General features: G+C 45.1%; 1 protein-coding gene across 1 annotated transcript; it reads right to left on the reverse strand.

Annotated features, from left to right (window-relative positions):
- Window positions 1–12,893: 12,893 nt before the first annotated feature.
- On the reverse strand, window positions 12,894–53,525 carry BMP7 (bone morphogenetic protein 7). The gene is made up of 7 exons (XM_054274577.1): window positions 53,012–53,525; window positions 28,072–28,264; window positions 17,840–17,988; window positions 16,532–16,729; window positions 15,210–15,286; window positions 14,469–14,579; window positions 12,894–13,968 (listed from the first exon to the last, which is right to left on the reverse strand). The coding sequence occupies exons 1-7, from the start codon at window positions 53,523–53,525 to the stop codon at window positions 13,819–13,821; spliced, it is 1,392 nt and encodes a 463-aa protein (XP_054130552.1). The 3' UTR covers window positions 12,894–13,818.
- Window positions 53,526–71,689: the final 18,164 nt, after the last annotated feature.

Below are 71,689 nucleotides of genomic sequence, written 5' to 3' on the forward strand. Positions count from 1 at the left end.
AAAGATCTGAAATGCAGCATATACTTCAAGCAGAAAAGAGATTGAAAAAATTCCAAGAAATCTCTGTGAAGAGCCAAAGAGAAGTGTTGCACTGTGAGACAATGCCTCTGGACAATTACAGCCTGTTAGTTTTAATGCAGCCCCAATTGCTTCCGTCTGCAGCTAATCTGACCACTGGAAACAGGCACTTTTGCAATGCCCTTTAATTTTTCTGATTTGTGTGTGGGCAGTATCTGTTGGTATTAATATGACTCTTTTCCGGATTGAATTAGGGAAAACAAGATGAGCTTTCAAAGGAGCCTCAACTTTCTTTGAGAAACGTGAGCTGCAGAGCAGAGGATCCACGTGGATGGGTTGGGTCTGCCCAAGTGCCTGGTGTGCAAACTCAGAAGGAGGGACAGAGAAGTCCCATGGGTCCCCAGGTGTCCCCAGCAGCACCCCACAACCTCTTTAGCCATCCTTTAGCCATCCTATTTCTGCCAGGTACTCCAGCTCCATCCTCAGGGCTGTGCCAGCAGGGATCCCCACAATTCCCAACTTTCTGGGCCATGCAGATCCACTATTTTCTGTGGATGAATTAAACAGCTCATGACCTAAAAATCTTCTTCCATCCCTACAGTCAGACAAATACACATTTTGTTTTTAAACTAGTTTGCCAGATCCAGCTCCCTCCCCTTGTAGGGGTTGTCTTGTGCCTACACTTAAACCTGGCTTATGGAAACCACAGCCCCAGAGAAGCTCAAATTTGCTCTTTTTATGAGGAACAGGCTGAAAAATGGCAAACATAAAGTTCTAATAAAAATGGATGTATTTTTAAAAAATTCTTCACACATCCTTCCTTCAAACTGTGCTGCAAGTTTAAACCTAAAATAATTCTCCCCCATGTCTGACATCTGTACGTTATTTATACAACACCTTTTTTCATAGAGGTTTTTAAATTATTATTCCAGAGGTGTTTCTCAGTGGAGAAAAAGGAAATTATTGATGAAACTGTAAATTTGAAATACATTTCAATTAAGACCCTTAGTCATTTCCACTTTTTGTTTTCCAAGCCTTACTCAACAAAACCTCTTAATTATTTCTCCATGGCGATGGGATCAGCTCACTCTGCTGCTCTCCCTGCGGGGCCCACAAAACCCTCAGCTGGCAGATCTGTGTGTGCAGCAGCCTGAGAGATGTGACACATCACAAATATCTGCAGAGGATAAATTTTTCATTGGACAAAGCATCAGAGAGGCTCCTGCACTGCCTGCATGAGGACAGGTGGATGGGGGCCAAACTCTTCCCGATTTTTTTGGCTTGGTGTGAGAATTCCCAGCTTTGGAGGTGACCCATTCCAGGCTGTCTGGCTGCCCTCATTCCTGTCTGCTCACTGTGCTCACTCCAGACTCCTCACCACAACCTCTGCCCCCTGCATGCAGTGCTTTCTGTCCTTCACAGCCCACCGCATCATAGCCATGCCTTCCAAAATCCTGCAAAATTCAAATTTTACAGGCGGGGAAACTGTGGCAATGATGGGCGAGGCCTCCTGCACAGAGCTATGCAGTGGATGATGTGAAACAGAAATCAAGACTCCAGGTCCAGCTCATTCCAGTCATACTGAGTTATGTCTTGTTAAAATGAGAGTGGAAATTATCAATATTCAATATAGGAACTTTTGCCAGAGTAGGCTCTGAAATTCTCTGATGTGTAAATCATTTAATTTGTAGTAAGGGCTGTGTTAGTACAGGGTGTGTTTTGCTGCAATCCTTAGACTCACAGCCCCCTGTTAAACACCCCCTGTGCAGGTGTGGGATGTGCTGCCCATCCATCTGAACTGGAGGAAATCTCTCTGCAGAGATGGGGCACTGGTAAACAACCAGTTAAGTGACTGTGGCACTGTCACCCAATCCCTGCTGCACTGCCAAGGGCTGGATTCCTAAATGTGGGACCCAGATGCAGAGGGAACAAAGACCACATGAAAGGGGTGCTGATCACCCGAGCTGCGCGGCTCTGAGCAAGATGCAGCAGTGCTTGGGAGGCTGACACAGGGCTGGGGACAGCCAGCACAGCCAGAAATGGCTTTGGCAAGGCACATGTCAGGGGGAAAAGGTGTCTGTGCCTCCCCCAAACCTCCTCGTGTGCAGCCTTAGGCATTGAGACCATGCCTGCACACCCACACACGTGGCAGGGCTCCCAACCCCTCTGCAGATGTGGGGCCCCCCAAGGATTGTTTTGGGAGCAATCCTTGCTAAAATGGGCCATGGGATGGGAAAAATCTACCTTTGTTACCCCAGGCTTTCCATGGAAGCAGTGGTTTCACTGGGAGCTCCCTCCCCACTGCCCAGCTGGACTCATAAACCAGCCCAGAACCTTCTTGGACCCCCTGATTCTGTGGGCAGGGAGAGGGAGGCAGGGCAGGGGCAGGTTCTGCCCAGTCCCCACAGTGATGGAGGGTGGAAAGTCCCCTTGCAGAGGGGCCAGGTGTGTGGGTGGCTTCTGGTGACCAGACAGGCTGTGTGAGACCATAACCCACGAGGTGAAGGTGATCAGCAACATGGTGATTGCTAATTAGTGAGGTCCTTAGGGTTAGAGCCTGGGAAAGGGGCAGAGAGAGGCTGCTCCATGCTTGAGCCATAGCACATGGGGGAGAGACAACCTAATTGTGCCTCCTAATTGAAAAACTGATTGGGTAAATTATCACCAAATGAGGTGAAAATCAAAAGTTCCCAGAAAGGACTGAGGTGTAGGGTTTTGAACCAGTTATTGAGAATCTGAGCTGATTTTAAACCAGTCACTGAGGCTGAGCTGGGAGCTTGGTTCTGGGGCTTGGTTAGAGGGGCCAGAGTTTGCCCTAAGGAAGGGAAAGGTCTTGTGGCCTTTGGTGTTTTGGTGACTGCAGAAAGGAGCAAGTTCTCTTTTCCCTGGAAGGACAAAGTGCTGGTGCTACCTTGATGTCACAGCCTGCTTCTCTTGAGAAGAGTGCATGGCGTAAAGGACAAAGGTGACCTCTGGTACTGGAGAGGTAAGAGTTATCTTCTGTTGTCCTAAACAAAATGATGCAGTGGTTTGCAGTGTCAGAGAAACAGGTGTTTGGGTTGATCACTGAGCAGGCTGCAGCTTGAAATAGAGTGTGAATTGTGGTAGAGGAGATTCTCTGTATTGTTTTTAGAGCAATGCTATTTTAATTATTATTCCAACTATTTATTTGCTCCGGCTTTGCCTTCTTTTTGGTCCTGACCAGGACTGGGGCTGGTTGTGACAGAAGCAATTCAGGCAGTGGCCTCACTTGTTGGAGCTGGCAGGATTTGCCTGCAGGCCCTGTGAGTTGGGCAGGATTTGCCTGCAGGCCCTGTGAGTTGGGCAGGATTTGCCTGCAGGCCCTGTGTGCTGGGCAGGATTTGTCTGCAGGCTCTCTGTGTGCTGGGCAGGATTTGTCTGCAGGCTCTCTGTGTGCTGTGCAGGATTTGTCTGCAGGCTTTCTGTGTGCTGTGCAGGATTTGTCTGCAGGCTCTCTGTGTGCTGTGCAGGATTTGTCTGCAGGCTTTCTGTGTGCTGTGCAGGATTTGCCTGAAGGCTCTCTGTGTGCTGTGCAGGATTTGTCTGCAGGCTCTCTGTGTGCTGGGCAGGATTTGTCTGCAGGCTCTCTGTGTGCTGTGCAGGATTTGTCTGCAGGCTTTCTGTGTGCTGTGCAGGATTTGCCTGAAGGCTCTCTGTGTGCTGTGCAGGATTTGTCTGCAGGCCCTGTGTGCTGTGCAGGATTTGCCTGAAGGCTCTCTGTGTGCTGGGCAGGATTTGTCTGCAGGCCCTGTGTGTTGTGCAGGATTTGCCTGCAGGGTCTCTGTGTGCTGTGCAGGATTTGTCTGCAGGTTCTGTGTGTTGTGCCCTATTCTGTGCTGCCCACCCTGCTCCACTCACTGACAGGGGTGAGCTCTTGAAATTGTGAATTTTGCTGCTGTGGCTTGATCTGCAGGGAGGAGTGGATGTTGCTCTATCTGTGTAGGGGACCAAAAGTGTTGCTTGGAACCAGGACTGCAGAAACAGAGAATGAGGAGATGCTCTGCCTTTGGAAGCTGGTTTGCTCTTGTCCTGAGGCCAGCAGGGCTCAGCTGCAGCTCTGGCTGGGGGGACTCTGAGCTCCATCCCAGAGCAGGCTGATCCCAGCTTCCTGAGGGTTGGAATGGTTGGAATAAGCTCTGCTTTGATCTGGCAGACAGGAGCCACAGCAGCTGCTGAGCAGGGGATGAGGGCAGGCACTGCAGGCTGATGGTGCTGGAGATTATCCCCAGCATGTTGTGCAACAGGAGCTCTCCCACCTGCAGCTGGGACAGGGGAACCTGTCTGCTGTGCACAGGGCTCAGGTGTGATGTAAACAGAGGAGTTTCTGCTTTGTCCTTCTCTGCTGTGCCCCGCACCTCCTTCCTTGGGCAGAGGCTGGGACAAAAGCTGCTCTTGCAGTAAAATGTGTGAGCTGACTCTGGAAGCTGCTGTAAAGATTTTTTTGGTTGGTTGGTTTTTCCCCTTCTTTTGCTTGGTTACAAACTCCTCTCTCACAGTTTTGTAGCAATAAGTTCCTGACATTTATTATTCTAAATAGACTCACTGTAATGCTTTTTTGACTCGAATGTTGATTTGATCTTGCTGGAGAGGGTGATGTGGCTGGTGTGGCCCTTTGGCCTTTGTGTGTGACACAAAGGTGACTCACAAAGATGTGTCACACCTTTTGGACACCTGGGGATGCTGTGAGCTGACAGCTCAGTCCCCAATCAGTGATTCCAGCTCTCTGTGAGCATCAGCCCTCAGACCTGGGGCTGCCAAGGTGTGGGTGAGGCTGGAAATAACCTCTGCCTGCAGTCAAAGGTGCTCAGGAGTGGTGCTGGACGTGACTTCACCGTGCCCGCTGCTCGGCATGAGTAACCAGTTCCATGATTTCCATGCCAACCATTAATTTCCAGATGCAATGACTAGCACGGCATTTTCCATTTCCAGATCGTGTTTGTACTGGCACGATTTAAAATACTTTGTAATTACAGTGGTTCCTATAGACAAACTTCCAGAGCAATGCAGGGTGCTTAGAAGTTCTTCTCCAACCAGCAATTTTGGTAATGACAGTAATTCACATAATCTATCTTTGTGGCCTTGTGGCTTTCAGAAGTATAGGCTTTTTTTCTTAATTTTTCAGAGATGTAGCCCTATCTCTATATATAGCTCAGTAGATATCTGGTATTCTGGATGTGTTAAGACAAACTCCACCTAGGAATTCCAGTCCCATCACCACAAACTTTCTGATGTTGCTGCTGCTGTTAATGCAATTGAGTAAATGGCAGAAGAAAATGGAGTGGGGAGGGGGGATATGGGAGTTTCCTCTCAAAGATGAGGAGGCCTCAACAAAAACAACTTCAGGCAGTAGTGGAGCTTCATTTTGGCTGACAACTCACAGCACAATAAGCAGTTTTGGCAGCCAAATGTGACAACATCCTACTGAACAGGGAAAATCCTTTAGTTTGGGGGAGATGGCTGCATCCCAAAGCTGCTCTCATTTACTGGTTTAGAGTAACAGAGACACTTGTGAATGACTCGAGGGAGAGGCTGCTCAGACAGATCAGAGGCAGACATCTCCCTCCGTGTGCAATCAGATGTGCTGCCTCCTTTGAGAGGGGGCCAAGGCAAATGGGGAGCAGCAATTAAGGCAGACACCAGCAATGAGGACCTGAAGTACAGGGCACAGTGTTTATCAGCTGTCACTGCACAGGAAAGGCCTTTAATTTGACTGAGGAGGGAGGGAAGAGCTGCAGCTCAATATTTTTGTGAATTGATTAACTGTTATTTTTCCCAGAAGATTCTCATATGTGCCGGGTGGGAGGGACAGATGTTGATTAAATGTAAACTTCCCTGCAAATGCATGTGTGACCTCTGGCATGTTGTTCATTCACACTCCCTTCAGAGGCAGGGAACAGAGCTGGGGAGGGTTTTCCATTCCTCTGTCCAATTCACCTGTGTGCTTTCAACCAGAGGCTGACAAAACTGGGGCATCCTGGGCCTAGAAAAGCTCTTGAGGTCCCTATTTTCATACTGGCAGTAAATCACCCCAGATAATTTAGTTTTTAAGCTGTAGGAGCAGTAAATGCAGTCTGGTGTGCCAGGGTGTGCCCTAGATGGTGACAATCCTTGGGATCTGTCCCACCTCTCCATTTGCTCAGAGCATTTCAGGAGGAGGCAGGGGAAGGACAGACCTGAGGCATCCCTGGTCTGCCACCTCTGATAAAGGGAAGGAGGACACTTGAGGGGACACCAGGGTGTGTCTGACACATGGTCTGGAAAGGAAGCTAAAGCCACTCCATATCCTGCAGTGCCAGCAGAGATGTTTTCCTTTTCATTTTCTGAGAGGTGCTGCAGCAGAAAGCCAGATCTGCTTCCTCAAAGACTGTCACTCCCATCTGGAGAACATAATATTTGACCCGTGGGCTTTATTTGCTGTCAATCTCCCACAGCTCCCAGGAAGGAGCCTCCATCTCCTTTTAACTTGAGGCTCTTGCCCAAAAAGCAGGTTTCTCAAGGCTTGTTCTCGAGCCAGATGAGAAACATGAAATAACTGAATGCAGAACACAAGCATCTTCCTTTTGGACTGCCATCAATAAAAGCTCTTTGAAGAGGGGATGCTGAGCAAGTGTTAATTAATAGGACTGCCACTGTGACTGCACATTGCCACTGCAAAGTGCACTGAGTCACTGGAGACACACAGGAGGCTCTTTCTGGCTGTGATTTTTTCTTTTATTGAGCATCTTGTTCTCAGCTGCTACTAGAAGCAGGAAATCTCTCAAAGCTGTGAGGAGCTGATGCAGTTTGTGCCTTGAATTGGTTATGCTTTCCCACTTACTCCCATGAAGAAGTGCCTCCAGCAGCTCTCTGAGGGGGCTGGAGGAAGGAAATTTCTTCCTGGCCAAGGGAGAAATTTCAGGGCTTTGGGACCCCCTGTCTCTATCAAGCACATCCCCACTGATGTAGACTATGAGGAACTTTGTTTTTTCCTACAAACCAAAAATACCAATATTTTTTGGTTTTTTTAATATCTGGAAATAAACAGTTACATGATCCACTGAAATTCATAACAAAGAACAAATTGAATCCTTCATGCTGTGTAACAGCCATAAATAAAGGCTTTATGGCTGAGAAGTTGTAGGCAGAGCTCCAGCAAAATCAGATTTATTCCCTCCCCACCCCCTGCACTATAAGTCTCTGGAAATGGGGGTTCCAAGGGCTGTTCTGACACAACATTAACTGCAGCTTCTTAAAGCAGACTCCCTGCCAGTATTTACAGTTCACATTCTGCGCATGGTATGTGTCTGTGTAACTGCACCAGCTTTTACAGTTGATTTCTCAGTAGTCATGTGAAACCAAAACAACTCATGGGCTGAACTTGGAATCACTTGTGCATTTTTCTGATTTAGAATAAAAAAAAAGAGTCTGCCTTGGTGTTAGGGAAAAAGATCTCCTGGTTAAAGTGGCTCCAAGCTGATGGTGGCTCAATCTCTGTGAGTGTTGTGTTCCTTCTCTCCAGAACCACTGGCTGGGTTTCCAGGGAGCCCTGCAAGGTGGATTTCAGAACTTGGTTGTACAATTTAAAATGCAGTATCTGCATTCTTTCTTCTCACAAAGGCCTGGCCCTACCTCTACTTGCTGTCTTCTCTAAAACTTACCCCTGAGGTGTCACAAAATCCATTTTGGAGTAATTAACCTTGGACTAATCAACTCCTACAACTGCAGTTCAGCCAGGTCATTCCCTGTTAAGGAAGAACAACTCATTTCAGTGGATTTAAGAGCTGGTTTCTCACTTCAGGAGCCAAATCCAGGTCAGCAGTGGCAGTAGATCACTGTGAGAAATGGATAAACTAATTGGAAGCAGAGCTCCTCCCATGTCAGTTTTGGATCAGCTGATATTTTGGTTTGTTCTCCTTTCTTGTGTGCTTATATGTAGCCTAAGATAGAAGCTAAAATGAGGAACTTGTTCTCATTAAGCAGCTGCCCAAATATCTCTTTTTAAAGAGTCTGAGGCAGAAGATGTAGAGGCACTGACTGCTCTGCTCTTGTCTACAGCTTGTGTCAAACACTGAGCAAAGTGACTTAAATTGTTGGGACCTGAGAAAGGATCTCTTTGAGCTCTGACCCCTCATAACTGAATCCAGACACTCAATGTCTCTGCTTCCACCTATTTGATATGAGGCACCTGACACAGCAGCAGCAAATAGGGATAAATGGGGGTAAATCCAGCGGCCTGCAACATTCTCCTTCATTAGCCAAGCCAGAGGTCAGCTGGTTGGTGTCACCATCAGGGTCTGGCCACTCCTGGGGCTGCTGTCCACTCTGGATTTAGTGGAGAGATCATGCAATGGAAGGGAAGGTGGGGAGCCAGGCCAAAAGAGCCTCTGTAGCCCTTTGTGCACTGCACAACCACAGTGACAAACCTGCAATGCTGCTCTGGAAACGGAGCACAGCCCCAGCACGCTGGGCCGGAGCCCCAGGTGCTGACACACTAAAGCACAACAGGTCCACGGAGCTCCTGGCATCCCCTCCTTGCTTCTTAAGAGCTTCTTAAAATAAGCCCATTAGGCCCAAGTTATCAGCAGCTCACTCAGGAGCCACCTCAGCTCTGAGAGTGGTTTTAATTACAGGCCTGGGTACAGCACTCACCCCAGACACGACTGCTCCACTCCCCAAACCACTGCTGCCTGCCCTGGGATTGGGGTTATTGCAGACAAGCAAGGCAATCCTTTGAGGGTGAGGTTAATTCAAGCAGCCCCATGTAGAGCTTTAGCCTGCAAATGGTTAAATGCTTCACCATGCCTGCAAAAGCTGGTCGAGTGCAAAGCTGGCTTCCTAAGGGTTTGTGGGTCCCCTTTTTTCCCCCAACATCCCCCAGTACCTTTCACTAAGGAAAAAAAAGTCTGAAGCTGATGAATCTGTCTATGGCTTGTCCCGTTTTCCTGTTAAATGCAAAGCCAAACTTAAACTGTTTAAAGATTGTGCTGTCTTCATTTATGGAATTAATTCATACACAAGGATTCTGTTGGAGAAAGCAGCAGATTTATCCCAAAGTAGTAAACCTCACAATACCAAGAAACAACTTTCCAAATTTTAAAATTACAAAGTCTGTTCCCATTGCCTGGCAAATGGACCCTTGGAAAACCAGCTAGGAAACGAATCAGTGTGTTAAACCTGCTATCCTAAACTTCTGGTCTTTCTCAGTTGCTGAGTTAGGAATACAAATTCCACAGCATTAAGCAGAAAAAGGGAATAGATATTTTTATTTAAAACAGAGCAACTCGAAGTGGCCATAATAACCCATTTCTGTTGCTTTTGTACTTGGGTAATGAGTGACTGCATTATAAAGCGCTCATAGTTTTTGCCTCGAGGTCTTGTCAATCATTACCTGATAAATAAAAACTTCAAACTGGTTCCTTTTAGCTTAATTGGGCAGAATTTCTCTCTGAAGGAAGGTTGGATACTGAGAATAATGTGTTTGTGGCAGCAGTGCAAGTCAGCAAGCAGGGTGTTTGGATGGAAGCAGGCAGAGGATGTGAACTCTGAACTGAAAAGATGAATCTGAGGGGATTTTTATCCAGCAGTGTCCGTTCCCATTGCTGAGGGACTGAATCCAGCAGCAGAGGGAATCCTGCAGCCCCTGGCCATGGGCTTGTGCAAGCCCTGCTGGCCCTCTCTGGTTTTGGGCTTTACAGCTGACACTTCCATAACAATCAGGAATTTAAACTTGCACTAAGGCTTATTTAAATCATTATTTTTTATTACACGAACACTGGCAGCAGCAGAGGCAGTTTCCTGCGTAGGGACAAAAGGATTTTTTTGTCAGTACTGGAACAGATCTGAAACAGCTCAATTAAGCAAACACAACATCCTCAAAGCTTGGCCTGAAAGGAAGCTAGAATAACTGTTCTATAAAATGTTTTAAATGTGCTTTAAAATGTCATTACTCAGATAAATCTAGCTGTTTGGAAGCTCATCCACCAGGGTTTTATGGCCCTGCCAGTTTATGGCAGTGGATGCATTCATGTCAAGAATTCCTCTTCCAGAACAGTAGATGAGGAGACAAAGCCACAGGAGTGCTGCAGACCAAGGGGAGGCTGCAACCAGCTTGGGAATGGAGCTTTGGCTCCTGGGCTGGGAAAGCTGCTCCAAAGCACATCCAGCAAGTTGTGTGTATTTGTGGCAGAGCTGGAAACCAGCAGATATTTCATGGCTGGATGTGTTGAACTCAGTGGTGAAGCTGCTGTTGGCCTCAGGACTGACCCTGCAAAGCAAAAATATTTATTTTATTCTTGTTCTCCTTGCTGGCACCACCCCTGCCTTACACCTAAATGAAGAGAATTGGGACCATAATGAGAAATACCAGAGGATCCTCCTTCTAAATTTAGCCCAGGCCTACAAAAGCTGAGTAGGTCTCATTTTACATCAACAAAGGTCTTTCCACTGATGCTTTACTGGACTCTCAGAGCAGTGCACAAGGCAAATTTACTTATGAATTTGTACTTGCTTGTGGAAGATGGCAGATTAACTCCCAAATGCTGATGATTGAATCCTCTGGCCCAGCAAATACATGTATGTAAGTTGGCACAACTCTGCTCACAGTTCAAAGAAAACAAGAACCCCAAAATTGCTGTTGTGCCCTGAAGATATAATGCTCAGTTAATAGAGGGATTTAGAGAATTATTTTTTTCAGCTGCCTCCATAGAAATGCAGTGTGGTATCCACAGTAGGAAACCTCATGCCAGCAGCATCTCTCAAATATGCTAAAACAATCTAAATTAGAAAATGTCAGCTTCTTGGCTGATGTTTCTTTGGAGTTTCTTTCTTCCTTTCTTGTGCCTCTATAATTTTATTGGGATGACTAAATCTCTGAACTATGTTAGCAGTAAACAGAACTAATTTACCCCCTGCTTCTTTGAAACAGCTGCTGACAGCTGCACTATAATTCAATCATGGATCTTTGCAGCACAGACTGCAAAACACATCCATATTTTTGCTATTCTTCCCTCCCTGTTGTATTTGGACCAAAGGAGCTGCCCCAAATAATGACATGTGACAGTTTTGCCCATACATAGAGACTGAGCTGCATGAAAACAGAGGCCCAAGATGAAATATTATCCAGCCAGAAAGGTTCTTTGAATAAAGGGAGAATAACCACACAGATACACATAGTCGGGATATCTTTTGTAAAGTTGCAATGATTTATTTTACTAGTTTGTACAAAAAGGCTTCTGACAACTGCTCTATGAAAAGAACCAGAAATGTGTATGCATTTTTGCCAACTGTTAATAAATATCTTCTTAAATAAGGAAACAAATGTGTTTAGGAACCCAGAATCATTTTTCCTGCATGTGATTGAAAAGGAATTCAGAGATGGAAATAAATAATTCTTCTTCCGCTTGTGACAACTATTTACACAAAAATGTACAAACAGTGAAGCTGATGTTGAGCCTAGCAACAGAAATCCTGTTATTATGCTTAAAAACAACAACAAAAAACCAAAACAGAAACAATTCCCACATAATATTTAATATATGAGTCCCATACAGCAAGACACCGTGGTCCAAGTTAAAAACACAATATACCAATGCAGTGACCACCAACACTGAAACACCCAAGAGAAAACTAATCCTTGACTACTCAATAGTGGAAGCTCAGGCATGATTAGCTTTTAACTTTCTAGGCAGCACCTTCACTTCCTTTAGGAGGTTTACAGAAGCACTGGTGTGTGTATATGTATGCAATGTCAAAAGATGCTTCCTCTCTGTGTGATTTTGATTCCTCACCCTCACCAGGGATGCACTGAGGGCAGGTTTGGCTGGTTGTGATGGATGGTGCTGTCTGCAGGCTCCATGAGAGGTGGACTTTTGGCTTCAGCTGTTGTCCTGCCATGTTTCTGGCTGTGTTTGCCCATGGGGAGGTTTGCTGCAGTCCTCCCTGCTATAGCCAGGCTGCTCCTGCAGATGTTGGGGAGGTCTAGGGGGATGCCAGGCACATCTGGCAAGGTGGCAGCTGCTCACCAAGGACCCCATCCAAAACCTACCAGCATTGTAGGTTTTTCCTCTTTCCCATCAGCTTAATTCTGCTACTGAGAAAACTGCTGGGAAAACACCAATTGACTGAAATGAGATGAGAATTAGGCCATCAGAAACAAGTTTCCAATTTATTTCATAGACAGTAGGGGTTTTTTTCTTCCTTTGCTTATTCTTTTTTAAGTGAGGCATCTGGTCTGGATTTGATCTGCGACTTAAAGGGAGAAGAGCAGTGAGTGAAGTCCAGAATTTCATTTATCTTCTTTCTCTAACTCTCCTCTAAGGCAGGACATGGAGCCAAGTCCCTACTGTGGCTGCGTGGCCCCATCTGCTCGCTGAGCAGAGACCCATCTCCAGGGATTTGTGCTGTCCTGGACCCCTGGATCTGTGGGAGCTTTAGCTTTCTGAAGTTTGGAGATTTAGAGCTGGGTGTGCTGGGCATGGTGTTTTATTGGGCATTATTTTCTTTTTATCTCCCTGGTGAAATTTATACCAATCCTACTTTGGTGCGTGCCAAAGTGGGGAATTGGTTTGTGATTGGTTACTGCAACCCTTTATTCTTCTTTGCAGCAACTTTAATTGAGCCTTAATTACTTAAGTGTGGTGTTTGTGTAACCTGTGACTTTAAAAGAAGGAAAAAGAAAAGCCTTGAGGGGACATTTTCTTGCTTCTAGTTCCAGCTTCTTGGTGGCCCTTGAAGTGGATTGTTGTGGGGTTTTTTGAGGTGAAGCCAGGAGAGCAGGGGGTTTATCAGAGGCACTGTCCCCTGGAAGGTTTCCCAGCTTGCTCCCAGTCTGTGTGGGGCTGGGTGTGCATCCCAACTGACACACCTTCTGATTGAGTCTCCAAGTTCTTGGAAAAGGGAACAACTTGTTCCCTCTGGGAGGTCAATGGACATTTTCCACACAGCAGCAGGATCTTTAGTTACAGCTCCTACAGTGACTGCTTAGGGCACCCCAGCTACACGTCAGGATTAATCCCTGCTTCTCAGCATTTTGCTGCTTTCCTGTTTCAAGTTCATAGCAAATTGAAATACCTTCTGGCTGCTAGAGGAAATCTCCTTCCTTGTTGACAGAAAAAAGTACACCCCAAAATTCTCACTCTTTGAAGTACTTTTCTTCAGCTCTTTTGCTTGCCAGTTGATTTGTTTTTCCTTAGACTAATCTGTCCTTTGAATTTGTGTCAATCCACATCCAGCTTTTGTTACTGTAGTTTAAAACTGGAACTTGCATGTAATTCATCCTTGGTTTTGCCTATGAAATTGAAGCAAAGGGATGGAAGCAATAATTCTCTAACAAAATACCTGTTCACTCCAGGTATATTTTGTTCACTTATTTTATTGCAAACCGTGTTACAGGAACTACACACACTTATTAGTCACAGCACAGTCTCACCTTGGATAGATTATTACTGTTTTACTCACAATCAACACTGGTGAGTTTGCAATCTCCAGAAAGACTCATTTGCAAAAGTATGTACTGTAGGAGCCAATTTTGTAAGCAGATTTGGTTTTAAACGGTTTCTCTGGCTTGTTTCAGTTTACAAGCTCATTGTCTGTAATAAACTAAAACAAAATGTGTTCAAATGCCTCTTCAGATCCAGAAACTGTTCCATTGTCTGAACTTTCAGAGGCCTGGTCCTAAAATGGTTTGGGACTTTTTTAAACCCATGGCTGGAGCACCAACCTTTCCCCCAACCCCACACAGCCACACAAACCCACTCTTTACAAATAACTTCTTTTTCCTTTTTCGTCCTCTGTCCTACAAACCTAGTGGCAGCCACATGCTCGTACTACCATGTTCCTGTATTTTTTTAAGATAACATTGGAGCTGTCATCAAAATAGAGCACTGAGATGGCGTTGAGTTGTGTAGGGGCACAGCAGGGCTTCGGCACAGTCTCTGGGTTTATAAAGTGAACCTGGGGAGTGAAAATAGAGCAATGTTAAGATTCACTTCTCCCCTCTCCTCCCCCCACATCCTTCTTTCCTGGGCAACCTTCTGCTTGTCCTATATCCTCACTCAGCCACTGAGCTGTGTAACTTTGGGATTCACTGTTTCTCACTTTTGGTGGCAGCACGTTGTGGATCCTTACAGAGCTTCCCCAAGTGGTTTCCCCTATGGGTCTGGTGTTTTGCTCCCTTCTTCCCATGCAGTGGGACCAAACCCCCATTAGTGTCTATCACAGGGCCCTTTCAAACCAGAAAGAGCCTGCCACTGCCTGCAGCAAAAACAGGGTAATTTCTGGCCAGGTTCTAATCCAGGCCAGACATGTGGTACAGGCACCTTGAGAGCTGAGGCAGACCCTCCTGCCCCTGTTAGCTCAGAGACCCTGCTGTGTATGAATTTATTTCTGAGTATGATTCTATAAATTTATTTCTGTCAGGTGTAAGGCTGTGCTAGGAGACAGGGGGCACCTACCAGTGTCTGTACAATGGCATGGTTTGTAGCATTCATGTAGGAATTCAGGGGGAAAGCACATTCTCCTTCACAGTAATAGGCAGCGTAGCCCTCCGGAGCAATGATCCAGTCCTTGAGTCAATGGAAGCCATTGGATTGTGAGGAAGGACAGAAACGCAGTGAAACAAAGAGCCAACCAGTTAAACATATAAACTTAACATATAAATCTAAACATTCATACACACAGTTACAGTGGCCTGCAAAACAAAAATCTGCCCCCCTGGCCTTTCTGAAGCTCTCTTAGAGGCCTCTGAAGTGCCTGCCCTTCCTGCAGGGACACACCCCACATTGCAAATGTGCCCACAGAGCAGCTGCACATCTGGGTTCAGTTGTTTATCCATTCAGCAGTGCCCTGCCTGTCCATGAGGATCACTTCACTCAGCAGCACAATGCAGACACAAGCTTTCAGAAAGGAAAATAGCTTTAACCAGGTCTAAAAAAACATGCAGATGAAGATGGAGAGCCTTCAGCACTGCCAGAGGACCTGCAGGCCCACAGCCCCTCAAAAGGACCTGACTGTGCTGAGCTTCCAGCCAGCCTCACACTAAATATTTGTACACCCAACTTAGCAGAAGCTCTTAAGCACGCTAAAGGCTGTAAACAATATTTTTCCCCTTCAGGATTTAAAATAAAAAATCTGTTGGTGGCTGTATCCCAGTGCTGCAGTTGATAAATGATGTGCCAGGGCACCCCAGGCCTTACCTGCCACCCCAGGTCCCTGAAGCTGACGTAGAGCTCGTGTTTCTTGCAGGCCTGTCGCTGGTCACTGCTGCTGTTCTCTGTGAGGGGACAATGGTGGCCATGAGCTCGGGCTGCCCCAGCTCCCTCAGAAGGGAGTGAGGCATTGTTGCTCATCTGGTGCACTTACAGCTGGGTTTTTAGGTGTTTTAGTCATATAATAATGGCTGGGTTCAATATATATGAAATGCACTTCTGGCTTTTTAGTGCAAAGCCAAAAAAGGCCTGGGAAAGTAAGGTTTTTAACTTAATTTTTTTCCCCAGGACTTCCTCTGACTTCCTAATAGCAACACACTCTGATTATTGCCTATAGATAAAAGGAGAATCAGTGCAGTTTTAAAGTTTTGTCCATCGTGGACACATAACCTGAGCTGAAGGCCAGGTAGAAAGAATGGCTCAGGAAGAATTTAATCTCTGACAGGGTGGCCAGGTACTGGAAGGAGCTGCCAGGAATGCAGTGGAGTCCCCATCTCTGGAGGTGTTCAAGGGACTGGACATGGCACTCAGTGCTCTGGGCTTGTTGACAAGGTGGGACTTACTCACAGGTTGGACTTGATAATCTTTGAGGTCCTTTGCAACCTTAATGATTCTATAAAAATGTGACTGGAAGTTCTGTTTTGCTTTTCCTTCTGCTCCTCACAAGCTCTCCTTGCACTGAGTGAGGCACTCCCACAAGCAGCTGGAATTTGCTGCTGCCTCAGCAGAGCCAGCCCTGAGCTGTGGCTCCTGCTGGGACCCTCATCAAGGGCCCGTTCCTCTGAGGTATCACATAATTAAGCCACATTTCTATTTCAAATGCCTGATGGAGTTTTCTTCCAAATTAGGAAGCACAGCTCCCCCCAGAATAGCCGTGGTTATCCTGAGAATGAATTGGTTTTCCTCTTCTATGCAAGACTTTTGGGACTACTGTGCTTTTTAGGGGCTAAACTTAAAATCATGAGCTCTGGAAAATGAACAGCATTTGGATTCAGATACACTGATCACTTATCACTGATTGTTTTAACGTAATTATCTTTCATTTCAAAATGAGAATTTATTTCATATGGGAGAAAAGGAGTTTTTCTGGTTAGGTGCTTGGGGTATTTTTTAAATTTGGATTAAGCAATACTTCAATCTAACATAGGGAAAAGAATGTTTGTTTGAAGCTGCCATTTTTGGAACGACCCTAACCCCACACCATTTCAAACCAGCGGTGGACCAAAGGGACAACAAACAGATAACGTGGGAGAAACCATTCCCACACCATCCCAGAGCCAGAACCGTGCTCCCACGCAGCTGCGCTGTACCTGCAATGTTGGAGACCCGGAATGCCTCCTGGTTCTTTGGTGTTTTGGATCTGTTCTGGCTCCTCTGCTTGCCGCCCGTGGAGCGGATGCTGCGCAGGTGCACCTCGGTGGCCTTGAAGAAGGCCACGGTGAAGGGCTGCTTGTTCTGGGGGCCCTGCCTCCCTATGAGCCCCGCCAGCTTGGGGTTGATGCTTTGTCCTGAAAGCACAACAGACTGGTGAGGGTTTTGTCCTGATTTCATCCTGGCAGCCGCCAGGATAACTCCTGTGAATGCCATCCACCCTCCAAAGACCTTAACGGGCAAAGCTGCTTCTGACACGAGCAGCTCAGCACAGCTAACTTCATGTGTGTAAAAGTTACATTAACTAGTCCTACATATAATTGTTTTAGCCCAAATCTGCTCAGCATTAGCTTTTCCTGCATTCTTTAGAGGGGTTTCTTCAAGTTCACCAACCTATAATTTGAAGTGATCCTATAAAAGGAGCCGTAAAACTCAGCACATAGGAACACTAAATTCCCACTGGAAGGTTATTAGCTTAAAATAAAAATGCCTTGCATGAAATGCTGACAGAGTTCCAGATATAGCTCAGCTGAGAGAAACAAATGTTTAGAGGCATTTTGCTTATTGCTGCATATTGCCACCACCATACCTGATAACTTTGTACAAAACTGATTATCATCCATGATAATCATCATGATTTCATCATCATCCTTCATCTTGGGCTCTAGAATAATTTGATTTTTGGTAAAAGACAATGAGTAGGTTTCTCTGTAGAAGTAGGCAAGGAGAGTGTGGCAGTGGAAAATTTCATGTTTCTCCTTGTTGCTGTTGAGGGATGTCTGGGTGCTGCTGTGCAATGCAGAGCTGATATCCAGGATTATTCTGTCCCAAGCTACTGAGTGCTGCTGCTAAATACAAGTTATGGTTTTGTGATCCTTTTGCTAAGGCCTTGTCAGGCACAAATCAAACATACCAAAGGACAGCTGACACTTTCCTGGAGAAGCCCTGCAAGGCAGCCTGACCAGAGAGAGGGGGGAAAAGGGCTCTCAGTTCATTTAGTTTGTGTGATTATTTTTTTAATAGACTGTATTTGCTTCATGATTACAGATCATGTAACAGCAGATACAATGAAAGGATGGAGGTTGATTTACTTTGATATTTTACTTCACTTAAAGCCTTGAGGATTGCCGGAGCATAAAGTGTTGCATCAAAATCCTGCTGTATTTACAGCCTATGACATTTAGTGCCTCCCCTGTCTGTGAATCATGGAACAGAGTCCCTGGTTTCTGCTGGGGTGTGACACTCACCATCAATGCCCTCCACGGAGAGCTGCAGGCCCAGGTTGTGCTGGGGATTCACCACCCAGTGGTTGCTGGTGGCGGTGATGTCGAACACCAGCCACCCTTCCTCTGCAGCCCAGATCGTCCTGGAGTCCAGCAGGAACAGATCTGAATCCCTGAAACAAAGAGCAGAATTCCCTGTTAGCCAGGATTTCCACTGGAGTCCCCACAAACATCCTTTAGGCAGCACATGGGGTTGGGATTTCAGCGATACCTGGGCTGGTTTGTGTTCCCCTCCCATCACCCTCAGGTGAAACTTCTCCTCTATTCTCTTCAAAAAAGGGAGGATGGGTTGAAGCAGAGCTGAGCTGGTTTGGGGTTACTTTGCTGTTAACCTTGAGCTCCTGATGCAACTTCAAAAAAACTTTTGCCAGGCCCAGATCTGCAGAATTACTGTTTGCATATGCAAATCCAGTAATTGGGCAGACAATGCTGCTCATTAGCCTTTCCACACATAATTTCCTGACTTTTATGCATAACTGTAGTGTTGGTGCAAGCCAGCTGGAACAATGGTGTGCATATATTATCATATGTAATGGGTTTTTTTTAAATTGGCTCATCTGAGGTTACAGATAACTGATTGAGGCAATAACCCTCTGCACTGCTGTGGGTCACAATCTTTCTTCAATTCATTGCTTGGGTGTTTTTTATAAAGGCCACTGCTGACTTACTCTAGCTGAAGAAATAATATCAGAAAATGGAAAAGATCCTAAATAGAGAGATTCCGTTCTTTTGAAAAAGGTGGAATTATTTCAGATTTACAAGACGTTTCCTGGTAAATTTCTGAAAGACTAAAATTTGAGAAAATAGAGGTTCTGTAAAGGAAGGAGTTTTATCAGAAAAGGAGATAAAACTCAGATTTTAAAATGGATGCTGTTGCAGTTCTTTTATAAAAAAATTACTTTAAAAGAAGAACAAAGACACCTGGTGGAAGTGTCTAGACAAGTCCTGTAAGAGCTGCTTTTGTGCCTGCAGTGAACAAACATGATAACTTGTTCAAGTGTAATTATATCCTTTTGAATGAAGAACTATCCTTGAAAAACCCTTTAATCACATCCTCAAAGCTTTAAAAGCCCTTATGAATTCGGTCACTATAGATTTGTCAGTGCAAATATGTATATTCAGCTTGCTTTACACAGTGCCTCTTGTTTGCATGAAACATCAAGTGATCAGAAATGAATCTGAGGAGAGCTGTTGGCATAAGGGCTTTTGACTCACAGCTTTTAGTGATTCTTTCCCCTTTGGCATACCAAGAAATTAGAAGCTTTTGTCCCACACAGAACAGGAATGGAAGGGTTTTTGCAATGCTTTTATTGTTTATCTTTCCTTTCAACCTTAGTGGGCCAGAATGTGTAAGAGGTGATGCTTTCTTCTGTGAGCTAAGGGGTGTCACCACCCACCTCTGACTGTGCTGGCTTGCATGAAATTAAATTTCTGAAGTGAGTTCCTGCATGAAGAGCACATGGGCACAAGGCTCAGGGTGTGCAGGAAGAGGATTCTGTGTTTCCTCCCTAAAGCAGGAGAGATTTGGGTACCCCATGGCTGAATATGCAGCCAGTGCTGCTGAGGGTGCAATCAGTGCTTGGTTTTAAGCAAAGCTCTGGTTTGTGGAAGAAGCCCTACACCAGGGTTGGGTGCAATCAGTGCTTGCTTTCAAGCAAAGCTCTGGTTTGTGGAAGAAGCCCTACACCAGAGCTGGCCTTGCTGCACCACCTCCTTGCCAAGGCAGAGGGGATCCTGTGGAAGTGTCCAGGGGATGTTTGGGGCCAAAGTGGGTGGCTCAGGAGGGGCTGTGGGGCAGCAGTGCTCGAGGCAGGTGTTGGGAGCTCGGTCAGCTCTGCTCCCAGGAAATCTGCAGTTAAACAGGATGGGTTTAACTCACATTAGTTACAGCAGTGCAAGAAGCTTGAACTCCAACCAGGGGACAATTCTCCTGGGGTTCCATCCCCACCCAGGAGCGGTGGCCCCGTTCCCACAGCGCAGGACACCTCCCACCCTGCCCTGTTTACACCACACTGACCCAAACACATCTCACAGGAGCCAGGGACCAGGCTGTTGCATGGATGGGCCCATCCCAGTGGCTGAGGCCAAGTTTCCAGGAGTAAAGGGTGTTTTATTCACATAGTCCATTATTTCAGCATGGCCCCTGACTGGAACTCATGATTCACACAAGGTTTGGTTAACAGGCATTTGGCTCGCTTGGTTTTCTCCCCTTGTAGTTTGCAGGTTGATGATAGTAGCAATCATAATAATTTTTTTTTGTTTTTAGCTACTGCTCAACTGCAGTATTATTACTCAGAAAAAACAGCTTTTAAGCTTCCCATGCTGACATGATGCAATCAGGGGTAAGCAGACTACAAGAGGCATCAAGTACCAGGGTGAGTCAGTCTGGGAAATTGTATAATACATTTGTTTTCCTGTAGTTACAGCAATGTGCAAACAATAGGCCTGGAGGGGAAGCCCGAAGTGAGAGAGATCAAAGGGAGCCACTGAAGGGAAATGTCCTTCCCACACACACTTGGAACATTTGGACCCCAAAAAGCCCCATGTTGGATGCCCTTTGGAGGAGTTCAAGCACTCCTGGTTAGTGTTTTCTGGGTGGGATGCAGAACCTCGCTGGTGCTGCAAACAGAGGCTCCTGAGATGTGGCTCCTGTTCAGATGAAAAGAAACCTCTCGTTCTTTTCAAAAAGAAAACCTCCTTTAAGTGGAATGTCCTGCTCTCCAAAGACAGGCAAACAGCATTAAATCACCAGCTAATAGGCAGCCAGCCCTCGAGATATCCTTGTTGGACAAGACACAGTAAACAGAGCAGAGAAATGTTGTTCTGCTAAGAATTAAACATAATTTATTCTGAGGGCTCCCATCTAATGGCTTGTCACAGAAGGCAGTGCTGGTTCAGTCTAACTAATGTGGCTGCTTTGGGTTTTAGCTGAGAGATAGAGATCTGAGCCCAAAGAGAAAAGGTTTCTATGCACATCTCACTGCTGTACCTCAATTTCACACTGTGTACTCACAGATCATATTCCTGGAGCAGTGTGAGTGATGGGTCCGTAGCAAGGAGGCAAAAAACCCCTTTGGTTCCTTGGCCCTGCATTCAGCTCCTTCATTTTAGAATTTCAGTGCATGCAAGAAACTGTACTTGCTCTTTTTCCACAGCAAGAGATAGGAAAGGCACATGATCCTCCTTTTACAGAAAAATTAGGCTGGGACATGGAAATGTTAATGTCTAGATTAGAGTTACATAAATTACAAAGTCTGGGTCCAGACCACAAGTATGTTCTGTTGAGACCACATCAAAATGGCTCAGCCTTCAAAGAACTGACATCAGCGGGAGTGTCAGAGCTTTGAGCAATGATAAAATTTGGGGCTTTCTGCTCGCCTGTCTCCAGCACCAGGCTCTCAGTGGAGCCTGAGATGAAGACAGGAGGTTGGCATTTGCCTGCTGATGTCTTTGGTAGTGTCTCACACTGGATGCCAGACAGGAGAGTCACCTCCTGTTAGAAAGCACTCCCAAAAAAATTTGTCTACAGGTCATGTAAGTGCTGTGTGGTCTGTGAAACTTCCTGAGTGAACTTGTTTTCTGGGCTAGGGCTGAGTAACCAGCGCTGCAGCGTGAGGGTGGCTGGGCAGGATGCATGTGAGGTCGTGTCTGGGAAGCAGCTGCAGCTATGGAGGTGGAAGGGCTGACCTGCCAAAGGGCTGACGGTGGTGAGGAGAGGGATCACAAATATTTAGTGAAGAGAAAAGGGCTGGAAGAAGCGAGGATTGTGGGGGTGAGCACAGAAATAAGAGAAAAAAAATACAAATAAAGCAAAGAAGGGAAGGTGTGGTATAAAGGGAATTGTTGCAACATCGCAATTCTGAAATAAGAGAAAGGATTAACAACCATGAAGCTTTGTGAAAATAGTATTTATGGCTTCTTTGCTTTTTGCTGGGGTACTTTTTCAGTCCCTGGGATGCAGCTTGGTTTGAAGCCATAAACACTAGAAATATATGCAAAAATGATATTGCCTTGGTGAGTTGGGGGACAAGGAGAACATGGATGAAAACATGAGAGACAGAAATTCTGCATTGGCAAGGGAACAGGAGATAAAACTCTGCCTTTATAGACTATAATGCTGTAAGGTCTACACTATTTTAGGCCAGCCCTGCCAAACAGTCCCTGCTTTTACCTCTGTTTTCTTCACTCACTGTCCCCATCCTGCTCGTCAGCCCTGTCATTTCAAGCTGCTGCTTACAAGTGGCAGTAAACACTGATGAGCACTTCCAAGAGGGATAAAAATAAATGGGAAAAAGGACAGGCAGCAGCAGTGAAGGTGACTCTTGGCAATTTCCATTACACTGTAAGACAAGGTGATTCCTGTGACCAGGCTGTGCTGGCAGCAGCCCCCAGGCTCCCCTGGCTCTGTCCTGGCAGAATCAAGGACAAGGAATCCCTCAGCCCAAAGAGCACCCCTGGCAGCTGGGCTGCCCTGATCCCCCCTCTACCTGCAGGAATTCCAATATCAGTGCTTTAAACAGAAACCATTCAGAGGCACCTTGCAACAGCCTTTGGATGGCTTTACAAATGTGGCTTAACCCTCCTGCTTCTGCTTTAAAGTAGGAAACACCTGAGGCATGGATATGTTGAGTTCTCCTTGATTCAGCATGTAAACCACAGTATCTAAGGCAGGAGCACAATCCTCTCCTCTCAATTCATATTCTGACCCTAGAGGGGCTGCTTGGGTCACAGGCACAGGGCAAGGACAGAGCTGGCACGGGGGAAGGGGTTATTCATGTCCAGGTTTTAGCAGGTGGAGGGAGGAGAAGGCAAAAAAGGCGTCCTGGCAGGGTGAGAGGAGATGTGGGGCTAGAAGACATCTGTTTGGATTAAAAACCTGCCCTATCCAGATTCCAGCTTGCTTGGTGTCATTGCTTAAAGTCAGCTGCAGCTGTCCAAAGACAAGCTTAGGAAAATATTTTTCAGACTTTCCTACTTTGAGAGGGCCCCAGGATCTCCCCGGGCCTCTCCCTGGCACGTTTGCAACACCCTCTGTACACAGACCTGATGCAGCCCTCCTCCCACACCTTCCCTGCCCTGGGCCTGGGATCCCCTGCTTATCCTCCCCTCTCCCTCCCCACTGATAACAGCTCTCCCCACTGATAACAGCTCTCCCCACTGATGATAACAGCTCTCCCCATGCCCCCAGGCAGGAGCCACCAGCCAAGCACAGCCCAGGGGCTCTGCCAGGTGAAGGGATGTCCACAGCAGGAATTCAGTTTGCTGGAGGTGTTTTCCAAGGGCTGGCCTGAAAACTGGCTGTACTGGTAGTGAAACAGATCTGTGTAAATTCTGCTGAATCTGGGGGAAAATTAAATTCACTTTAAAATTGCGGCAGATTCTTAATTCTGCTTTCTGTGATTCAAGTAGCTGTGTTGCCTTTCTTAGACAGTGTTGGTGAAGGGTAAGATCTCGATCTCAGAGGCTGATTAAAAGTGGCAATGGAAGTTTGTTACTGAGATGCAACACCTTTCCTAAACATGAAGCCTGTTGTAAAAACAGTGCTGGGAGAAATGAGGTTTTACACATATCCCTGACACTTTCTGTACAGCTGTTTCTGCTCAGCATTGAGGGGCTGTTCATCAGTGCATCACTTCCCCAGCAAGGACCCACTGGGATATGCAGAATGCCTCCTGCAGCTCCTCAGGTGCCTGTGAAGAGTTGTGCCTTGCTAAGTTCAAGATTTTTCAAAGGTTTTGCAGGCTGCAGTGGCTTTTAGGACTGGTTTGAAGGAGAAAACCAGATACAGTCTGTTCTTGGAGAGCTGCAGGATCTATGTGCTCACATTCCCTTGCTGCTTGCTGAGAGATAAATGACTGAGTTGCAGATAAGTCACCAAAAATTATAATCAAATTAATTGTTGGTATTTGTAGATACTGTCATGGTGCTGGGGCACATCATTAAATCCAACTGTGCTGTGCTGCACCATCCTCAGAATGCTCACACTGGCACTTAAAAAAGTGGGAAAAAGGACAGGCATCACACTGGCACTTAAAAAAGCCCCAAAACGAAGGCACATCTGCTTTATGGGCTGGGTGGGCCCAAGCCTTTCTTAGGTACTAGAATTACATGTTTCAACCCACAACAAGGAACCAGACTCCAGGGAATGGCAGAAAGGGGTCTGGAGAGGGGCTCAGGTTTGATCTGCTGCAGCAGTGCTGTAGTTTGAAGCTCGGGCTAAAGGGTTCCAGCTGCAAGTCAAACCCAGGAATGCATCCTGCAAGATCTGATTTTTCTGTAGGGCTGGTAACATGAGCATTCAAATCACTGCCTTTGAAGCCCTGGAATCCATAATGGCCACAAAGTGAACATGTAACAACTACATTTCAATTACCAAAGGCTGGTCAAGTACCTGGTTTTATTCTCTCCAGTAACAAAACTCCCATGGACTTCAAAGGGGCTGGGATTCACTCTGCAGTGCAAGAGCTGGGTCCAACGAAATAGGAGATGTAACTCTGGGATGAGGTATTTCAGCTTCAAAAGGTGCAGACAGAAAAGCAGGATGGAGCTCTGAGCTTTAGGGCATCTCTACAGTCTGCATTTTTTCTGCAGGGTAATTAACTGAGGGGGATGCCCTGACTGAGCACTGGGATCTGCTTTGCTCTCCCTCCTTTTCTGGGGGAGGAGATTTGAGCAGCCCCAGGCTCCCCATGGCCACCTTCCCACTGAGGAGTTTGTCACCTCAAACCTGGACTGCATGTCCTGCTGCTCTCAAGTCAGGCACTGGCTTTGTCCAACACTTTCCCAGGCTTTTGGGTGAGTGAGCCATGACGTCCAAACACAAGTTGGACATGACTCACTGGACTTTGAGCTATGCACTTGAGAGCTTTGAGGCATGTTATACCAGTTAAAACATCATCAGTGTTTGTGATATTTGGGACATTTTTGTTCATGAATGTACTTGTTTGCCTAAAGTGAATAGCTGATGCTGTGTGCCTAAAGAATGCTGTGCACGCCTTTCCATCGAGGAGATGCTGCCAGTTTGAAGAGCTTGCCTCGCAAGGAAAGATTTGGAAAAGTGAGAAGGAATATTTGATCACTTAGCCTGATTTCCTACAAACACCTGTAATAATATCTTCAGTCTGACAGAGATGTAATTCCTGGCAGTCCAAAGTCATGAACGGCATCTCATCTGCTGCAAGGGAAGGGCTGGGCCCTCATTTTTGCTGCCAGGGTTGTTAGGCTGAGCAGGTGGATGGGGGAGAGCTTCTACCCTGCAAACACTGAGCTGCTGAGGGGCAGGATTTCAGGAACAGCCTGCTGGGGGTGCAGCTGTTGCTCTGGAAACACCTAAGCCTGTATTTTTCACTGACAATGAAGTGCACGCAGGAGATGTTGCTGGTGAGATCCCTCCAACCTGTCTGAACTCGTGAAGCCGTTAACAGCTGAGCTGCTCATACCTCTGCTTTCCGTGAGCTGAGGGCACCATCACACCCTCCAAACTGGAGGCTTTTGTGTGGTTTAACTGAAAACCCTGCCTGCAGCTCATCCCACAGAGGAAAATCTCTCCAGTCCCCCTCAGCCTCAGCTTTCCCTGTGCTCTGGGAGCTGTTCTGCTCTCTGCTCTGTCTGAGAGGATGCTGAGCTGTCCCTGGCAGGATCTGCCGTGCCTCGGGCACTGCACAGCCTGCAGAATTGCAGGGTCAGCTCTCAAAAGGCAATTCTCTGTGTCAGGAGAGCCCTGCAGGAGGGAACCCGAAGGCAGCAGAGGTTTCCCTGCCTGCGTGGGGCGGAGGGCTTGGCTTTGTTTTGCTCTTGTTGCTAACAACGTCAGATGGGGCTGACTTTCCAGAGCTCAGGATGAGACAAACAGCCAAGGAAGCATCAAAGTCAATGGGTGTTTTTTGATCAACACTGGAGAGGGTTTGTTTTCTTTCTGCACTTGCCCAATGACACACTGACTTGGATGACTGGGCTGTGACAGAGCCGGGTGGAAAATGTCAGTGGAAAAATGCAGAAAAAGAGCAAATATTTTTACAAATGGTAGGGACAATATTTTTACCTTTGGTCAATCCAAACCAACAGGAATATTTTTTCAGGACAAACTGTTCAAAACTCGCCACAGCCTGTGCCAAAATGTATGCAAAAGGGGAATATGCATGAGCACTCATTAAAAATAGCATTGCTGTGGTGAATATGATGCAGTAAAATTGCATCTAGTCCTGTGGCTGGAACATCTGTATAATTAGCAAGATTCCTCACCTCTTCCAGACAGTGGTTGATGTATATGCCCACCCTTTGCCTACATTTATTTTCCTTTACGAATAGGAATTAGTGGATGAGAGTTTGCAGAAGCATTTGCTGCTCCCCAGCAGTGCCTCCCCATCCTCTCTAAACAAAGTTGTAACAAAGTGTTGGATGCACCATGGTTAAGGTATCAGATCTCACTCTGACTCTGTCAGTAGGATTCCTAGTGGGCACCTCACTCATCAGGACCCGAGGGGGAACTGCCCTGGCATCTGATGAGGGAGGAAGGTCATTTACCCAAGAACATTGGCAGCTCCCCAGTGCCCTGGCACTCAGGTTGGTGCCTCCTCTGCCAGCACATCTACAGTTCCTGCTCTTCCCAAGACTGGAAGGCCATCCCTGTAGGCTGGCACCTAAATAACCCTCTCAAGAAATGCAGCAAAGGGAGGCTGCTGCCTCTGGAGTGGCCTGAGAGGGAATAAACTGAAATGCTTAGGGTGAGCAGGACACCTGATGGGTCCTGTGCACAGCTCTTGCTTGGTGCCTTCTCCTTTAAGGAAGACCTGGTTAAAATGCACAGTTTGAATTACCACTGTTTGATAAAAATAGATTCATTTTAGCACAGTCCCCAAACACTGCAAATAATTGCATCATTAGAAATGCCAGAAGAACCATGAGTTTTAAGCTATAAAATCAGAATTTCAGATGTGGAAGAAAACACACCAGTGGTTAAATATGTTTACCATCCAGCAAAGCCGGCAGAAATTCTCACCATTAAATAAGAGTTGACAAGGTTTCCTGACATATTTCAATTTTTTTTCTGCATTTTTATTAGTTCTTATAAAACTATAAACCAGAGTCCTGATTATACTTTTTTTTCTTACCCTTTTGGACTTTCCACTTTTTAAATCCCTAGTGTTTCTCTTTTCATAAACCTAAATTAGAACTGTGGTATTATTAGCCCATATTTAGTAGTCCTAAAGAATAACTTCTGACTAGAATGTGATTGTAAATACTTTTCACATAAATAAATGCAATCTCACTTTTGGTAGGATTTGTATGTGAAAGAAATCTGTGCAAATGAAACGAAGTGCCTTTGATAAGTGGTTTGGGATTGCTGATTAATTGGAACTAAAACCAGATGAGAAAATTGAACATATGTTCTTATTCAAGTTCCCTGGAGGATTTGTCAGGGAGCTTGGCATACATTAATAATTGCTTGGAAGGGATTTAATAGCTCATCTTGTAGTTTTGCACATGCAAAACAATCAGTTAATATAAAAAGCATTGTATCATCTGTCTTTGTTAATTAAGGAGCTCGAATGCCTTTGATAATAAGGGCTGGTAATTAAGCTACAATTCCAAAGGAAGCATTTGGGTTTGCCACCTCAGGATCCATCAGGGGCAGGAGGAAAGGGGGAGTACTTCCAGAAATCTTGAGATATTCCTGGTTTATGATACTTTTTCTGCACTAGCACATGGCACAGTGCTCGCAGAGGGCAGCGCAGGAGTGCTGGGGATGCTCCCTGGGGCACAGAGAGGCTCCCAGGCCATCTCTCCTTGGGTTTGCCAATTAAGCTACAATTCCAAAGGAAGCATTTGAGTTTGCCACCTCAGGATCCATCAGGGGCAGGAGGAAGGGAGGGATTTCTTGCAGAAATCTTGAGATATTCCTAGTTTATGATACTTATTCTGCACTAGCACACAACCAGGCTACTGAGTGCTCGCAGAGGGCAGAACAGGAATGGTGGGGATGATCCCTGGGCCATGGGGAGGCTCCCAGGGCACTTGTGCCCACATCACAACACTCAGGAGCTGCTGCAGCAGCATCACTGGGATCCCCTGCACGCCCCAAAGCCAAACGCAGCCCCTCGTGCCGATGGCCCCAGGCTCTCTGAGAGCCCTGGCTGTGATTCCCTGCAGGAGCAGGGAGCTGTGCCCTCGGCAGGGTGTGCCCATGCGTGCCTCACCTCCCCGGGTGCTCCTGCAGGACCTGGTAGACGCTGATCTGGAAGGTTTCGTTGTCGAAGCGCTCGCGGATGAAATCCTTGTAGATCCTGAACTCGGCCGCCGTCACCGCCTCCCCCTCGGGGATCCGCGAGAGGTCGAACCTGAACTCTCGGTAGTGGCAGCGCTGGTGGTGGAACTCCCTGTCATGCTCCACTGGAACAGAAAACAGCCCATTAGGCACCTGCTTTGTTCCCCTTCCCTCGCCAGCAAACACCCTCAGAGCTGCCACAACAGAGAGGGGTGGGAATATCTGATGGCAGCATCTCGGGGGCTGCTCAGATCACCAAAGCACAGAGGAAATCCCTGCCTCTATCTGGGCTATTACGGGCATATATGTGTTTATCAGGCTCCCTTTGGAACAGTTTCACAGTCGGCTGGCACAGGGGGCCATTGTGTTTTAATGATTTTTGGCAGCTTTGTGCCTGATAAGTGACTCTGGACATTTGCCACCGATAACGACCGAGCTGCTGTGGGAAGGAGCTGAGACAAACAGATGGGGTTTTTCAGGAGTGCTGGTTCTTGGCCTGGCTCTGCTCCTGACAGTCACACACACACATACCCACACTCTATAGACACAAATTCCAGCCCTCGAGGCTTTTCATGCCAGTGACCCACATTTGGTGCCAGCTGAACTCATCATGAGCTCATGGCTCCTCTCTGTAGGGTCAAAGCTTTCATTTTAAAGGATCTGTAGTGATCAGGGCTGTGAAGAAACTGTTCAAAGTGAGGGCTTCCCTCCACCTCCCAACCCTGACTGTGAAATAACAAGTGCTGGTGTTGGGATGTGTGCTGTCCCAGGGGGTGACAGGCCTGCCTGTCCCCTGATGGAAGCTGGTGGTCCCCTGTAACCCTGCTTGTGCCACGGAAGCAGGGGTCAGTGTTGGGAGGAAACAAAGACTTCAATCCAGTCCTGCAGCAAGGGGGAGGAGAGGTGTCAGTGCCCCAGCCCAGCACATGAGGCTAGGCACCCTTCTTGGAACAAATTCCAAATTAAACAGACAAGTCAGACAAAGGAGAAGGGGGAAATGGAGCTGTAAGGGGATGAACTGACTCGCCCAAGGTCACAACGCATGACATTTTAAGAGCTGAGGTTTGAACCAGGGACTTCCTATATGTCCCAGTGCTGTCGTCTGTCCACTTGACCTCTCTGCAGCTCGAGTGCACAATTCAAGTAGTTAGCTCTGAGATTTCCTTGGCGAGGAATGTGTGTCTTCCTACAGGCCTGATTTGCTTCTGGCAGCAGCAAATCCATTGTGTAAATCCATTGACTTAAGGGGAATCACTCCTGAAAAAAAGAGGAGTTCCAAGCGTGGGTCTGGACAGTGCTGTTTAAATTGACAGCTCTGCATGGCACAAACACAGCTCAGGGTTTGTGAGTCCATGGCCAGGGTGTCCCCACGGCAGGGACAGAGCTGGGGAGGCTCTGGGAGCAGGGCTGTGTCCAAGCATGGAGCAGGTTCAGCGCTGCTTTGCTGGCTGAGGCTCAGCCCCTGGCCATGGACTCTTCCTCCTCTCTCACATCCCTTCTGTGAAGAGTCCAGTTTGCCACTGTGTGATTGCTGCTCGGGGAAATGCTTCAGAGCTCTTACTCATAGCTGGGATTCATCTTAGAGGAGCTTTTTAGGTATGAAACCTCTGCACTTTCCAAGGCAAAAGTGGTTAAGTTTAGCAAATGGTTTTATGTGTTGAGCGCTCTCTGTTGCACCTCTGCTAAAACATCTCAGGGGCAACATTTAGCGTCTCATACCCTGATGTGGAGGAATATTGTGAATATTCACCAGTGTTTGTGAAAGACTTGGCAGGCTGCAACTGCCCTGGACGTGCTAGCAACACTATTAAACGAGCCTCAATCCCTTTCCTCCAAAGTACTCCTAGCAGAATAAGATATCAAGAGCATAATTTCAGCTTTAAAGGAATTTATCTGCAACTAAATTAAAATGGAATGAAAAATACTTTAATATGGAATCCCTCCTTTAACCACAAATGTAGAAGAATGAGTATAATGCAGGGTGGGTTTAGTTGCAGCTGTTAGCAGGAGGATGTACAAACATGATTTGCTTCCAAAGACATGGGAAGGCTGAATTTCCAGAGGAAGGTGGGTGCAGCTTTTCAGTACGTGTGTGATGACAACTACATCAACCAACACTGGCCTTTAGCTGCACTTTATACACAAGGTCTGACAACAAGCACATGAAGATGAAACTTTTTGGGGTGCTGCTAAAGGTCACAGCAATTCCCACTGCTGAGCCCTAGAAAAAATGTGTCGTGTTAGTATGAAAAATTAACAGCCAGGGTCATAAAATAAAGAGCCCCAAAGTTTGAACTTTCCCATGCTTTGCAGATGTTTGGATATAGGGTTTTGGCCTGAGCCATCTTTAGTGTTAAAGCAAACATTCCTGTGGCTATAGTCATTAAGATCATGAAAATATGTGGATATGTAACTGAAGAAAGAATCCCAAGAAACCCTTCAACTCAGTGTTTATTGTTTTTCCCCTTTTTCTTTGCACTCTGGACCTATCTGCTGACCCAGAAGTAACAAATCCTTTCAGAACTAATTTATGAGAAACACTGACCCTGAATCAACATCTGTTAGATGACTGCAGTAAATCTTATTACATAATTAAACACCAAAATCTATGTTAAAATAACGTTAAGGGTCTGACTCGAACTCATAAAAGCAAGACTCTTCATTATGAAGGCTGAAATCCTATCCCCAAGTCCTGCTGCTGTGTGCTGGTATTTGGGAACATGTGGTACAGTATATCTGATCAAGCACTTTCTGCAGACCCCTGTAATACCCTAAGCACAACAGCACGGGGTAAGCAGGGGAGCGTTCAAGGAGCCTGAGTTTCCTGGGTTTGATGGGTGTTAGACCTCTGACAATGCTGCAACTGGGTCATTTCCAGTTAATTACCTGAGGAGTTGCAAGGGGGAGAGTGGGGGGAGAGCTTAAGAAAAAAGGCAAGGGGGAATAGTGGTATTTTAAGTGTTCACTGAAACAGTTCGAGAGAATTGCTGCAGCATTTCTTTGGATGTGACTGTAGTTTTGCATCTTGCAAAGTTGCAATTCTTTGCATCTTTGGATGTGATTTTGTAGTTCCTCCATTAGATTTATAAAATCCATGGTCCCTATTGACACAATGGCCATAAGAAGAACTTTTTGGTCATCCTTGAAGGACTTAATCTCAGCTGTTTGTTCACCATTAAATTAATGTTAAATGCTCCCTTAAAACACATTAAGCATTTTGAATATTTGCTGGATATGCTTCATAGCCCTTCTGCCCACAGAACTTCAACTCATCTTTGTCCCAGGCTCATAGTTCTCACAAATCTACTACCCAAAGGCTTTGGTGAATGGTTTTAGCCCAGATGCTAATTTCAAACATTGGAAATTCCAGCTCACAATTCAAATGCCTTGGCAAGGCAGCTGCTTGGAGAGGAAGCCAAAGCTCTGGATGCGCAATCAAAGGTTGTAAAACAGGAAAAGGAAGAACACCCTTGAAAAATAATTCTGCTATGAAACAGACTGTGTGCCCTGACTGTGGGAAAACAGGGCATTTCCTCTCCTTAAAAAACAATCCCAAGTCGCTCACAGGTGTTGCGTGTGAGCCTCTCCTCATTCTTAGAAGCAGCATTGCATTCTGGAGGTACAAACACTGCAGACAAATTCTAACTCAATTTGGCCTAATTTAACACAGGGCTTAATCTGGCCTAACTAAAAGGCCTAATTTAACACAGGGCTCTAAAATTGCTGGTGTGAAATAACCCTTGGCATGGTGAGTGTGGCAGTCAATTGGGGCTATGGTGGATGAGGACCATCAGGCACTCCCCCTGGCACAGTCCTTGGGAAAGGTGGAGACAGTGGGAGCTGTGGGATGGAGGAGGACATCAGATGCATGAGAAAATAAGCAAGACACAAAAGTGGGGGAACAATTAAGGTGAAGCAGCCAAAACAAGGGATATCTCAGGCTGGTGGTTATCAGTGGCTTGGCCACACCTGTCACAAACATGCAAGTCAGATCAGCACCTCTGAAAGCCTGGCCTTGCTATCTGAGCAGGATCTGAGTGCTGCTCTATCTGACACTGAGAGGGCTCCCAGCCCTCTGAAGTCCTTTGTGTCTCCGAGGCTCTGTTGTGGCCTGGTGGTGATGCAAGAGGGGGCAGGACAGAGTTGTGCAACTCCAGGGATGGTTAAAGCAAACAGGATGGGCACATGTGCTCAGGTGTGAAGCAGCCAGGTATCAGATCCAAAAATATGGGAAAGCTGGAGATAAAATGTCAACAAATACTGGGTGCTTGTTCTGGCGTGTGCTGAAGATACAGAACTTAAAAACATTAGCAGACAGGGATGAAACAGTGTGGCTGCTGATATTTAGAACTTACAGCCATACAGTTAATGCCTGTACCTAAAAAATAATGTTGGATAGAAAACCTTGAGGTCCTGATTTAGCACCCCAGGTGCCCAAACTTCCAAAGCAAATGGCACATCAGCATAAAGCTGGAAACTTCAGCTGATCCCACGTTTGGTCATTTTCACAGCAAAGTATGTTGAAGTTAGAAATAAACCAACTCCAACTCTTTGCAGCCCCTTTGTAAATCTGTGCTGGCAAGGGCAAAGCCACCCTGAGCTAATTCTGCAAACCTGGTTGGACTTTGGGGTGGTGTCAGGGATTGCTGGTGGCCAGGCCTGCCTCATGACACAGGGATTATGGTGAAGCACAGCTTGCAGTGTTTTTGAATTACAGTGTTAAAAATAATTATTATTGAAGAATTAAAGAGCTTATCTAAATGCCAGGCAAGTCAATAGAAATATTTTCACTAATTTCAATGGATTTCACGGGAGGCCAATCTCCCTGCTTAGGTATTTTTACTCTCTTGGTTTCTGAAGATGCAAAAAACTGCTTTTCAGAAAGAAACTCAACATCAGATGAATGGACTCCATTCTCAGGTTGCCAAACTGGGAAAGCTTTGGTAATTCCACAGCTCTTCCTCCCTGGCACATTTGGGTGATGCACTTAGAATACACTTTGAATGTATAAACAAGTAAAAACTTAAATTTTCTTGTTAACGCTTTCACCTGATAATATGTTAATTGTTTTTATAAGGCACTTTGAGAGCAGTTGTCTCATTCATTGTAGTGCTTACAACAATTAGAGCTACTTGTTTCTCATTTACAATGGAAAAAGGCAGCAGAAGGAATGTGCAGTAGGGTGTCTGTAACTTCTTCACTCCCAAAAAAGGCCAGAAGGGATTTGTTAAGGACTTTAATCTCAAATAGATTAAAGGTCCTGAATTCCTGAGACTGAAAGATAAGTCAAAGGAAAATAGATTCCAAAAGACAACACCCCCTGCCTCAGCCTCTCAGCCAGGCTGCTGCTGAGCCACCAGCAGCTGCCTGAGAAACCCCACAGAAATTCAAATGCCAAAAAAACTCTGCCAGGCTCTGGCATTAAGGTCTAACAGGTTTTCAGAGCCTACCTGTGTGGTGAGTTTAGAGGGTAGGAGAGTCTTTGTCTGCTTTCTCTCCAGCAGCTGCAGAGCTGCAGAAAATGGGCACTGTTTCCTCAGAGGTGGCTGAGACTGGACTGTCCTGAGACCCAGGCTGGATCTCTAAACTCTGACTGACACATTTACATCCAGCAGTGCAAAGTCTCGTTTGAATTTTCCAAGAAAATTTACCTTTCTTTCCCTGCATCGTCACTACCTTAGACTGAAGCCAAAGCTTCAGGAGCTCTGTTGCATCATTTCAGTGCAGAAATTCCCAGAAAATAGAATCCCAGAAACCAGCTCCACTTGAGCCCCACCAGCCCCATGTCTCTCAGGGAAACTCCACTCCCGTCTCCTGCCTCACCCTCCTGCCTCCCTTGGGAAGTGCATCCCACTGGAAAGAAATGTCCCCTTTCGCAAAGGATGATCCTTTGGGTGGCTCCTGGCCTGTGCCAGCTCCCAGAGCAGCGTGGCAGGAGCAGCAGGGACCTCCCAGCATGGAGGGAGGGAGGCCAGGCCCACCCCTGGGGCTCGGGCCTGCTGGTGGTGCTTGTGAAATGGAGCTGTAAATTTTCGGGATGCCGAATTCGAGACCTCTCGATGGGCTCCTAATTAACAGGCATTAAATGTTCCCTCTATAAATTGCACTTCTTTGTCTCTAAATTGGTGGATAAAACCATGGCACTTATGAAATATAGGCCTTTTCTCCTTATGTTGCTGGGGTTCAAGAAGGAGGAAACCAATTAGGGGCAGGATCCAGCGGTCTGTGCAGCTGAAAGAGCCCACTGGGCTCAGCAGGGCTCCTGGTTGAGCAAGAAATGCGAGGCCAGTCCTTATATTTTTCTGAGGAGAAGGGGGACTATAATAAAGATTATTGCAATAATGTCATGCCAGGCCACAGCCTGCAAAGGGAATGTTTCCCTCCTCATTGTCCTTGACAGCAAGAGTTACAGGGGCAGTGGCAGGAAATTTATAATGGCAAGAATTTGGGAATGCAAAGTTCTGTGATTGGTTTTCATCTGTTTCATTCTCTTGGCTTCGTGATTTACATGCTGACATTAGGCAGCTAAAGCAGCAGTTACAGAAATAATTGAAGAAATAGTTGAAGAATATAAATTGGGAGTTCTATAAATGGAGTACAGCAAATGTCCTGGGGTGTGCGATGGGATATATTTTAAAAATTTTTTTTAAAGAGTGATAAAAACAGTATTTGGCAGGCCTTTTACATGGAATAGCTGCAGCTCTCCAAGTCATCTAGAAGCTAGTGCAGGTTTTTGGAGAAACCTAAGGAAAAACAAATACAGCCTAGATTCTGACCTGTGACATAAGCTTACTTGAAAAACAGCCCATGGTTTTTCTATAACTCATTAATGCATCCCATCACCGGGGATTGCTGCCATCCTGCCACTTCTGAAACCACAGCCTGTCCTTGAGCCACAGGCTCAGCACCCCCAGATATTTGGGGGCTCTGGGCTCATGTGCCCAAGCCCTGCCCTGATGCTCTGTACCCATGTGCCCAACCCTGCCCTGATGCTCTGTACCCATGTGCCCAACCCTGCCCTGGTGCTCTGTCCCCATCTGCAGCCCTGCCCTGGTGCTCTGTCCCCGTGTGCCCTTTGCTGAAGGGGCTGCTCTGAGCCAGGGCAGAGCTCAGCAAAAGGGAACCTGCACCCAGCTGCTCCCTGCTCAGGGACCCATTTTACAGCCAGGGACAGGGAGGAGAAGGTGATAAACTCTTTCTTGCATGGTAAATTCAGTGTGTGCCAGGGCAAAGTCCTGCCCCATCCATGGGTGGAGAGCAGCACTAATGCACTAATTTCCAAGAAGATGAAAACCAGGCTCCATAAATCCCCATCCCCAAACCCAGAAGTTGGAAATTCTTTAGTGCTCACTCTGCAAAGTGATCTGGGGTGAGCATTTTTGCTTCGAAAGGGGAAAAAAAGCCCTCTGGAGTTAATATTCTCCCTTTAGCCATCACTTCATTTGTTCAGCTTTCAGCATGGAGCTGGTATTGCCAGCGAGACCACCTAGCCACAAACCCAGCAGGGAGCTTCCAAAATTCTTCTGAACACTGACTCCTTGTTATAAATTGAAAAGTGGTAATAGCAACAGTGCATATCACATCTGTGCCAGGCTTAGGCCTGGGAAGCAGCAGCCTCCCTACTGCAGAACACAACTTGGAAAGATCCTTTCAGTCCACACATGTATCAGCATTAGCCATTTCTTTGTCAACAAATCCCTTAATACGAAGCCTTTCTATCATGTACAGATGTCCAAAAAATAATGGAATACTGTAGTACAAGATTAAACACTTTAATGTCAGCATGTGTGTTGCATGACTCTGAACAATGGTATCATTGTGCGTGTGCAAACAGCCAGGCGAGGGAAGATGGGTTTAATTATCTCCCAAACAGCAGCAAGTTCTTCCTGACTCAGTCAAACTTCAGCTAGCAAGGGCTGCTCAGGACAGAAATGGGTGTTTCTCCCTTCCTGGTGCTCCTAAATGGGTGTTTCTCCCTTCCTGGTGCTCCTAAATGGGTGTTTCTCCATTCCTGGTGTTCCTGAATGGGTGTTCCCCCAGTGCTGGGGTCAGTGTGGTGCCCAGGCCAGGCAGGAGCCACCTGCTGCCCCAGGAGCCACCAGGGAATGTGTGTGGGGACCAGAGGATGCTGAGAGCCACCACATCCTCTCCTCATGCCATGTGTCGCCCATGAGCCCTTTAAGTTAAAATTCCCAAGTGTGGTAGATGGCAAAGGGGGAAACAGCCACTGGGAAGGAAATGACAGAGGGAACCGTGCATGCTGCTGTCTGGATTCAGAGACATTCCCTGCTGGGATTTCTCTGCAGACACTCTGAGCAATGCTGGATGGTAAAACCATTTCATTTTCAAGAACATCCATGGAGTTTCTGGGCAGGTTAGGCACAGGTAATCCATTTTCCTTCCCGAGTGTGCCCTGATGGGTGCCCACTCAGGCTGTGGTTTCCCTGCTGAAAGCAGAGCCAGACGAGATGAAAGGTATTGTGAAAAATTTACACCTGGGACTGCTCTGAGAACACAAAACTCTCCTAATAGTAAACAGACCCGTGGTGGTGTGACTCCTGGTGCTGTTGGCTGTGTCTGCGTGTGTATCTGGGGAAAGCAAAGTTAAATAAGCAGGGAAGAGCTGTGTTTCTACAGAATACCTTATTCACAGCCCTGTCACGTGAAACACAGCAGCACATGGAGCTGCAATCCATCTGCAGCTGCTGCAATGCACTGAGGATTGCTGTGGGATTTCAGTGGTGTGAGGGAATGGAGAATTCAGGGAGGGGTGACAGCGAAAAGAAAAAAAAATGGGAGTTCATGAAGTTGTTCCTTTTGACAGACTGCCTCTATTTCTACCTTCATCTTCCTGGAATCCACTATAAGGAAATCTCCTGCAGGGCCTCCCTCTCGAGGCTCTCAGATCCTGTTTCTCTTCCTCCTCTCACAGCAAAGGGGGAGCCCAGGACAGTGCTGACCAAAACCCAGGACTGTGCTCTCCCATTCCCAAATCCTTGTGGGTGGCTGTTTTCCAGAGGGGCAAGCTGGGGACTGTGCTGGTGCTGTAAGTCCTGTGTCCCCCCAGCTGGGCAGTGCTGTGGCCATCACAGATGTCTCGAGCTCTGGTGCTGGCTCTGGGATCAGGGTTAAGCCAGGCTGGTGCTCACCCCTGACAGAGCAGAGCAGGGCTGTTGTGTCTCTGTGTACCTGAGGATGGGGTGCACCTGGGCAGCAGCTCCTGCAGGGGCCCTATGGGTGCACAGGGCGGGCTGGGGTGAGTGCACAGCACCCCAAGGCAGCCTCAGCTCTGCTCCACACCCTGCCCTGGAAATGTCCCTGCAGCCAAACTGAGCAGTGAGTAGAAGGACAGGCAGAAGCTCCTCACTGCTCCTGCTTTCTTTTCTCTCTCTGCACAGTGTGGAATGACACAGCCTGAGAGCAGAGGCATGCTAACACACCCCCCAAACCCTCTGGGTGCAGCTGTGGGAGGTATGGCAAGATGCAGGGGCACATTTTTGTCTTCCCCCTTCGGGCAGAGATGATGGCTACACCACACTGCTCACTGACTTTGTCATTCAGGGGACAGCAAGGCTGAGGAACCAGGGAGCTGCATCTGGCCAGGCCAGCTTCCCAGGAAAGCTGTGCCAGCCTTAGGTGTGAATTGCAAGTCACACATTTTGCCAGGGCATCCAAGGGTCACGGAGATAGTGGCAATCTGGGGAGAATTCCTGATGAGGATCAGGCTGGGGTGGCAGCCACAGCACAGAAAAGGGAGGAGGAGAAAGCAGGAGGGTGATGGGCGTCTCAAGGGGGAAGAGGTTGCAGAGCACAAAGAGGGAGAAAAGTTAAGTGGCAATAAGGTTTATTGAGAGAAATAATCCCCCAGTCCAGACACTTGACAAATGGGGCCCAAGGTGCTTCCTGCAACCTGCTCTGAGACTGAGCAGGTCTCCAAATACCACTGATGCAAAAACCAGCAGCCTGCCCTGACTGCTTGTACACACTGAGCAAAGGGAAACATCCCCAAGAAGGAGAGAGAAGTGGCTGAGCAGATCTGGTCAGAAATAAAGTGGATTCAGCAGGGGAGATACGAGGCACTGTGAGACTGCTACAGGCAAACAAAATGGGGAGAAAAGCCCACAAGGGAAGGATTTGACACTCTGCATGTGCAGAAGATGTGCAAATTAAAATCAAATCTTGTTATTCTAATTCTTCAGTGCAATGATTTGATAATGCAGACATGTAACAGGATCAATTCAATTTTTTCTCTTGCATTCCCATATCTACACTGGGGCAAAGTAATATGTTTTTAAATAATTTGATAAATTAGCTACTACTCATAATAAACAGCCAGAGTCAGTAATTTTGGGATGGTCACTGCCTGAGCATCTCTGATGTGTTTACACAAAACAGACAGAAATGGCTAAAGGTACCTCTGGTGTCTGGAGAGTGAGTTCCAAATCTTCCCTCCAAGGCCAAAAGAACTTTATGAAAATTGTGCTCATAATCTGATGCCTTTAAGCTTATATGTTAATTATCTTCTACTGCATGATTTTTTTTCAAGTTGCTCTCTGTTTTTTTAATATTGCAGTATCATTATACAGCATAAAGTTACTTAAGACAGCAAAAGGTTCAACACTTGGAAAATGATAGAGAAAGAAGGGCTGGATTCTGGGCTGGTACAGCTGGTTTAAGGTATTTTAGAAGTAAATGAAATCAAATGAGAATTTATAATCCTTCCTGAGGTCTGGATTCCATCAGACTAAACTCATTAGGCATTAAGGTGCAGGTGCAGCTAAATAAAGGATTGTTCTGCTTTTCTTAATGCCATAGATTCACATCTTGAGTTCAAAATAAAAGTCTTTTAAAAGCACATGTATATGTTGTGCATCTACTGGCAACACTTGAAAGGGAAAGCTCAGCTGATGGAATCTTCAAATGCCTCATTTTTGCCAAAGGAATGTGCCCATTTCTGCCCCAGCTATGCTGAGGGACACGAGTGGAGCTGTGACTGGACATTGGCCTCTTCAGGCTCATTCATTTCATTTGCATTAGACTTCCTTTCATCTACTGAACAGCTGCCCAAATAAATGGCACAAATCTAATTAATCCTCCTTTAATATTGTATTGCCACAACAGCTCCAGCATCCCCCCAGACGCTGCAGGAGTGTGGGCCTACACCTGCACAGGCTCCCTGGGAGGAGCACAGCAGGATTTGCAGGGAGTCCAGCCTTTCTTGTGGTTTGCTGGGATAAAAGGAAAATAATTAAAAACCAGTTTCCCAGGTTTGGAGCCATGCAACTTGCTGGATTTCTCAGCTGAAATCCCAGGTTCTGGTACTGTTGAGAGAGCAGTTTGTGGGATATTACAAAATAAGCAGCAGATATCAGGCACAGGCCATCAGATAAGGATCTCAGCCTTTGATTGTGATCAGCAAAACCTCAGCTTGGAATGTACACACTGAGCTGTGCCCCACGACCAGCTGGGCCTTTGGAGCTTGTCTGTGCTCTGACAAACATCTGCAGCTCTGGGCAGCAGAGCCAGGAGATTAGGGGACAGCAAACTATGGAGGGGAAAGGTCCTGCTGCCCCAGAGGGGAAATCCCTGCCAGATCCCTGCTCTCCTTGCACCCCACCTGCTGCAGCCATTGCCTCTTTCTCAGGTGCTCTGCATGCGGGAGGTCCAGTGGTATTAACACAGTTTATAATTATTAGAGAGAAATGGAGTGTTTGGAGGGGATGTTTTGGAAAATAACCATTAGAAACATCAGCTGCTGCTTACAGAGACGCTGTGGAGTGCCCTTCCTCATGCAAGTGTGACTTGATGACCTAGTTCACATTTTTCTTTGAGATCATCATGTTTGCTCTGTGCTGCCAAGAGAGGCGAGCTCAGGTGGGGCACTGGGATTGGGACAGGGGACCTGGAGAGGAGTCACTGCCTGCAATGACCCTCCCTGCCAGCACCACACGTCCTTCACCCTGGGATGGGACTCACAGCTTCTGCTTTCTAGGAACATTTGCTGTGCAACACATTTATTTTATTGAGAAATAGGCAGGCAGCTGTTTGTTCTTTATTAACTCTACACAGCCCTGAGAGCTATGAGTATTGAGGACCTGGGGGCTGCTGACATCCACATGTACTCCTGTTTGCAGATGTAAAATGTTAGTATCTCAGAGCGATGGCAAGGTTAAACTGCTATTTCAGGAATGTCCTCAGGAAAACAAACATGAAATATTCACGTGTAGGGCACGGGCACGTGTCTGTCCCCTTCACACCCCAAACGTTGGTGGCCCATGCCCCAGGCATAACGGCATCTGAGGGTGAGGCAGAGATTTATTTGCAGTTTAATTCCCACCCACGATCCCTTTTATACAAGAGGAATTTTCTTTTGGTACAAGATAAGCCCATCAGTGACATCAGCAGCACCTAGCCCTGCATACCAGAGCCCTGCTGGATTCCTGACACTGAGCCTCTCACCAGGGCTGGGCCACGAAGGCCTCCTGAGTCAGCCCCTAACAACAGCATTTGCTGCTTTGTTTTGGTTTTTGTGTGTCTTCAAGCACAATTTTGCAACTGCAGCTCTGGGGTAAAAGATCAGCTGTTAAAATACACCCTGGTGTCCTGCATGGGTCTGGCATGAATGGAGGGAGCACAGCTCAGTCCTGTGGTGTGCAACTGCAAAAATAGCACAGGAGTGAGTGTGGGGGGTTTGTGAGAGCATCTCTGAAGGAGCAGGAGCACAGAAGTGAGTGAGTGAGTAAGTGAGTGAGTGAGTGAGTGAGTGAGAGTGTGGGGGTTTGTGAGAGCATCCCTGAAGGAGCAGGAGCACAGACCACCCTTTTCCAGCTCAGTGTCCTCCCTGCCAGGCTCTGCTCACTCCTTGGGCCACAGCTCCAGCCCAGGGAGGAGACTCTCAGTGTGTCACACACACTGGCTTACATTCACCTCCCTCTCAGTGTGTCACACACTCTGGTTTACATTCACCTCCCTCTCAGGGTGTCACACACACTGGCTTACATTCACCTCCCTCTCAGTCTATCACACACACTGGTTTACATTCACCTCCCTCTTCTACAGGATTTTCAGTAAAGCAGCTCTCATCTCACTTATGAGCAAAATGATAGTTTCTGTTTGCTGGAGAAATATTTGGGGTTTGCTTGGATGAGTCTCTGCCTTGTTCTGGGTTCTTTTGTGTGTTTCTGTATTCCCTGAGTCAGGCTTTAATGCAGCAGAAATGTCAGGGATTTCCTATTTTCTAATATTCTGGTAATTTCATTACACTGCATGCCATGGATTGCAGGAACTATTGTACTCAGAGGTCAGAGTTGTGTCCACACCAATGAGAGAAGTTTTACACCACATGTCTGATTTGCTTCTCCTTTTCACCTGTCTCAGGAGACAAATGATTCATCACATAGTGCTGAAATATCTTCATCTCCTGATTTGGGCCAAGATTTAAGAGTAGTTATCCAAAAGTTTCTTTTTGAGCTGAGGAGAAGGATCTGTGATGAATGATTCTTTTTCAGTTCTTCTCTCCTGCAGTTTATTACAAGTATATTTGTGTAATTAGGGGGCCCAGTAGTAATGTTGTTAAAATACAAGTGGGCACATTTATTGTTTCCTCCAAAAGGAAACAACCAGTCTCTAGCAGTTCTGGTTTTTCCCTGCCTCAGCTGAACATTTACTGTTTTATGTAGCTAGCCGATTGAGGCTAAAGTTACTTCTTCCCCCCTGCCTTTATTTCTTTTTGTTAAAAAGAAAAGAAAAAAAATCCCCTTCATTCTCTTAGCAAATGCTGGATTGTTTAAGGATATGGTCAGAAAGGGGAACTTAAACTCAGCAAAATGTTTATAGTGCCACACAAGCCTCAGGAAAAGTGATGTGCAGTGCTCTTTATTAAGATCTAAAAAGTCCCTGTGGGGTTATAATGACTGCAGAGTAATAAACAAATAAAAGTAGCAAGATTAAATTGTTCCGAATATTTTTAGTGATGGAAAAAGCAATAAGTTTTAACCTTGAGAACCAAGGGAAGAGCAGCTTGTGGGTAGAACAAATACAATTAGGAATGGATTCCTCTTAGTGATGACTGGTTATCATTCATGGCATTACAGACAATTGTCTTATGTAAATAAAATTGTTAAAATATGGATACAAAAGAGCAAATGTAAGCACCAGAATTCAGAATTTCTAAATTACAGTAATTTTAAATTTTGTGTTTAAATGCTGAATTTGCTTTCCCTTGTGGTGCCAACGGGCTCAGTACAGGCACTGGGTGTTCCAGGCACTGACAAGGGAAACCCACCCAGCCCCATCCCCAGTGCTCACCCAGGAAGAAACCCTTCTCTCCATCAGAATTAAAACTCCCAACCTCCAACACTGCATTATTTTATGAGCATTTTTTAGTCCCTCTCCCAGAGCTCTTCTGCTCTCTTTTTAAAAGTTTTACAGCCACTGAGCTGTGGGAAGAACAATTGGTAAAGCTGAGGGAGCCCCCCCAGTGCCAAGGCAAGGCAGGGGCCAGGGGCAGGATTGGCCCAGGGGCTGCAGGGCCAGGGCTGAGGCTGATTTCCAGGCCCCAGGGTGAATTACAGCCCCCAGGGTGATGTACAGCCCCCAGGCTGGGCACAGGACACCGTGCCAGCTCCTCAGAGGGCGCCAGGGCTGGTGACTTCACTGCCAGGGTGGCCTGGGGCCAGGCCGCTGCAGCTGAGGGAGGATGCTGGGGTGACATCAGTGGGGCTGTGAGGAGCTGGGGTGACATCACTGGGGCTGGGGTGACATCAGTGGGGCTGTGAGGAGCTGGGGTGACATCACTGGGGCTGGGGTGACATCAGTGGGGCTGTGAGGAGCTGGGGTGACATCACTGGGGCTGGGGTGACATCAGTGGGGCTGTATGACATTAGTGGGCCTGGGTGACATCAGTGGGGCTCTGAAGAACTCAGGTGACATCCGTGGGCTATGGTGACATCAGTGGGGCTGTGTGGGGCTGTGCAGGGCTGTGGGAACATCAGTGGGGCTGTGGTGACATCAGTGGGGCTGGGGTGACATCACTGAGGCTGAGGTGACACCAGTGGGGCTGTGAGGAGCTGGGGTGACATCAGTGGCCCTGAGCAGGCTGGGGTGACATCAGTGGGGCTGTGAGGACCTCAGGTGACATCAGTGGGGCTGTGGTGACATCAGTGGGGCTGTGAAGAGCTGGGGTGGCATCACTGGGGCTGTGTGACATCAGTGGGGCTGTGAGGAGCTCTGATTCAGCCCAGCATGGGGAGCCGGCTGCAGAAGCACAGCAAACCCTGTGCTCCTTTGGAAAGTTCCTGTGTGCAGCAGGGAAAACCTCGCAGGGTGATGCTCTGTGTGGTTATCCAGCACAGCAAACCTTGCAGGGTGATGCTCTGTGTGGTTATCCAGCAGGGCAAACCTTGCAGGGTGATGCTCTGTGTGGTTATCCAGCAGGGCAAACCTTGCAGGGTGATGCTCTGTGTGGTGATCCAGCAGGGCAAACCTCGCAGGGTGATGCTCTGTGTGGTGATCCAGCACAGCAAACCTTGCAGGGTGATGCTCTGTGTGGTGATCCAGCACAGCAAACCCTGCAGGGTGATGCTCTGTGTGGTTATCCAGCAGGGCAAACCCTGCAGGGTGATGCTCTGTGTGGTGATCCAGCACAGCAAACCTTGCAGGGTGATGCTCTGTGTGGTGATCCAGCACAGCAAACCTTGCAGGGTGATGCTCTGTGTGGTGATCCAGCAGGGCAAACCTTGCAGGGTGATGCTCTGTGTGGTGATCCAGCACAGCAAACCCTGCAGGGTGATGCTCTGTGTGGTGATCCAGCACAGCAAACCCTGCAGGGTGATGCTCTGTGTGGTGATCCAGCACAGCAAACCCTGCAGGGTGATGCTCTGTGTGGTGATCCAGCACAGCAAACCTTGCAGGGTGATGCTCTGTGTGGTGATCCAGCACAGCAAACCCTGCAGGGTGATGCTCTGTGTGGTTATCCAGCAGGGCAAACCCTGCAGGGTGATGCTCTGTGTGATTATCCAGCACAGAAAACCTTGCAGGGTGATGCTCTGTGTGGTGATCCAGCACAGCAAACCTTGCAGGGTGATGCTCTGTGTGGTGATCCAGCACAGCAAACCTTGCAGGGTGATGCTCTGTGTGATTATCAGCTCATCTGCTGCTCCCCCAGCACTGAGAGTGCTCCTGCTCGCTTTAATTATTGCTTAGGGGGAAGCTGCCTTCCCTCTGCCTCCTTTTCCTTGTTTTTTGTTGGTTTTTTTTTTAAGGAAGGTAGCTTTTAAGAGCTTGCCATGAAGATCTAAGTTAAGGGATTTTCTCCACTACAAAGCCTGCATAGTTTCCCAGGCCAGGTGGACCCGATAGCACTGACTGCATGCTGAAAAATCTCATCCCCACCCTTCAGGCACTTTAATTGTAAGCCTTTCCAGATACACTGGATAAACACTGTCAAAATGAACCTGAAAGGGTTGTTGTTGTTGGTTTAGCCCTTAAATAATTATGAGTTTGTCTGTCTAATTACAACATAATCTTGTTTAAACTTGGATGGCTATTTGCAGTATCTCTTAAATGAGGTGGAAGCAGAAACACTGGGGGAAAAAAAAAAAGAAAATTCACAGTTCTTCCACTTTAAGAGAAGGAAAAAAGGAGTTTTTTACTCCTGTACAATTTAATTCAACCTGACAACAAAATACTCTAACTTGGAAGCTACTGTGGTAGGATAAGGATGATAAGAATAGTGTGGAACCTCTGAGATGCAACAGAAACTTAATCCTCTGCAGATAATATTTTTCAAACAGTTTAGAAATAGTTTAAGGTAATTTACGGGAAGACTTGAGTGACAAAGCACATTACTTGAAGTGCCTTTCCTTCACTAGGCACTTTCTAAATTCTTTCTCTTTCATTTCTTTACTCTCAGGAGACTTTTAAATCCAGTGAACCAAAACAACACTTTGTTTGTTGGTATAGCACGGGGCTGGCACAGATGGCAGACACTGCACCTGTTCCAATAAACTGGGGAAATGGAGAGATAAACCATAGCACTCATTAAGGGGAATCTACTGAAACGTGAACAATTTGTATTTTGAATATCTTCCAGGAATTAAGGGAGAAATACATTAACAGACTTTGTTTTTTACCATTATCAGTTTAAAATAAACTTTGTTTAAAGGGAACTTCACGTTTGGTTTATGTACAAAGGCAGACATACTACTAAAGAAGTCATGATAATGCTTGATTTTCTTTAAGAAAGGCAAATTATTTTATCTAGCTGCTACTATTCTGCTGAAAAAAAATTACCTCTTGGCAGTTAAACTAAAATCAGTTAATCCCCCTCTTCCTTAGTAGTGGCAGCTTTTTTTGCTTTTGCATTTTCTCACGTTGAGTAATATCACATTCTTACAATCCAGTTCAGAATGATCAGAGGAACAACATAAACTAAAGTCCATCTGCTCATCTATTAATAAATAACTAAAATTATTGGGGGGTGTGGGGGGGAATTGTTTGGATCGTTAGCAACAAAGTTCCCTGCAAAACAGCTTTTTTCTAGGCATAAGGAATATGCTGTGTAATATCTGACAGATTATTAAAAAATCCTAAATAAGAAGAAACATTGAGTAACAGTTCCTCAAAGGGTAAATTTCTTCAAACATTTGCCTTGATCATCAGAGCTTGTGCTGTTCAACATGCCATACATCTCCCTCAATTTCTCTCTCACACACACACAGCATTAAATACAAAATGTCATGAAAATTCCTAAGTATCATTTAATGTTGGCAGCCCTGCACTGTAAAGCCATTTATATAAAACTGTGGTTGGCAGCTCTCACTCTTCCATGGGAACAAATTAACATTGGCATTCCAAACACAGGAAAGTAAGGAAATTAGAAACACAGTTTATATTTGGCCAGTGCTTTGAAATACTGTACCATGCTACTGATGTCAATTAATGAAAAGCAGAATTCTGCGGAGAGGGTCTGGTTTTGAAACACATTAACACACGTTAAACATGTTTGCACAGGAACTCGACTGTAAGCATCTTGGTTCCTAAACAATAAAGCAATTACACTAAAACTTGTAGTCTCAAAGTTGCCATTAATTCAATCCACTCAGTCTGGATTTTCACTGACTCTCAGAGGTAGATGGCACAAATGTTTTAAAAAGGGGGTAAGGCACAGTGTGGTGGGGATTACACCCACGATGGCTTCTCTGTTACCTGCTGTAAATCAGGTATATTTATGTATAAATAATGGAACTGTAGAACATACACCCAAATACGGGGGGGGGCTCAGCAAACTTTGTGGTCCTCATCAATGAAACAAAGATTTCCAAAAGGGCTTTTTGAGTTAGAATCAGTTTTATCTTTGCTACCTGCAACCTTTTCTGCAGCAAAGATTTTTACTGACAAAATCCTCAACACCAAAAAAATCTAGATGGCAGTTTATCTCCTGGCACAATTCCACTAACTCCAGTGGAATTACTCCAGCACGGAATTTGGCCCCGCAGCCTTTACAAGGCGCTGTTTATTTGTACTATGATTCAGATATTTTGATACCAGGAATCTTTCAGCACTGAAGTTTCTCCATATGAAATATGTCTTGTATTAAGAAATATCAGTTTCACATTTTTGTCAAACATTATTTGCTAAATTCTGTTTATTGCAAGGATGGGAATTCAGCTGTAGTTCAACAACATGGATCGGGCTAATAATAATGATAAGCAGTGACTAATAGGAGCTGGTTCATGTTTTGACTGTTTGCAGCAAAGGAAACTTCCCTCAGAAACAATTTCAAGATTAGGAGAGGAAACTCTGTGAAGCTCAAGCAGAAACTACTGCATGCTCATTATTCCAACACAGGGGCACTTCTCTGGCCCAATTCTGCTCTCAGTGCTGCTCGTGTAAATCAAGAGGGAGTTTATGGGAATTACTTTGGACGTAGAGTTGTATAAATGAGACCACAGGGCCAGCTTCAGTAGAAATTTGACAATTTACACCAATGAAGACCTAGCCAAGAATTTTCTCTTGGGTTTCCATTTTTCCAAACTTAAGCATGTGCAGAACTTTATCCATGTGATTAGTCCTTGTGTGTAGTCTCGTTTATTTCAAAGAGTTGAAAAGGAAAATCTTCATCCTGAAACCAACTTAAACAGCTCTGTCATTTCTTTAGAAGTTTCTTCCATTAAGAGAAGAAATATACATATATAAAATAGCATATTTTATTTATATATAGTAATGGTATATATTTTTGATATATATATGTAGTTAATTCATAAAAGTACTTTGATGTAGGCCCTAGAGAGGAGGACTGGAAATGTTTAAAACATCATGGTCTCTTAATGCTGTATATCAACAGGTAGTCTCCTTATCTGGCATGCTATCAAAATTTGCTTACTTGTGTTCTTGCTCAGATGACTTCATCCATCATTGCAACTTCTCACTGGTATTCATCCAGTTAGGACAATTTAGAGGCATAAAACTAAATGTGTTATCATTTTAACCACAAATTAACAGTTTCCACATAAATATTAGCATTTCCTCACTTGGTTCAAGGATAGCAGCCCTAATGGCACTAACCGTATATTTGATTTAAACTAATTAAAAACAGGGGCTCTTGCAATTTAATATATTGATTTTACCAGTGGGACTTAAATCTTTTATAATAAGTGTACACAGCTGCAGCACTCACCCACCGCCACTCTCCAACCTAATCCCTGCATTCCTCCTGACAATAACATGACAGGATCCACACATCCCAGTATTAGCCTTAACCCCAGTGACACTGCCAGAATGTATTAAACTAAAACATCACAGTGTCCTATTTAAAAGGAGCCTGTCAACGGCTCTGACTGGGCTTTAATAGTTATAATCTTTTTTTTAATTAATGTTTCCAACCACTTGTGTAACCTTCTCTCACACGTCTCTCCCCGCCGGCCCGAAAATGTGTTTCAGGCTGATTTCCAGGGAACGCAGTGCCTGGTTTGGTGCTGCCCGTCCAGAGGCCGTTAAAGCTCCTTTGCAGGGGGAGAGCTGGGACACACACAGAGACACAGGCATGGCACAACTGGGGGCACTGGGGGCACTGGGAGCAGGTCCTGCACGCTCCACTGGTGCCCAGCTCCCGTTACCGGCATCACAGGACGTGGCCATCAAGGCTTGTCTCCTTCAAGAGCTGCTGTGTTTTGGCTTCTAAACTGCAGCTCAGAGAGGGGGATCACCCCCCCAGGGCAGCCTGTGTGGGAACAGAGCAAAGACCCTGCTCTGGGATAAACCTGCTGTGTGCCAGCGGATGGGGACAATTTCCAGGTCCTTTTTCCTTGTGTAAGGACATCTGTCCTTGGCTGCTCCTTTCTCTGCTGCTGGCACAGCCCCATGGCAGAGGTAAATAGTTCCTGTCCTGCTCTGCTGTTTTACCCCTGGAAATTAGAAAATTAATTAAATTTTCTCTGGATAGGTCTGCACATTCAGAGAATACCTGCTGGTCACTTGCTGCATGGTCCTTTCATACCTTAGCTGCGAGATTTCTGCTTTAAGGCAGTGTTACACCACCAAGGGCTGCACATATCCACACTGCCCAAAACAATTATGGGATGTACCTGTTCAGGCTTGAGAGCTTTTAACAGTGTGAGGTGGAAGAGAAGGAAAAAAAAAGCCGAGGGCTTGGCCTAATGTATGGACAAACCATGTGATGGGGACCAGGCATCCAGGGCTAACTTTTAATCTGCTTTGTTTCAAGTGGGAAATATGTGAAGATCAAATAAGTTCAAATCCAGGTCAAATATCCTTGAAAATCTTTGATTTATACAAGCAGGAAAATGAGGTTTAAAAGAAGTGATTATGAAAGGGTTACTAAAAACACAGCTGTACTCGTACTCTTATATCTGAGGCTCTCCAAAGAAAAACTGTGTGACATCTATATTAACCTTTGGCTGTACACCAATGAAGGCCTGTAGTGAGCTGGAATGCAAGGCAGCCCCTTCCAAATTTTAACACAAGCCAGGTTACAGCTGCAAATGCCTGCAGCCCGTGCTCACTTTATAAAGTATTCCCCGAAGGAAATTTTTTAACTGTTATAGAATCTTTTTCTAATACCCTACAGTGTTAAAGCCTGTTATTAAAGGGCAAAGAGATGGTTCTCTATGCCAAACACTTGTCAACAAAAAGGATAGCCAGATGGTATGAAATAAAAGGAAACTTGGGGGCTCTTCAGCTTCTTGATTTATATTAACAAAAGCCACTTTCAAGTGCTCCTTCCAAGAATGACTAATTCCCCCCCCACTTCTTTTTTGCCAGGATTAAACAACATTGTTCATTTTATAATCAACCACGAGACAAATTAACAAATTGCGTATCACTTGTGCCGACTCTTTTAAAAATATTCTAAGCAAGTCTGTTTACCAAGGCAAGTTTACCAGCATAAGGACAACGCAATTATTTTTAGAAGAGAAGGCCTAAGTCATCTAGAGGATGTTTACTCCTTAGCTGCTGTTTATAAACTGAAATTAAACTTGTGCAGAAAATGCTTTGCATTTTTTCAGTCCCTAAAATGGATCAGTTTGTAAACTGTATCGGACAGGATCTGAAATTAAATTACAAATGTTAAAATTATAGCAATAAATTTTACAAAATTAGCCAGTAATTAACTGGCTAACAGTCAGACCACTGTGGCTAAATTCTCTTTCAATTTACAAATAACTTAATTCTTGACACAACTCCATTCCTCATCCATCTTAGCACAGGTGTAAGCTAAGACAAAATGTAGCCTGTAAATTAGCTGGTTACAAATCTAAATCTAATTAGTTGTCAGGATTTTACAGTAAGTAAAACTGTGCTTAGTACAAAGCTCCCTAAAACGGAGCACCTGTATTCTGGTTCCTCCCTACCAATACCCAGAATAAATTTTCTGCACTAAATATACACAGTATCTCCATAGAAATCAATGTGTGTGGGGTTTGTTGTTGGGGTTTTTACTATGTAGCCCAGTAAATCTTGCAATGTAGTTTTTTTTAAAAAAATATTATTCCCTCTAAAGTTGTACAACTAGATGGATGAGGAATATGAATAAGGCAAAATAAGTGCTTTTGTAGATTAGCATTTGGAAGCCTGGAATTACCGTTTTTTATTGACTGAAATTTCAAAGTATTATTTCTTTGCTCGCTTTTACTTCCTCCGTGCTAAAATGAAACTTTATTATGCTGTGACACTTCCTCATTGTGATGGCTCTGCTATTGTAATAAAAGCCTACCTGTGAAATGCAATGCTCACAGAGTATCTCTTACAAAAGTAGGACACAGTTTACTACAGTCTGCATTTAGGAATTCAGCTCTGCTTTAAAAGGGATCATTGTAGAAAGTCTCCACAAAAATTCAGTTCTACAATAGATCTTCTAATTTTCCCTGAATGTCATAGAAAACTGTATGTCTCAAAGCAGGTGTTGTGTTTGATTATATGCGGAGTGAGTGGCTGCTCTAATTCATTAAAACCTCCATAAACAAGCCTGCCTTTGTCCTATAAAGATGAAAGAGCAATGACTATAATGGGATGAAAGGTGTGCACAGCGATGAAGAAAGCTCTTATAGATCTGTGTCCTTTTTAAACTCGTCCTGGCATGCTCTGTTGACAAGGGAACAAAACAGCACAGATAAACCTCCAAAATGTGCCTTGCTGGTCGTAATTCCACCTGTCCTTAAAACTGCTGGGCTTTGCTTGTGCTCTTAATGCTCCCCGACCATGCTGACAGCAATTAAATAAAATAATCATTTAGGATTTTGCATGGAGAACACTCTTGCATTTCTAAGCTGACAACAAACCCTGGTGGGTTGAAATGAATGAATAAATCCACTGCAGTCACCAAACTGCATCAGGATGTTGATTATCGGGGGTTATGGCTCATACAGGTGAAACCTGCTCCATACAAAGTTCTCACATAGACACAGACATATCCAAAATGTAACTTTTATTTCACATTTATGGGTTGATTTCATTCCTTTGTATTCAAACCCATCAATGGCCTAAATATTAACTTTTTCTTATAACTCTTACATGAGGTGACAAGAGACTCTTGCATCGGCAATGTGGGATGGGAGCGCTGCAGTTTCACTGGTGATTCAGTAAATTACTACACCTGAGGAGCAGAGCTAAACTCCCTGCTATTATGTACTTACATGTTTCATAAGGTTCTTTCCCCTGTACTGAAATGGAAAGCAAAGAGTGAATTTCGCTATTGTTATTTGAACATCTTTTGTCCTCTGCTCAGGGCTCTCCTTGCACTCGGTGTAGGACACAAGAACCACGGAGAACAGTGTTAGCAAGGTCACCCTTATCTTCAAAGTCAAATATTTGACTGCTATTGGTACTTTTGACTGCTCAAATATTTGATTTTAAATGTATCATTGCTCATCGGCTTAAGTATCCAGCAGTGACTAGACAAACACTGTAATTCCAAATGGAAAGCACCAGCCCTCATGGAGCACAGCCCCCGGGCCAGATGTAATTCCGAGTTTCCCACTGTGAAGCTTATGGCAGTTAATAAGGAGGCGCAGCTCATGCAAACTAAGCTCTCCCACAGCGTCCCATGGCTCCTTATCATGCAGGAATTGTGCCGGGATAGCTACCGTGTCTAATAATTATTAACGTGTGTCACAGAGCCTTTACAGCTGCTGAGCTTTTCAAGTTAGTTAAAGTGCTGGGATTAGAGAGGTGGTGGTTTAGGCGGTGATTTAATCTTTGCTGCCTCTGAAGCTCCAGACAGTGGAAGTGTCCAGAACAGTGACATCCATAAAGGTGTTAATGGATTTATTGGAGATGGGGGTCTGTAATTCCTGGCAGGTTATGTGCCAGAGGTGTGCTCCTCTTGCACTTTGCGTTTCCCTTTGTTTGGAACAAAGTCTGAGCTGATCTTGTTTTGGAAACACGATTCAGGTTCTGCCTTGAACTCGCAGGCACCCAATCTGTACGTGTGTGGTTTGAGAGCCGCACATGATGAGCTCTAAAAATGGAGAGAGCGAGCCAGGTCCATAATTATATATTTAAAATAGAATGCGCACCCTGACAATGTTTTACTCAAATCCGGCCAAGTCAGTCCACACGGGTGTGCAATCTACAGCGAGCAAATAGAAATCAGATTGGGCCGTGGCATCCAATTAGGGAGGCCTAGCGAGGCGCATACAAAGCGTGCCAACTCTCGTATCGTTTGCATAAACCCATCCACATGTGTTTGTGAAAAGAGGCGAGTTAGCGGCATAAACTGGGGTCAACAGGAAAAGCTGCAGGAGTAAATAAGGATTTACTGCGGAATCCCTCCCAAGCCATTAGGAAAACATGTGCGAGCGGCTCAGCCCCCGCGGCCGAGGGAGCGCGGGCTGGGATGCGGCAGGGAGCCGTCCCGGCCGTGCGTCCCCGCATCCCGCGGGAGCCGTGCGGGACCCGCGCCGTGCTCCGCCTGCCTTTCGTGTCCTCCTTGGCGGTGCGGGATGCGGGGCAGACCTGCTCATCGTCCTGTTTGACTCCTACCTGCAAATCCCATTTCTGACGCGCAGCCACTATCAAAGGGAGCGGACGACAAAGCCCTCAGTGTGCCGGCGTGTGTGGAGAGCTCGTGGCTGTCCAACGCTGCGAGGGGAAGTCAGAGCCCTTTCTTTCCCCGCCGATGCCACTCAGTTACCGCCTGGTAAAGCAGCCGCCCTGCCGAGGGCCGCTACCTGCCCTTCCTTGCCCAGGTGCGCTGTCACCCACCTGCCCCGCTGGGAAACAGCTCCCAGCCGGGGCCACCTGCGCCGCCAGCCCGTCCTCCCGCCGGTGGCCATGTCCCCGCTCCAGCCTCCCCCTGGCACGGTTCCCCGCCCGGTTGCCCCGGACCCAGCCCCGCCGAGCCCGGCACTCACCCAAGTTAACGAAGCTCATGACCATGTCAGCTTCGGTGAGGAAGTTGCTGTCCTGCAGGCTGGCCAGAGGCGGCCCCTGGGTGCTGAAGATGGGCTTGTAGGGGTAAGAGAAGCCCTCGCCGTCCTCGGCGGCGGCCCCCGCCGCCCCCTCCTCCACGGACATGGCATTGTAAAGGTCCAGCATGAACATGGGGGCCGAGTTGTGCTTGCCGTGGAGGTGCGGCCGCGGGCGGTGCGGCAGGCCGAGGATGGAGAGGATCTCCCGCTGCATCTCGCGGCGCTCGGGGCCGCGCAGCCGCCGGTGGATGAAGCTGGAGTGCACCTCGTTGTCCACCGTGAAGTCGGCGAGCACGCAGCGCAGCCAGAGGGCGGGCGCGGCGGCGCCCAGCACCAGCAGCCAGGAGGCGGGCTGCCCGCGCCCCGCCACCGGCATCCCGGCGCGGCGGCGGCGGCTGCGGGGCGGCGCGGGGGGCGCGGGGCTGCCCCGCCGCGGGACGCGCCCCGCCACCGGCATGCGCGGGGGGCGCGCACGGACGGACCGACGGACGGACGGACGGGCTCAGCCCCCGCGGAGGCGCCGCAGCCCGCTCATGGCCCGAGGCGGCGGCGGCGGCGGGGGCTGATCAGCGGCACCGGCCCATGGACGGGGCGGCAGCGGCGGCCCGAGGCGCTTCCCCCGGCGGTGGCGGTGGCGGCGGTGGCGGGAGCGGAGCGCGGTGCCCGCGTCCCGCACGCCGCGGCGGAGCCGTGTGAGCGGCGCGCTCGGCGGGGAGCGGCGGGAGGGTGGCTCTGGTGGGAGGAGCAGGCGGATAAACCCAAGCGCTCTCTCTCGCTCGCCCGCCCGCTCCAAAGCGCTCGGGAGAGAAAATCCCGGGAACTGCCTCGAGGAGGGAGGACGTCTGCTCAGGTTGCTTTTCAGGATGTTTGTGGAGGCTGCGGGCTCGGCGAGAGGCTGAGCCGGTCCCCAGCGCCTAAATTGCCGTGAACGTCATTAAGGAGAAGACAGCCCAGGAGAGAGGGCGGGTTATGTACACGGAAGGGGCCCAAACTCCCACAGACTTTATAGATGCGACTACATCGGCTGTCTGCACAAGCACGCGTACACACTTCTTTTTCCTGCCTACTCTTTTCTTTTTAAGGAGTTCAGATTAGAAGAGCCTGCCCGTGATAAAACAAACTCAATTAAATAATTTAAAGCGTGATGATTATATATTCACCTACATAGTCACGTATGTGTGTTTCTGTGCACAGAGCCCCGGGTCACTTTTTCCAGCTGGCAGTGGGGAGAGTTAATGGAGAAGCGTTAGAAATCCGAGGGGGGAGATATTCTCTAAGAATGGTAAAACCAGGAACATTTACTTGAAATGAAACTATCAACCTGTGCACATGGGTGGTTTATGCCATCCCATTACCCTGCCCCCTTGCCTTCCCATCCTTCTGCTACTGGTACATGCCATTTTTGGGATATTTTGCCTTGAAATAGATTGTCAGCTTCTTAAAGCAATGACTTTTTTAACTCAGTGAGTGCAACATCTACTGTAAGGGAGCTCCAGTCCAATTAGCCCAGGTAGATGTCTGCTACAACAGTCATTAATAATAATAATAATGATAATGATAATATCAGATGTCAAATGTAAACTAATGCTTCCCAAATCTTACTTGGAAAGAAGGGGAAGCCAGGATGGTGTATTTGGGTCACTGAACTAAGCCTGAGATAACCTCAGAAATCATGCATATATACATTAAGTTTATCCTGACATTAAGATTAATTCCTTGGGCAAAGGAGAAAGAAGAGGGGTGGAGAATAAAGCAGGTCAGTGGTTTTGGAGGTGTTTTTTGATAGATTGTTCTGCTAATATTTTCAGACGAGCAACATCTGGTAGTATCCAGCACCAGATCCTGCAACTCTTCTGGAAAATAATATTCAGCTCTTTTTTAAGTTCTTTATTTTTCAAACCTTGGTGTGAACAGCAGGTAGCCAGTCAAAAAACTGCATGGGAGCCATGATGAATGATATAATGTGTTTGTATGCATGCATGTGCACCTCTTAATAACAGGGAAACTGAGGCATCACATAGAAATGACTCACTCATGGCACTATTGAAATAGAGGTGGAACCAGCCTTAATCCCTCAGCTCAGACCTAACACATCTTTAGGAATGGCTCAAGCTCGGGGAGGATGGAGGGGGCAGAGAAGTTGTGGATCTCCATCCACCTCAGGTAACAAGAAACACTTGCTGCACCCACTGGTGCTGCTCGAATATCCCCCTGGATCTGCATTCCCAGTGCTCCCCATGGATGGAAACCCCAGCACCCAGCAGCTGAATTCTGGCTGCCCAGCTAAGATCAAACTCTCCAGCATCTTTTGTACTTCCTGAGGAGCAGCACTAACCTGCTCTTCACCACGCAATTTGCCTAAATTTCTTCCTGGCCGAGGGTGTGGCTTCTAGATCAATTTAAGCTGATTTAAAGCCAGGCTCCCCCTGAGAAAGATCTTTGTTTTCTCATCCCACCCCAGCCTGGACTTTCAGCTGTGCGACCCCACCCCTCTGCAATGCTGGTACCTACGCTTACGCACAGGTCAGAAAGCTGATTCGCTTTTTAAAATATATATTTTTTAACCATTTGTGTATTTTCTTTTGCTGAAATAATTTTCTGCTGGATCAGCTTCTTGTTCTGACTGACTCCCTGTTGTGGTGGAACGAGGGAGGCCACAGGAATGCACAGCTGGGGGCAAGGAGAGGGTGTCTGGGTCAGGCTGTGCAGGCAGGGCAGGCAGAGGATTTGGGATCTCCCTGCTCTCCCTTTCAGCTGCAGACAACTTGATTTCTCTGCCTTTTTTGTTCCTTGTAGACTGTTCATCCAGAGCTGTGAGTGTTGGCCTTTCATCAAGCAGCAGTAGGACAAGGAGCCGTGCCTTTGGCATGGATATGAGATGGAAAAGTCGGCAAGGATGGGACAGTGGGCTGGAGAGCAGGTGTCTCTGCTGCCTAAATTACTGGTACTGGAATTGCTTGTAGCTCCCACTTAAAAACTGACTAAACTTCAGGTCAGTGTTGTGCTCTGAAAGAAAGAAAAGGAAAAGTGTGGGAGGTTTCTCTGCTCACTCGTTAACACCTTAGGTAACTGCTCTTGGTGTTGTAGGTGTCACTGGAGAAAGAACAGAGAACAAAACTAAACCTTGAAACTCTTGATTTGACAAATTTCCTGAAAAAGTGATGTTTCAAACTATTTCCTTCTTGTTTTGTCTAAGTGGTTTGGGTTAGGCCACATTTAGCTATATTCTGATTTAATGCAGGATATGCTCTTAAAGGAGGGACAATGTTGCAACTGTAACCTGTGTTTTCATAGGAACAGTTGGGAAGTTTTCTCTTTTATACAGTATTTTCTATGATCCTGCTGCACCTGTATTCCTTTTAATAAATGCATGATAGTTGGCAATGGGGTACTTAAAACAGCACAACAAAACCATGCCAGCGGCATGGGATGAGAAAGTGAGTTTGTTAAAGAATAACTTTTTGATGTGAAGTCCCCAGCTCTTGCCTTCATCCTGCTTTGGGACACAACAAAGGGCAGCATTTATTCTGCTGGGTACAATAAGGGATGATGCAGCTCCAACTGCAGTGCTTCAGCCCTCAGATCTGAGCTTGAATTTCAAATTCCTTTCCAACAGAAAGGCAATCCAGTTTGTACCTTTCTTCATGGGCAACCTCTTTCTCTTCCCTCCTTTCCCGTCTGCGTCTGCTGTGTAAACCCTATCCTGCTTCCTGTAGGATCAGTTCCACACAGCTTGCTGAAATATTGGCACCTTCATGTCACTGTCTTTTTCCTCCTCCTTCCTGGATCAATTAAGAAACCAGTTTTTCCTCTTAGTCTTCTCTACTTCTTTTGTGTAGCCTCCTCTTCTTGAGAAGGAAAACTTGATGCTTGTGATGAAGTAATCCCTGTTTGTTGGCACTTGCTGCTTCAGATAATTTCTATAAAAACAGACTCCCAATGTTTCTGGGGTTCTGCACAAGCCACATTACCAATTGAGTAACTTTTTGATCTCTGTGTGCTTTGTGTGCATGCTCTTACCCAAGTTTAGTACCAACTGCTGCCATTTTTTTGTTTGTGTGGAAACAGACGGAATATTTGGAAGTGTGTATTTAGGAGCTAAATAAAGGGGCTGATTTAAAAACAAGAAATTCACAAAAATGTGCAGGTTTGTGCTTGGTGAATTTGTCATCCTCATGTACCCATGTGAGGCGTATGCCAGGGGCAGAATTTGGACATTTGCATTCAGTTTTACCAAACAGGCAGTAAAAAGTGTGGGTTCTGCTCAGAAACTCATTTAATGACTTTTCAAAAATTAGACACAAAGCATTTTGTCCTCTTTTCTGCTGATTCAGTTTCAAGTTCCTTGTCTTCCTACTTTGATGTCCTCTTTTTAACTTTAACCATGGTTCTTTTCCATTCTGTTTTGCATCTTCTCTCATTTGTCTTGAACAAAGTGCAACTCCTAAATTATAGCAAACTTTTTTCTCCTTCCAAATAATCCCACTAAACTAGCATATGTTTGGGGAATTTTGAACTGCTTGTCTATGCTCTTTGCATGAAAAACATTAGTACAGCAAAAATAATAGCATAATTATTTGTATAAGAATGGATAATTAGCTCACGTATTTTTTTACGCTATATTGGATCATTCTTATCAAAAGATTCTAGTCATCATTCCAGAATTATTACTGAGAACATATTCACCAACATGAATTATGGATAAAGCCATTATATTAGCTCTAATCCAGGAATTTGAGCAGATTTGGGTTGAGCAGTGCTCTGTTGGACAATACTGATCACGTTATAAAAATTAAATTTTGATTCTCAATGCTACCGATCAGAGGAGAGTCAGAAATGAAATCTGTGTTTTGGGCTGTGAAAAAGGCATTGTTACTTCTGAAGATGCCAGTGAAAGCTAAAATGGAATTTGGGGATTTATGAAATGGGGGTATGGCACTGAATTTAATGTTCATCAGCTGGGGAAAGTGGACAGAGTTCAGTCCTTCACAGTTCAGCACTTCATTTCCTAAAACTGGATCACCACAGGGATCCTTTTATTGCTATTTACTTCAGAGAACATTAGAACTGAGCTCATGTTACTGAAACTTTTGTAATGTTACATTTATTATACATTTATCTACAATTTGAATATCGGCATGGGCTGTATTTTCTATATATGCTTATATTCTGGTAAGAGCAGGCATAAATACACCAGTGTACTTCAATCATCTCTTTAAACTTTATGTAACTAATCCATTTCTGCAGCACAGATATAGGCATTTAATGTAGACTCCAATATTGCCAAAGCAGCTCAAAGAAAACTGAATTTAATTTTGAACTATTAAATTATTGTGTGCACACTTGATTCGGTTGACGCTTTTGGCCCAAGCCCAGGTATTTCCTTTGTTGGTAACGTTGTAATCTGAACGTCTGAGATCTCAGGCTTGTATTTGTGAAAAGCTAAGCTGGGCACGAGCTCGGACGTCACTGTTGGGAGCGGATTTGAGTTGTGCTGCAGCACCTTGGAAATGTGCCTCTGAAAATCTGCTTAGCTGTCACATTTTCTTATAATACATGGTGATCTTTGCTCCTACATACATTCAGGATTCTTCTTGTTAACATACATTTATGTCTTTTTCAGTTTTCTGCTCTTTGCATTCACTAGTGGCAGGGGTGTGTGCTATTTTCTATACTGAACAAAAAGCATATAAAACACTTTCATTTTTTTTCAAAAGGAATAAAATAACTGATCCCGACCTGGGGATGAATTTGGATGGCTTTACTTTTCCTCTCCAGGCAGGTGCAGAGTAATACCTCAAAAGAACCATTATTTTGTGCCTTTATTCCAATGTGTACATAAATGCTTGCATAACCCTTGCACAGCTGCTGTACAAACTACTCATGCCACAAGTATTAGTAATCCTAACAGGGGAGGTTGCATGGAAAATTGGGGTGTGTATGCTAAACCATATGTACCATGCCCCTGAATCATAAAACTCGTGTTGCTGGAGCAGAGAGATCTTTGGAGACTGCTGGTTTTACAGGTCTGAAGGAAGCAGGATTATATACAACAGCTGCACCCCGCAGCTTCTCTCCTGTTGAGGCTTATCTTGTGCGTTTCAATAAGCAGGAAACAGGGTTTGGTCCAACATTATCTTATACGGTCTCAGCTCCTACTTTTTATTTATATTTCATTTCCATAGGAACAATTATTTTCACAGTTTATTTTGAATACACATTAGATCCACTCCAATTGGAAGTTTTGAGCTGCCAATTCCAAGCTGCATGGGGCTACAGAGACACAATGTGCATTTTTTTGTTTCTGGTTCTGCCTCTAAAATAACTTTCTTTATATCTGCGGTGATTTATAGCAGCGTTGCTGAACCAGTTGAAGGAAGATGGAAGCTGGAGAGCCATTTGATTCTCCCAAGCCCTGGCCACAAAAATCCCCTCCCGAGCAGAGCAGGGCTTGGGGAGGAGGTTTGCCACATTACCAGTGCCTGCGTGAAGCAATCTCCCAGACCTTCAGCAGCACAAAATCATGAATCGGGAGGATTTTAGAATAACCTGAAGAGCCCATTTCCTCCGCCGGTGTGTGTTGGTGCAGCGCTGTGTGAGCGGATGGAGGTGTCCGTGTTTGCCCCCATCCAGGGCTGGGTGCGGAGCGCTCGGTGTCACCGCTGTCCCCTTTTTGTGGAGGGGCTTTAGCTGTAAGTGCAGGGCTGCAGGAGTTTATCTTCCCGAGACTGGCACTTCTAAGTTTTCAGCCAGAACAAATGCGCTTCCTAAATGGTGCTCAGCGTGCACTGAGTTGGCTTTGTCAAGTGCATCTTTTCAGCATTCATCCAAAGCCCTTTCTGCAGTTGTCTGAGCCCCATAGGCGAATATATACTGTTAGACTATTAAGATAATTTTTCAGTTAAGACATCGTCAAACTGCAAGCGGGACAATAGAAACAAAACCCCTTTTGTTCTGACTAAACTGTTCCTAATGACCCCCTCTATAAACAGTGGCACCAGCGGAGGTCTCAACAAGGCTCTTCATTGAGCCCCCTTTGAAAAGGACAAGCAGAGCAGAACATGGGGCAGAAACTCTGCGAGTTACTGCACTTTACTCCGCTCTGGTGGTCTGACCGCAAGAGAGAATCTGTTGTTTTTGTTGTTCGAGGCACCCAAAAAGCATAATTCAAAAGCATGGATTTCCACAGTTAGCATCCTATAAAGAGCACTAAATATTTGGATTGTCGGGAAAAGAGCAGAAGGAAGCAGTTTGTATGTTTGTTGTTTTGTTTATTTAAATCAAGGAGCTATAAAATAGACTATTTAGAGTTGCATATAAAAATTTAGCTTATTTCCTTGGGGGAAGTTGCTGTCTGTTAAGCTCATGAAAATGTACAATCCAGAGAAGTTAAGATTTTTACATTCCAGACAGATCCTCACATTTGTTTTGGGGGTAAAAACCATCTTTGTGAATAGCATGTTTATCATGAGCAGGGGAAAGGTTTCAGTTGTTTAATGTGTACAGAAATTGAAGTTATGAAGATAAACTGAAACCACACAGGACCAAACTCCTGTTCTTCCAGCTGAGTAACAGCAGGATACGTGCAGCACAGGCAGCGTCCTCACACAGATGAGGGCTATGGAGATTTTGAATCACTTCCTGATTATTCCTGTCCCTATTTCCATGTCCTGAAAACATGAGGAGAGCAGCACAGGAGACCTTCCATTTCAACAAAACCTGTTTACAGAGCATCTTACTGTCTGTAATTGGGAAATGATGACAAGTCAGACAGCAAACATCCCTAATTTGGACAGTTGGGGAATTTACACTGGCTCCATTTGCAAATGGAAATGCCAGTTTCTTTTGAAAGAAGTTGGGGTTTGTGTTTTAATATCAGATTTAATAAGGGTATTTCTAACTTAAAGCATAGGCTACTGCTTTATTTGGAAGCAGGGAGAAATTGAGGAAGGAGAAGAGAGAACATCCATTAAGACAGAAAGTACACATTGAATAAAGGCTAAATCATGGAGAAAAGTAAGAATATTCAGAAAATCTTAAAAATTCCATGATGTGATGGGGGTCTGAGGGCTCTCTGCCATCTTTGGGAGGAGTTCAGCAGTTCATAGCTCTAAGGTTTTGGCTTTTTGTTAGGGATAGTGCCTACACTCTTCCTTTGTAAAGTGTGGCATGGAGGGTTTTAGTGTGTCCTGGAAAAAGGAAGGATTTGGGTAAGTCCAGGATGAAGGTCCGGTGCCCTGTGACAGGATACCGAGAGAAAGAGAAATGTCAAAGAAATCTCTAAGAGATTTTCAGTAGAAACAAAAGAATCTTTGTGAAAGATACTGTTAGCAAGTCTAATGGAAGGAATGGGGGCGAAAAAGCGAATTGAGAGGATTTGCAAGTTGTTTCTAAGCCTTGAGGCAAGAACAAAAAGCCGAGCATTGACTGTTTGCTATATTTGGTAGGTATGGAAGAGCACTTTGGCCATCAAGGGAGCTCATAAACTGCAGAGCCCCATTGTCTGCTGGCTGCTGGTTGTGCTGGGGGTAGAGAAAATGCTCCTGTTAAAGGACAGCTCTGAGGAGCAGCAGCTGAGATTGACCCTGCCTTTTGTGAAAATGCTGTTTTCTCAGCAGCACGGCCGAGATCCATGAGCACATTCCAGTGTTTCCATGAATCTGATTTTATTTTTCTTGTTTGTATGCATGTAGGCATGATGCAGAGTGTGGTAGCTCTAGTTTTCAGGATTAAACATGATTATTGTAATGTGATAGCATGAAAGTACAGTATTCATCTTGTCACAGCTTTTCTTAAAAATACTCATTTGAAGACAGTTTTTACTGAAAATTTCTGGGAACAAGATATTAACTGTATCTGACTAAAGCTTGCTGCCCCAGAGAAGTAGAAGTAGATAGACAAAAGAAAAAACATATTTTTTTAATCTATCTAAATAAGTTTATGGGAATTAATTGATCAATCAGAAAAAAAATTTAAATGGATTTTTAACAGTTTATTGCCACGTAAAGCAGATTTTATTTAGCATTTGATTAGCCACTCATGCTTAGGGATCACATTAGAGATTGTATAACTTTTAATCATGAAAAACAAGTGTGTCAAAATGATAATTTTGTCCAGTTTTCATATGGGTACATGAAGCTAAAGTAACAGCATGAACTTTATATTAACTTTGACTGTTGTAAAATTGCTTTCTCTTGAAAGTGATGGATCTGGTTATACATGCATCTCCTGAGCCAAAGTATTCTTCTTACTCTCTTCCAAAAAATGTTGTGATTCACTTAGTTTTTAATAATGTTAATAGGTTTTTTATCCCAGTGCAAATAAAAGTTTATTGCAAGCTTTCAACCTATACTAACAGCAGTAGGACACAGGTATATCTGTATAAAGCAGTGATCTTTAATGTTTTCTAATTTGCAGACTTTGGTGGCAGCCAATTCTTTGTCATGCCAAAGCAATGTGTCTTATTTACCTTTTTGGATGCCTGTAAAAGCAACTTATGGGCCCCAAAGGCCTGTGAAGTAATTTTAAAAATCAGTGATATAGGACAATACAGAATGCACAAATCAAATTAATTTTCCCCATGCAAGAGCTAAGTATCTCTCACTCTTTTAAAGGCCAGCAAGTTGGACCAAGTTAGAAGAGAAGAAATGAATTGAAGAGTTAAGGGTGGTGCACTGAGAATTAGAGTTGACCAGAAACAGAAAAAAAATCTAGCGTATAAAAAAATTAATGGGTTTGACATTTGTTTTAGATTTGTCACAGAATGATTTAAAAAACAAAACATGAATAGAAAGAATGAGACATCCCAGAATAGCCAACATCCAGTGGCTAGGGTATTTACTTGGGCCCTGTCCAAGGAGTGCTTTATGGGATTTGGAGCAGACATTTGACATAATGTTTTCAACATTATTTTTGTCAGACTGAAATCTGGGCTCTGTAGTGGGTTGAAAAAGAGCTTGCTTGGAGTCCTGTGCTTGGTAGGTGAGACTTAGTCACCAGCTGTTTCATCAGGCAGCTTCTCTTCAGCCTGGGGAATTTTATTTATTTATTTTATTTATTTACTTTAAAAATATAAAATAAAATAGCTGCATGGAGAACAGACAGTTATTCTGTTGTGTTTGGTAGGGTGCTAGCATATATTTGGGTATACTTCTGGATTTGGGAGTCTTATAAATCACCCTTCATATTTCTACTCCATTCTCATTCAGAACAGATTTTTCTCATGGAAATATCTGAACCTGCCTAACTGTATTTCCATGGAAATCAGCAAAAATATAATTTTTTTTCTGCAAGTTAGCATTTTCTGATAGAAAAAAGCATTTTGTCTAAAAACTCTCAACCAGGTTTTCTGAGGTGAGATCTTTCTCTGTATTTGGCAAATGTGAGGTGTTTATCTTCAGTATTTTTGTGGGTTGGAGAGATCATAAGTGAAAAAAATCTAGTGGGTAAATTTGTGGAAACTTTGTAAAGAATATCTAGAGCAAAATACAAGAAGATGTTGGTGACTGTCTCTCAGCTCTTACTGAAATTAGGTTAAATTCATTATGTGGGGGGGGAAAGTCAGAAAATGCATTGAAAGGTGGAAATTTCAACCCTTCTCCTTTGCTTTGCAAACACAGATCTCTCAATCCGATCCTTTCATCCTTGTTCCCACTCTGAATCTCATCAAGCCCCTGGACACACGTGTTCAGCTTCTCTTTCTGGTTTAGCCTGTGCTCCTGGCAGCCTCCCACTGGTTTGTGTTCCTTCCTTCTGTCTGGCACCCAGGCCTGATCCTCCCACAAAGGCTCTTCCCCACTGCTGGGCACCCTTGGGCATTCTTGACCAAGAACTGAGACTTGCAAGTGTCCCAGGGGATCTGAAGGAGTCTGCAGAGGTGGAGAGCAAGCGTTTCGCCAGACACAGCTCCACACCTCAGCACCCTCCGTGCATTAATCAGCAGAGCTCATCTGAAAGATGTTCACCATGTCTGCGGCTGGTTTTTGGATTCCTGGGTTAATGGCCCTGCTTGGAAACAGTTATCCCATTTCTGTAGTTGGGGTTGGTGCAGGGCAGGGCACTTTGTGATAAAGCCTGGTCACAGCTCATGAATGCAGTCGGTGCCTTGTTTCCTAGAGGAATCAATATTTGGCACCAGACATTAAATGTTGCTTGCCCAACTCCCCAGAGAGTTAGAAGATATTGAACAGTACTGGGGGTAGCTGTGTTTGATGTCACATTGTCCCTCAGCTCCATTGCCTTGTCCAGACTCAGTATCTGTAGTGTTTCACTTTTAACTGAAGCATCTAGAAGTGACAATTCATGCTATGCAGGGATAACAAATCTATCTCAGTCATCTCCAGCCCAGGATTTGGTGTAGCTGTGTTAATTTGCTGACTGAGAAATAAACCAGGGTAATTATCTACTGAGAGGCAGAATTTATTAGGTCTGATGCAAGTGTCTTGTTGTGCTCCTAGAACCTGGTCCAGCTTGTTTTTGAGACCATGCAGGTAGTCTGGACAGGTGCTGCACACTCTATAAACAAGATTCTACTGACTTCTGGTCAGTGCAGATCCTATCACACCTCTCAGTCTGGTTCCCTAGGGAAATCACTTACACAATCTAATTATTTGTCTGACCCAGTTTCCAGGATGCTGACACATTTGTCACAGGTTATGTAGATGATTTGGAGACACTTACCAGTTGTCCTTACCAGTTTTGCAAGAATTAGCATCTAAGGAGAGGAAGGAATCCCTATTAATTCTCCCACTGAGGGAGAAGGGAGAGTTCAGCAATTGTTCATTGTGTTTGACAGCAGCGAGGCTCTCGACTGATTTGCACATTGCTCTGATATTCCTTGGTGAAAACACTGCTTCATTCAGCTGCCAAATCAAAAACAAAAGTCAAGGAATGGCTGGGAGAAGATGCCAAGGCATGCTAGCTAGGGTATTCCCCAGGGAATAAGGGAGCCTGCATATGTTCTTGCAGGGGGGAGGTGAGGCATGAAGGGGGCTGGAGGGATTGGAGCGGGATATGGTGCAGGACATCTGGGGTTATTCCAATAGGGAGATGTAAGAATTGCAACATAAATCCATGAATAGCCAAGCTTCGTTAGCTCCACTTTCAGAGAATAATTTGTTAGGAAAATACTGAAGGCTTTATTTTCCTGTTTTGGGTGCATTTGCACGCTGATTTAACCCTCCTACAATTCCTGTAGCAGCCAGGGCTGGTACACCACCTTGCTGTCACACAGCAGGCGTCTGCTGTTATTTGACCTGAAAAGATCATTATAGGAGCTTTATTTGCTGTGCATTTAATAAAGCTGTAGCTGTTGTGACTATAACTCATGGCTCCCATGTCATTCCGCAGTGGTGCAACCAGCGATTCAGCATTCCAGGCCCATCAGTTCAAAGGGAAGTGTGAGGGACGCCAATGTATGCCAGAGCATTGGGACTTTTATTGCTCCTCTCCTCTGTTAGAAAGATACATTCTCGAGGAATTGAGAAGTACAAAGCGTCCTCAGACCTTGTAGTGCAAAATGTAAAAAGTGATGTTATCTGCAGAAAGTGGACTTTAGATTCTATCAGCGCACATTTAGCATAAAGCATTTCCTATGGTAATGCCTCTCACTTTCCCAGACTTTTAAAGGCTCCGAGTGGCACACAGGCTGCAGACCTCTTTGTAATGTTAATGAATCATCTTAATGGACTGTTTTAGCAGAAACATTCATCACCTTTTGTCCCACAATGATTTTTTTTTTTTGTTATACTTAAATGGTTAAGTAGGCAATAAATGCCTATCAGACCAACCACTATGCTCTAGTAATCCACCTCACTATAAATCACCAGTGGATTATTATTGTCCTGTTTAATTAACACTCTTAAGGGATTCCATCATTGGATAGACTTTCACCTTGCACTAAGAAGGCATTAACATTTGAAATAAGACGTGTGTTTATGTGAAAAGCATTAATCAGCATGACCTGGAACTGGTAGTGGTGGGTTGGATGAAATATGTGCCTGTGTCCATGGGTGAGGGTTCCTTACATCAGTTTTCAATGGAAGCTGTGGAATACTTACCTAAGTCACAGCAAATGATAATTGCAGAGTAATCTTTATTCAAGTCTAAAAGACATTTGGTTATATTTGGTTGAAAGCAGTAAGTTTAACAATTTTTATTCTGATAGTTAGGAAGGCAATGATTTTGTGAGTGTAATGGGCTTGTCTGTGGTTTAGTTCAGTTTTTAGAGGGCTGGATCAAACCCTTTTCTTTTTCTGCAACAAAAGGTGAGAGGGGAATCCTGATCCTGTTGCTCCTGTGTGAACTCTTTTCAGACTTCCCAGCCACAAAGAGTAAGCCAAGCAGCCAGAGATCCTGGGAAGGGCAGGCATGTCTGGAGGCTTGGATGCTCTTTGCAGAACAATCCCAGCAGCTCTTTTGCAAACAAAATTCCCACACTGACACACGAACTCGACACAGGATCACTCTCAATATACAAACATTTTTGTACCTAGTACAGCTCCATGGTGGTTTTCTCCTGTGGCAGCATATAAAGGTGGCAGCTTGGTTTTTTTCCCCCTCATATAATACAATTTAATGCATTTACAAGTAATTTCCTCATCTTTTATCAGGAGAAGACATTTGAAAAAGGCTCTTGTTAAGGCAGTGTTTCCCATCCATGAAATCTTATCCTGCTCTCTTTGATTTTGTTACATTGGTAATATCAGTAGTGCATTTACCAACTGCTCCTTCTTTGAATTCCAGCAGTAACAGCAGCCTTGTGAGATAACCCACTGCTGAATTTCATTTTACAGACAGAGAACTGACATGTGCAGGGATTTTCTGACGTCTTTGAAAGTCAAAACAAGTAGCAGAGCTCAAGAGATCCTGGTTCTTGTCTGCACACAGACCTGGTATGCACATCCCATTCCTCCTGGCGTTTTCATTCAATTATTTCCCAGTATGGACTCCTGCAAATTAAAGAACAAATAAAACTGCTAAGTGGAACACAAACACACTAAATCTTTTTAATTAAGAGATTGAATCTCTTAGTATAAATTCATTTCCTGAAACAAAACTCCAATTATGTAAGATTAATTCTTTCCTCTGAGATTGCAGGGATTTATTGACTAACAAAATCTTCTGTTGCGTAAATGGAAATGTGCTTTTTAATGCTGCCTGCTGCTCAGAGGCAAAACCATAGCATTAGCCTTTTCACTGGGCATTTTTGTTTTAGTTGCATGCTAATCTGCCAGGTTTCTTTCTATTTGTAACAGGAAAAGGGTGAAATGATTCGCATCTGAACATGTGGTAAATAACACAAAGCACTAAAGGAGTTTAAACAAGATGAGAAATTAAACGAAGCTCCTGAAAAGCCTGTTGTGATTGCAGGAGGAATTGTAATGACAGAAATAAGAATATCATGCGTGCAGGGCACTGTTGTGAGGAGGTGTGTGTGTGCCATTGATCACACAATAGTTTTTTCAAATCATTTAACACAGATGCACAAAATCCAAGGAGTTTCAAGTGCAGGCATGTCCTGAGAAGAATCTCCTTCATTCCCTCCAGTCACACCCAGCTCATTAAATCCATCACTGCCTCACAGTAAGCCCCAGGGTTCAATCTTTTCTAGAGCACTGTTACTATCCAGCCTTTTAGCTCATAGAGTGGGCAGCCAAGATTTCATGTCTATGCATATGGTAGGACTCATAGCCAATATTTCCTACAGTTTCCTCCTCTTCATATATATGGATATATATAATAGTTTGGTTATGTTTTGGGGGTTTTCTGAGCAGTTTTTGGGGGGCTGTTTATTGTTGAGGTTTTTTGGGGGTCTTTTTGGATAGGTAAAACTTCATTGTTGCTTTCAGATTACTTTCTTACATCCTGTTCCAATAACCTGTATGAGGGTGGCAAGTTAAAGGGTAATAAAATCAGGAATCTGTGCTCCATGTAAGTAGCTGGCCATGAGAAACTGCAGCAGGGATGGATATTGAATGACTTCAATAGTCCAGCCAGCTTTTATCAGAACAGGTCATCAACCTGTGGGCTGCCTAAACCTGTTCCACTGCTTCCCCATTGATTAAATATCTGAAAGCATTTACACCTATATCAAATTCTCCATAATCTATTTTATCTTAATGACACCCAAGTTCTTTGTCAAGGGCAAAAATATTCCCTCCAGTGGTGAAAGAGGATGGTGTATCTCCTTAGGGTACTTCAGTACATTGAATTTCCTTCAAGACAAACGATGATCTCAGGTTCTCATGGGATGAAATATTAGCAGGACTGCAGGGATATAAAGGAGGTAAAACCTTCCTGTGTACACCCAGATGTTAAGGAATTTAAGACTGGATTTTTTCATTTGATTGCAGACCTGACAAGTACAGAGGAAAGGAAAGAATAGAGAGAATATGTAGATTCCAACCAAGTTCTGATGGCTAAAATTCCTTCTGAATCTCAATATCTGTATCATCAAAACAAGACAAAGGGTTTTGCCTGAAGTTGTCACCCATTCCTGTCATTTGGATATTTCAACTCCTCCTTCCTCTATTTTCCTGCTCTCCCTCTCTGCCCCAGACAGAGATGCAAACATCCTGGGCACTGCATTCCCTTCGTTCTGCTTCAGGCTCCTAAGTGGTTCTGTCTGTTATCCCATTTTCACCCTCTTTTATTTATTTTTTTCTCTTTTTTTCTTCCTTCCATAGTCCATGACGATAGGAATCAGGGGAAGCAGTGTGGAAATACATTAAAATTTGGAAAAAACCCACCAAAATCTCAACCTGGTGGCATGGCAAAGGTGGAAAAAGGCTGATTATTCACTGTCTTGTTCATGAGTAAGGAGCATCATAAATAATTAGAAGATAGCAGGTTCAGGAACACACACCTTTGAGAATGAGCAGTTAACCTGTGGAACTCCCTGTCACAGGATGTGTTATGTTAAAAATGTGCATGAAATCCATTAAAAAAACTGATGAATACAAAGACACCAGGAGAAATCCTTGAATACAAATTCTCACCAGTTATTCCAGAAGTCTTTGAATCATAAACATGTTGGGAATACATCATTAAACGTTGGTTTTGTACTCTTCTCATGATGTCCAGTATTTCTTGCTGTCAGAAGGAGAATATTAGTCTAGGTGGACTTTGGATTAACAAGTATAATAGGTCTTATGCTTTTTATTAAGAATAGAGGGCAGGATGCAATTTATCCCTTAGTTGTCAAACAGGACTACAAAGTGTTGTGGTGTTTGCTCTCCTCTTACTTTTTCATCCCTTAATCCAATCCAGTGAAGTGTGGTAGATGTTTCTTATATTTTGTTGCCAACTGTTTTAAGAAGTTCATACAAATGCTTCTCTCATCAAGAAAATTTATATGTGGGCACATGAATCCTTGCAGCAGTATGTTGAAGCACAGAGACATTGTTAAATCAGATCCAAACTGATGGACTCAGTACAACAGGGGTAAAGTCCCAGGAGTGGGTTTAAAAAAAGAAAAGTTTCAAACACTAATCAATGTAATAAAGCATAAATCTATATTTCTATATCTCCAGACATTATCTTTACCATTACAAATTTTCTGTGGAGAAAGCCTTAGTTTGCCTGTGGGCAAATCCATGTCTTGAGTTTTAACACTGTAGAGATAATTATGTCACCATGTTGTAAACATTTTGTGTTTCTTGAATAGAGAGGCTGCATTGAAAATATTAACCACTGCTCTGTGGAAACTGAAAAGTTGCAAAGGAAAGGAAACCAATTTTCTCAGTGAGTACTGAGCAGCTGAATGCTTGGAACTGTGTTTGGCAAGCACTAAAATTGCTATAAGCCATCTGAAAAGTGCTAGTGGATTTAAAATCCTGAGGGAAAGGTGAAAACTTGCTGGTGTCACAAAGTGCCTTAAATGGAATATCTGTAGTTTGAGTGATCAGAATTAACCCCTTTACTCTCACACACATCTGGTAAACCAATGCTTAGATAAATATCACATCTGATGTAACAAATACCTGAAAGTGCAGGTAATAAATACAAGAAAAAACCTGTCTTGATTATTCAAGTAACTGCTTCTAGTTAATTAGCATGCTCATGGATTTTGGGCCAATGGAGTTTTGCAGTTTCCTTTCAATTGAGGTTTTTTTCAACTTTTCTTTTTAATCCCATTGGACACGGTGATGCAATAGTGCCCAAACAATTGAACGAATCCATTGTGAAGAACTAATTTTTGATTCAGAGGTGATAGTCAATATTGCATTGCAAATTAAGCACTATTGGGGTTTGCTTGTAGAAAAAGAATTCGTTCCTAAACAAAAGATGGCATTCTGTCAACTACTAATTGCATACAAAGGATTTTAAACAAAACCAGGTAACACATGTGTGTAACATGCCTGTAAGATTAAATGTGTGTAGTACTGTAATTTGCGTAATATAAAAGGTAGGTGATATCTAAAACAATAAGAAACCAGAGGATGGCATTTTTTTTTTTGTTTTCCACTGGGTTTTCCAGCTGTACTCATACTTGGGTGTTGTTTTTGTAGTTTGTGAGGGGGTTTTGGTTTTGCTTTTTAAAGAATGCCTGAAAAATGAGTAACATTTTTTCCTAATTTTCAACTGAACCTCCCACGCTGTGATTTATGGCCACTGCTCCCTGATCTGTGTTATGACACTACCTACCCTGAACTTGGCTGTCATCTCTGTAAGTGCTGTGCAGGCAGAGAGCAGTCCCTGGCCTCTGCTTGGCCAGAATAAGCAAGCCCAGCACCTTCAGTCCCTCCATTTCACCCCTGTGCTCTTGACCCAGAGTATCCCAGCACCTTCCACTGAACCTCCTGTGTATTCTCCACACTGCTCTAGGATTGGGGAGCCAAAACTGGGCACACCATAACCAGCCCCATCTATCTGAGTTTGCCCAGCCTCACTGCCAGGACCCTGCTCTGCTCCATCTCTGCCTCTTTCTTTGCCAAATTGGTACACTGAGGTGTCTGAGAGCTGCTTGTGCCTGTTCAAATCAATGTAAAAGAGGGTTTGAGAGCTTCAGCCTTTTTCTCATTGTAATCTTTAGGTCACCATCCCCGCTATTGGCAGAGCCATATTTTTCTGTTGTGCTTGGCTTTGGAGACACTGGCTTCTGTGCAGGACACAGCAGAGGCAGAAACTCCGTCCCTCTATTACCACATAGATAGAGGCATGGCTAGAAAAAAGGAGAGTATGACAGATTTTTCCATGGATGAATAACTTCTGTGCCCTGGGGACTGTAAATAGCTGGTATAAATCAATGCAAATTGGCTATTACTAATCTTGCCAGTAATGAAGTGAGAATGAACGGAGTACAAAGATGAACTTTACATATCGTTAGCACCAATCTGCCTGGCTGCATTTATGGGCAAGGCTCTACCTAGGAGGTCAGTTGGCAAAACTTACAGGCTTTTCTTTTGGAAGTTATGCATTTGTGCTGCACAGAAATGCCTCTTCAACATCAAGTCCGTTTGGGGATTGTACAGTTATGAAAACTTGAAAACAATTGTTTCATAATTTCTCAAGCACTCAGCAGCAAGTACTTTTATTACAGTGCTTTAGCATCACAGTATATAATTTAATATGTTTATTACAAGAGTGTCATATAAAACACTGAAGTGTATAATTTCAGTG

The sequence above is a fragment of the Melozone crissalis genome, unplaced genomic scaffold (genome assembly GCF_028551555.1).
Source record: "Melozone crissalis strain CALT ecotype California unplaced genomic scaffold, PUWL_Pcris_2 ptg000017l_1, whole genome shotgun sequence".
NCBI lineage: Eukaryota > Metazoa > Chordata > Aves > Passeriformes > Passerellidae > Melozone > Melozone crissalis.

What these genes read in the sequence shown, in the direction of transcription:
- BMP7 (XM_054274577.1), bottom strand. Translation starts at nt 53,525, where the DNA reads ATGCCGGTGGCGGGGCGCGTCCCGCGGCGGGGCAGCCCCGCGCCCCCC. An exon ending in CTGCAGGAGCACCCGGGGAG is followed by an intron (nt 17,989 to 28,071) that starts GTGAGGCACGCA and finishes TCTTTGTTTCAG; the next exon opens with GGATTCAGATCTGTTCCTGC. An exon ending in CCGGGTCTCCAACATTGCAG is followed by an intron (nt 15,287 to 16,531) that starts GTACAGCGCAGC and finishes GTCCCCTCACAG; the next exon opens with AGAACAGCAGCAGTGACCAG.